The 72,089-nt window shown below is 35.1% G+C and overlaps 1 protein-coding gene across 1 annotated transcript; it reads right to left on the bottom strand.

The window, feature by feature from the left end:
• Nucleotides 1–22,480: 22,480 nt before the first annotated feature.
• Nucleotides 22,481–58,281, bottom strand: LOC114757504 (uncharacterized mitochondrial protein AtMg00810-like). The gene is made up of 3 exons (XM_028946578.1): nt 57,890–58,281; nt 57,512–57,784; nt 22,481–22,571 (listed from the first exon to the last, which is right to left on the bottom strand). Exons 1-3 carry the CDS (start codon nt 58,279–58,281, stop codon nt 22,481–22,483), a joined length of 756 nt encoding a protein of 251 aa, XP_028802411.1.
• Between the last annotated feature and the right edge of the window lie 13,808 nt (nt 58,282–72,089).

The raw sequence follows: 72,089 nt of genomic DNA, 5'->3' as shown, positions 1-72,089 counted from the left end.
TGTAAGAATGGCTGAACACCCAAGAGGGGGCGAATTGGGTGTTAATTAAAATGAAAAACCTTTTTGCAATGTAATGAAATTCATAAGAAATTCTGAGCATAAAAACAATGAATTGACATAAGCATAATCACAGTAGTAAAATGGTTTAGCTGGAAATATAAAGAAGTAAGGGAAGAGAAGATGCAAACTGTGATTTATCCTGGTTCGGTCCTCACCGACCTATGTCCAGTCCCCAAGCTCCCCCTGAGATTTTCAATCCACTATCTTCCTTAAGTTTAACACAGGTGCTTGAGAACCACTACAATCACAAGTTTGATCCGGGTACTTGTGTCGCCACTTACAATCCTTAGACTAACCAGTCTATTCAAGAACAACCTATCACTGATGTAAATACTCCCCCTTACACACCATAAGGATACAATCTGATAACGATAAAGAAGATTGAATATTTCTTCTCTCAAAGAAGTGATAGATGAATCTTAAGCACGTTTGGGAAACTTTTCTCTCTATCTTACGAATACATAAGTTTTAGTCTATGAAGTACAGAGACAGGGAGTTTTCTCTCAGAGCTCTAGATGAGAATATATTGATTTGATGTTGTAAGCTCAGACTCTTCTTCTTTTTATTTTTGTGTTTTGAATGCTCTTCTATTTATAGATGATATTGGGTACTTGACCGTTGATCATTTTCTTCCTGTTTGGCTTGAAGAATATGACCGTTGAAACTAGTCGTTAGAAGCTTCTGACAAAAGTTGATTCTTCACATCATAAATTCATTGTGGCTCTTTACCTGAAATAATCTTTCTCAAATCAAGTGATAAGTATCTGATAATCTTAGAAACAATAAGTTGGAAAACATGGAATCAATCATCAGATATTCAGATATTCAAAAAGTAACATGAACTTACTTAATCGATGCTTTGATCGATAATCCTTTGATCGATGATATTATCGATTAATTATATGAAGAAAAGATATAGCAGATATATGCAATTATCAATTAGATTATGGATCATATGATGATCGAACAAATTATTGATAAATGATGAAACATGAATGCAGTGAACTCCAAATGAAATATGTAAGGTTAATCCCCTTCAAGTTACATTTGCTTTTGTGTCTTTTCAATAGAGAGTTATGTGCTAAAGGAAGGCTGAGAAAAGCTTGAAGATGAAAAGAAAATAGCTTTTAAAGATCATCATGAAAAGCTGCTGTGAAAATAAACTGGTGCAATGATCAAATAGATAATTGAAAAACGTTTGATCAATCATATTATCTGAAACATCCTACCTTTAACCCCTCAGAGTACGCATTTGTAAGCGTTATGGTTCAAGCAGATCAAAGTACAAGCCCGTGGATTAAAATTTTCAACATAATTACTCCAGTTACTTTTCACTGTTTAAACTCCAGATTTCAGATCCAACTTTGAAAATTCATAACTAATTCTACAAAAATCAGAACAGAGCGATTCCAATTTTCACTTAAAGCTCTTTCAGTCTTCTACAAGGGAAAAATAACTTTCATGGCTCAAACCTTGCCAATTAGTACAGTTTATTCGTTAAATATTACTGTTCAAGTGGTCGAAACAGTACTTTTCAGAAATCCTGTCTTGACTTTGAACAGCCATATCTCTTAGCATACACATCCATTTTTCGTGATTTACCACTTATTTTAAAGCTTAGGATGTGTCCTGTATAGACACTAAATTTCATGGCTAAATTCATTCATTTGGTCTTCCTCATCATTGGCACCAATTCGTGACTCATTTAGGGACATTCTATCCCTTCAACTTAATTCAATCTTTATAAACAATGTAATTCTCCACCTCTTGTCATGCTATAAATCCACATAATATCTCCATACATAACCTTATAACATTTTACATATCATGGCATTTAATATCATCATTCCACATACATGGCATATCAAACATAAATTGATAAACTATGTTACATAACTTAACATGTTATAAGACCATAACATATTGTTGACTTCTTCCATCAATCCTGCATTCCTCATCCTTGACTTTTCCTCCATGCCCTTTATACCTATTAGGGGTTGTTAAGGGAGGGTGAGATTCGAGAGAATCTCAGTAGCAAACACTACCCATAAGCATGCAAGACATAATGCAAATGCACGACATGTTATCATAACATCATCATAGGAATGCCATGGAAAGTAAGCTAAAGCATTTCATGCTTTCATAACATATTGCCAAGGCAAAACATAACATAGACTTGCAAACATAACTTTGCAACATTTTATCATAGCTTAGTTACATCATGGCAACACAATCACATCATGCAAGCATACATATCAAGCACACAGTATAGGTAAGTTCACTACCTTGTAACATAGCTTCCCTCTTGCTTTCCGTTTGCTTCCCCTAACCTTCCAAGTGTTTGAGCCTTCGGTTGACATAAACAAGACATCCCCTTGGATGTTCCAAGGTCCTAAACACATCAACACATTACACAAAACATCAATTAGGACCAAGTTATCAACCTATTCTACACTTGGCTCTTACTTGATCACACTTTGTTTCTAACTTTTGAGATTTATTTCCAATCATTCTAAAATTAATTCCGCATGCTATTCCCACATAAATTTGCATGTAGAATCCATTTCCAAGTTCAAAACAATCAAAATCCAACTCCTTCCCCCTTGTTCTGGTTTGGCCGAAACATAGGTGCCTTAGGTCCAAAATTTCCATTTTCAATTCTAATGCTTCCAAACATGTTTTTTACATATATCCCTACACAAAATCATCATTTAAACTCATTGGAAGCATCAAAATCATCAAATTCCAGACCCAAGATAAAGAACCAGCCATGGCAGAATCATACACAAATAAAAGGGGAAGTTGTATTTCTTGAAGAATCAATATCAAACCAATTGATTCTTGTTGTTTCCAAGCCTTTAAACAAGTTTCTAATATCAATATCATCTTCTCCTTACTTAGTCAATTTCGTGCAGCACCTCCCCATAGGGTTTAACCATCCAAAAATCCAATCAAACCAACACCTAAGCTCAAAAATACCAAGGGAAGTAGAAACTAGATCAAAATCCATGAACATACCTTGATTTGAAGCTTGGATGACCATGAAATCACTTGAATTTTATCTTCTTCTCCTCCTCCATGTGCTGTTCGGTCTCTCCCCTTGGCTCTCCATTTGGCCGAAAATATCAAGTTTGTGGGGGAAGGGATATATATAGGGAGTTAGGAGAAATCTTAGCCATTGATTTTGAAATTGCGTGGCTTAATCTTGGCCATTGATTTTCAAATCAATCTTAGCCCTTGATCTTGTCTTCCTTAGCAAGAATTGTGACACTTGTCTAGGATTGTGTCATGCTTGGTCATCTTGCTTATGTCATCAAGGTTAACTTAACCCAAAGTTAATTAATTTAACCATGGTTAACTTTCTCAATCCAAATATGCCCTTCATCTTTTTGCATAATTCCACACATATCCTCATGCCCCTATGGCAATATGATAGGGAGGGAAATCATACAAAATTCGTGCATAAATTCATCCAAAAATATTCCTCCACCTATCTTACCGGTTTACATCATAATAGGTACTTTCTCGGGTCCTGACTTACCCGATACCTCTGGGACATGGTTTAGCACATTTTTCATCTTCAAAATACATTCCCATACTCTTCTAATAACATTCATAGGGGAATCATACTTCTTTCTCATTTCCCCAAAATATTAATAATTAATATTCAATTGGAGTCGATTTTGCCGAATTCTTTCCTATTAGCTCGTAACTCTGTTGATCTGTCTTTGGGTTTCATTCTTTCCCTTTCATCACAGGGTATTCCTCTAATTTTTCTCGGGTCCAAAGTCAAACCATAGACAGGAAATTTGACTTTCCCCGGATAGGCTATAAATAGACTTTAAATTCAATTAAAGCTAACCTTGTTAGTTTCTGGGGCTGGAATTAATTTTACAATCTGTGTAAATTCCTCAACTACTGTTCCCCACTTTTTCCTGATTATTTGAGGCCGTCTCGTACCTTAAATAATTCAATTTGAGTTACTATCTCAAATTGCTCAAAAACCTGAAATGACTTTAGGGCATTTCCGTCATTTCTAGCCTTATATTGCCTCTGGGATCCTATTCCCATTTTTTTGGAATTTTTCTGAAACATTTGGGCCATTTTTGATAACTTTGAACATTGATTGACCAGAATTTTTATTATTCACAATTAGGTCCCTACTTGGCCTAGGAATCTTTTCTTTGCAATTTAGTCCCTCCTTAGGCCTAACCTTCAGAACCATCTCTTACAAGTTTCTGGCATAACCTTTGGCCTTTAGTTGTTTCCAGTTCGTCATTCTTTAATCCTCGAACACTATTGTTTTACACATTTGCCCTTAGAAAATCTCTTTTTTCTTCTGAGGGATCTTCGGGACTTTCGTTGCATTGGACTTAGTAATCATCCTTTTCTTGTGTTATTACTTGTATCTGTGAGCCAAAATTTGGGATGTTACATTATCGATAAAGATAAGTATAAGAAATATATTTTCAAAGTGTGTTGATCGAACACTTATTGATAAATGGTTGATCGGAAAATTGATCGATAAAAAGGTTTAACAAAGATTTTCACAGAGTAGTCACAGAATATATGATGATTGAGTAAGTGATCAATAAAATACCGTTGAAAACTTATTTCAGAAATACTAGGAAAAACCTTGATCGATCATGTTATGTGAAAAAAGAAGTTTCAGAAGATTGGATGATCGATCATTTTATCGATAAACGAATGATCAATTAGGTGATCCGAAAATGGCTTTAAACAAGTAAGTGCAGTGAGAGTGTTGATCGATCATTTGATCGATAAGCGATTGATCAATCAATTGATCGATTACTAACCCTGAATAAATATATTGACATAATACATTATCAATTAACCAGAAGTGAATTGACATACAATATTGGAATAGGTTATCGATTAAGTGATGGATAATGCAAAAACTATTTAACACCGTACCTGAGTCAAGGAAGCTTACCAATTTATCTGAGTCATTATTGATTACCTCCTGATTGATCAGGTGATCGATAAACCTTTTGTTATGAGACAGAGGAAGTTAAACCTTTTTCTGACAGCTTATCGATCAACCAATTATCAATTAAATGATTGATAATTTCCCTTTTCTTTATTGCTCGATCATCGACTCGAATCATCAGTTTACTCGGTAACTGGCTCAAGTAATATCTGATAATGGCTTTTCATTTCCATATTTCTTCTAGTGCTTTTACTCAATAACATGTTTGAGTAGCATGTTGCTTGAGAGCTTAATCGATCAGTGTAGAACTTCCGGTCTTTGCCTCAATAAATTCGAATTTTGATTCAAGCAAAATGAAGGTCAACTTTGAGTGATCATAAATCTTCCAATTCAACTCCAAATGTTGCAAATGACCTACCCCCAGAAAGGTCTTTGAGTCTAATTTCCAATACAACAAGAATCGACCCATAATTCATTGTAGTTGCATGGTTATCTTCATCATAGTGACTGAAGGTTGAAATAAAGGTGTTAATCCTTACTGTAATGTTTCGAACAACATATCTCTCTCATATGAAACTCTTTGGAGGTGATCTTAGTGTCCATGAACTGAGTTATGAGTCTAGTTTCATATGAATCAAGTTTTACCTCAAACAGATTTGTGGTTTAAGTGATATTAGAGAAATACCAAACCTATGTCAGAGCTAAATGAAGAACAGAGCATAACAGAGTACGTGTTTTATTGATAAATTGATCGATCAGTGGATGATCAATCAATTGATCGATAAATGCCCATGAAAATCACCTCTGAAGCTTATTTTCAATGTTTATATGAAGGGTGACTCAATATATGATTATATAACTTCCGGTTTGTGCATTTTAGCTTCCGATTGAGCCATTCAAGTTTCTGATTGAGCATAGCAACGTTTAACATCAAATCTATGAACTTGAATCTTGATATTTCCATTTGATCTTGCAAGTTCTTCTTTTCTCAATCTCTCTTCTTCTTCTTCCTCTTGATCATTCTCTATAACTCAAAGTTCAACATAATAACTCCTTTCTTTTCTTGAGGAAACTACACGAGATATTAAGTATGATAGTTAGTCAAAATATGAGGTAAATAATTTATGCAAACTTTTTGTTCTATTATTTGACATCATCAAAACTAATCATATTTAACAAATTATAGAAAAAAAATTAAACCTAGAGTCAAAGTGCACCGATAAAGCAAGATTAGAGTCTTGCAATTCAAATGGCTCACATTTGGCCATGTGTCAATCCCCTAATGGAGAGGATTTTGACTTTTGGTAATTAATTTCATTTGGATTTAGTTAATTATGAAAGAGAAAGCAAGAGTAAAGGGGGGGTTGACACATGTATCTTCATTTATGATGGTGGTTGGGATATTTTTGGTTCGTTAAAGGAACACTCCTCCCCCTAATTTCATATCATTAATTCAGCCAAGGAAGAGACAAGAGGGAAAGGAGAGTGTTTCAAGTGGAATAAAGGAGAAAGCCATCATCTTTGATCATCCAAACAAGGTTTAAGGTTAGTTTTTGGTTCTAAGTTGTGCCTTGCTTTGTTTACTTGAGTTGTATGGTTAGAAATTTATGGTTCTCCCTCCTTCTTGTGCTGGACAAAATGTATATATGGCAAGGGAAGAAGTTTTGTTGGTCCAACTTGCTAGAACACTTCAAAGCATGATAGATCCTAGTGGTTACAAGTGGTTATAGGTTGTTTTTGAAGTGTTTTCTTTGTTGTGTTGCATAAAGACCATTTTGGCCAAGGCAAGAACTGGACCCTAGGGTGTGTTTTTCTCTGTTTTTATGCTTCCATTGTGTTCAAAATGGAAAATGGTGTAAGATAAACCTAAAGAACAAAGGTTGGACGCATTAAAGCCAAAGTTGTAATTTTTAGAAAATGAACCCTATGGTTCGGCCAAGCTGAAACAGGAAGAGGGAGTTTTATTTTCTTAAATCCAAGCACATATTTAGAGTCTACATGAAAAATCATGTAGGAATAAGTCAAGAAAGAATTTGTAGGGTTTAAGAGACAAAACTCTAAAAATTCAAGAACAAAGATGGAAGCTTTAAAAAGGGTTTAAGAGTTCTTGAGTTGTATTGTTGATTTTTATGTCGATTGGTTGATGATTCTTGCTGACCTTTTTGAGGAAAAGAAGAGAAACAAAGAAGGCTCAAGTCTTTGGAGCAAGGTAGCAAGTTGAACCTAACTACTAACATTAACTTTGCATTATTGATTATGGCATGATTAATTGCTATTATGTGGATGGACTTTGTATTTATGATGTGACGGCTCTTTGCACTTTCTTGCTCTAGCCTTTGGATGATTGAGATTGCCAAATTATATGAATGCTAGTTCACCAATGGTAGCTAATGTGGTTATGCATAATAATGATGCTTGTTGATGATATAGTTGGTTAATTTACTATTGGGATTTCATTGAAATCTCATCCCCTAAATGCAATCTAACATTTTAGGGCCTAAAAATTCCAAGGGCAAGCTATAGATTAAAGGTTAAATTATGGAGTCAAACCATAAAAATTCATGGACTTTTGGTTATGTAAATATTCAGCTTGGATAGTGTTGTAAACCTATTGACACTGCCAACTTTAAGCGACGTTTCGATTAAGTTCCTGGAAGCTTTTAATCATAAAATTTGGCATGATTGTAGATCACATTAATTTTGATAGCTAACACATTAAAAATGGCCAACTACATGACTTTTAGTGATTTTTCCAAGTTAAAGCCCATAATCTAGAAAAAGGATTTTTACCAAATGGAGAGAGGTGATTTTCACAAAAACCTGACACTTTTTCAAATGGAGTTGGTTCACAAGATTATTTTTCCTTGAAAGAAGATTCCAAGAGCTTTTTAAAGAATTTTAAACCACTCCATTTCAATTTTTCCAGCTTAAGTTATGATTTTTTGAAATTGAGCCTGAAAAATTAGATTTTTACCTAGTGAACAGTGAAAATCTAAGAATTAGTTTTTTATGAAAAGTTGAGCCCAAGACCATCTAATGTGGTCCAAAATAGTTTTGATTAAACCCTAAGTAGATCCGATAGTAAGGTGTAACATTTCTGGTATCAGAACGGAGGTTCTGGCATAGAATAGAATGCTCTGCTTAAGTTTATTTGTTAAATAACAAGGTTGGTTGAGGAGGAACTGACAAGTTTTTACAAGAATCAAGATGGAAACCAAAATGGACTGGAACACTAGATCTGAGCCGTCGGTCAATAGTTGGGATCTTAACGTAATTGATCTCACCAAAGAGGAGGATCCAGTGGAATGGACTATGGGAGATGCTAGCCTAGGCCATTTGTCAGTGAACTCTGATGACTACACCGAGCATTATGCTGAGTTGTTAGGGATCACTGAAGAACAGTTACTGTACCTTCCTGGACCCGGTGGCCTAATAGATCTTATAACTAGCTTGTACCAAGAACCATTAGACCTTGGCCTTTACATTCAGTCCATTAGACAGCCTGTTACCCTAGAGGTGCATCCAAGCAACATTTCCAGACCCAGTATCAGACCAGTTATACCCCTAGCTCCTGTAACACCCGTAGTACCTGCAATACTAGTCATACCTACCCCAGCTCCACCTAGTCATGAGATCCACAGTGTGGGTCAGCTGAGTGATAGACTGAGGTTTCTAGGGTGTCACATTATGAGGAATGTGGACACTGACCTAAGAGTACACCTAGACTACCTCCAGGGCGTGAGAAAGCTGTACCAAGCCCACAAACCAGGCAACCCTTACCTGGAACCTTTTGATTGGCTAATTGAGATGGTAGAGGTCCTATCTAACACCCCTTTTTGGACCCATGAGATTGCCTAAACTATATACTTGGAGATGATGTGGAGGATTGGATCCGAAGTCTTGAAGGCTTTGTTATTGTTTATTTTCTTTAGATGACTAGGACCCTCCTATCACTAATGTAGACATATTTTGGTATAGCTAACCATAGTAGGTTAGGCTGACGATGCTTAGTTGCTATGATTGTTTGCATCAATATATATGTTCTGAACTTGCTGTGTTGGTTTATGCATAAGTATTGTACGATGAATATTTTGTTAAATGAAATCCAAGCATGATGTTTACTCCTTGTTACTTTGCTATGCTATCTGTTTAGTCAAACATGATGGTTAGAACTCGACAAAACCCTTCGCCAGAGAGATCCCAGTTCAGGATGTAAGGGTCCCTCTTAACCCATTGCAATTAATTCTGGATTGTCTTGAGTGACAGCAAAAGACCATCAAAGAGATAAGGTTGGCATAGGCTTACCAGGAATAAGAGAGGGACGCCATGATAGCTGCAGTGACAGTAGCAGCAATGGCTAACCTTTACAGGAGGCAACCAGAGGAAGAAACCTCAGCAGCACAAGCAACAAAACAATTGCCTAGACCGGTAATGCCAGCAGTAGACCCCAACAGTATCCAGCAATAGATGGCACATTTTTGTAAACACAACTCGCTGCCATTCGATGGAGTGTTTAACGTCCAAGTGGTAGAAGACTAGATTAACTGCTTGGAGAAGATCTTTAAAGTATTAAACTACCTGACGGAGTGAAAGGTCCAGATAGCAATTTACAAGCTAGAGAAGGAGGCCAACTGTTAGTGGAAGAATACTGAACTTATTCTGGATGCTCAGAACATGAGGGTGACATGGGAAGTATTCCTGGAACAATTCCATGAAAAATATTTTCCGGGTCAATTAGGGATGAAAGGAAAGTCAGACTTCCTGATCCTGAAACAGAAGGATAATGAGCCATTTAACGAGTATTTAGCTAAGTTTATCTATCTCTAACACTACTTCAGTTACTTGCATTATCGAGATGATGAGAGGTGGATGATCGAGAAAATGGTCAGAGGACTCAAACAGTCCTTAAGGGAGATGATTGCTCCCAGGCAGTTCCAGTTCGAGCACTTCAATAAGGCAGTTGAGGGCTGCCTAATTACAAAGAACAGCCTCAATCATTATCTAATGGTTAAGTCTAGTCCTAAGTCAGAGAAAGGAGATCAGGGTGGCACCTCTTCAAATGCCAACAGGAAGAGAAAGAGGCTATGGGACAACCAAAAGAGTAAGAAGGGAAGCAAGCCCTTAAATGGCGAGGAATACCCAACTTGCGGCAAAAGTCATGGTAACAGACCGTGTATGGCCAGGCAGAATGTTGGCAAACTCAGACACTTCTCAAAAGAATGCATGCAGAATACATAGAAGGTAAGGCCACGCACCTAAGGATGAGTATTTGCCCTCATAGAGGATGAAGCCCGGAAGTCTCCAGAAATGATCTAAGGTACGATCATGATTAACAACTCCCCATTAATTGTAATGTTTGATTTAGGTGCTAGTCATTCTTTTATCTTGTATGCCTATGTTAAAAGACTTGGCTTAATTATGAATATGTTGCCATATGACATACATGTGTTCACACCAACACATAATAGGGTAATTAAATCTGATGTATGCTTAAACTGTATAGTTTATTATGAGCATTGTTGTACTGCCTTAGACTTGATATGTATGCCTTCCATAAAATTGATGTGGTGATTGGATTGAATTGGTTGTCGTCCCATAATGGCAAGGACGAAACCTTGATCCTACCCCTAAGAAAAATGGAGTTAAATCTGAAAGTTAAGTTAAACTTCCTAATGGAAGCCCAGACAGGTAATGGTATGATGAATGAAGCTATATAAGATTAGTAGAGGTTAAGAGAAAAGTGTGTTTTATCATGATGAACCAAGGGAATTAGTGGCGATGAACGAACATAGAGTGATTACCAAAGGAGGTGATAACTTCCATCACTACAACCAAGGATTCTGGTCATGACGAACAAACACAATAACTCTCAGATGTTGAGGTGATATCTCAATAAGACAACAACTTTTAGAGGTCACAAAGAATAAGATAAGTAAAAGTCAGAAAGAGAGAGGTAGCCACTAATTATAGTTATCAGATTCCCCCTCAAAAGAAAAAGAAATGATAAAAAGTTAAACAAGATAGTTAGGGGTTGAGTCTATATACCACTAAGAAGGTATAAGTGGCCACCTAAGCTGGACAAACTCTTACAGCCTCTTTAATGTCACACCTTACTATTATATTGACTTAGGTTCCTTTCAAAATCATTTTAGACCACATTAGATGGTCTTGGGCTCACTTTTTACCATAAAAACGCTAAATTTCGGGTTTTTACTGTTCATCAGGTAAAAATCCAGTTTTTCTGGCCCAACTTCAAAAATTCATAACTTATTCTACAAAAATCCAATTGGGGTGGTTCAAAATTCTAATTAAATCTATTTAAGTCCTATTTCAAGGAAAAATAATCTCATTATCCAATTCCTTATGAGAAAGCATCAGGTTTTTGAGAAATGTAACACTGTCCATTTGCCAAAAACCCTGATTCCTAGATTCCGACCATTAAATTTGAAAAATCATTATAAATCATATACTAGGCCATTTTTAATGTATTAGCTATCAAATTGAAGCTCAGGACGTTATATTTCACCATACCAAATTTCATGATTAAAAGCATTCGGGAGAATAATCAAAAAGTCACGTGAACCAGTCAGGGTCAGTGTGCTTACAGCACTGTTAGTTTAATATGTACATAACCAAAATGAGTTCACGAATTTTTGTGGCTAAACCCCACAAATTAACCTTCAATCTGCAGCTTTCCTTGGAGGATTCAGGCCCTAAAATGTTAGATTGCATTTATGGAATGAGATTTCATTGAAATCCCAATAGCAAATTAACCAACTATATCACCAAGCAAGCATCATTATTATGCATGATCACATTAGTTACTATTGATGAACTAACATGCTTATCATTTGACAAACTCAATCATGAAAAGGCCAAAGCAAGATACTATAAAGAGTAGCCACATAACAATCAAGAGAGCTCAACCACAATAATAGCAATTAACCATACAATAATCAACAATGCTAGTTAGTGGTAGTAGCTAGGTTTAACTTGCTACCTTGCTCCAAAAGCTTTAGCTTTCTTTCCTTCTCCTCTTTTCCTTCACAAATATCAAACCCTAACAATACAATCCATCAAAAAGGGCAGCAAGAATCATTAACCAAACAAGAGAAAGCAAGAACATAAATCAAAATGATTCTTGAACCATAAAGCTTCCTCCTTTGTTCACTATTTTTGAACTTGGTTCTCTTTAACCCTAAAAATCACTTCTTGACTTGTTACTACATGGATTTTCATGTAGATTCCAAAAATGGGCTTAGATTTATGAAAATAAAATTACTTCTTCCAGCCACAACCTGACCGAACCATAAGGAATCATGAACCAAAAATCACAATTTTGCTTTTAAGCTTCCAACACTTGTTCCTTTTAGTTTACCCTACACCATTCCTCATTTTAAGCATCATGGAAGTCTTAAAACATAGAAAAACTCATCCTAGGTTCATTTCTTCACTTGGCCAAAAAGATCATTCAAGAAAACAACCATAAAAAATGCTTTAAAACAACCTATAGTCACTAGTAAACATTAGGATCTAGCTTGTGTTGTTGTATTTTAACAAGTATGATGAACCAAACTCCTTTCCCCTTTTAATAATCAGTTCGGCCAGCCACTAAAAGAGGGAGAAGACAAGTTTTTCAACCATTAGAAAAGGGAAGAAAAGAAAGCAAGGCACATCTAGAATCATGAACTCACCTTGGATCCTTGCTTGTATGACCAAAGGTGCTTGCTTTTTCTTGTTTTTCTCTCAAGCTTTCTCTTTTCCTCTTATTTTCTCCCTTGGTCAAAACTTACATATGAAAATAGGGGAGAGAAGAGCTTGATTAATGGTTCAAAATATCCCAACCACCTTCTTTAATGATAGTCCAAGTGTCATTACCCTACTAAATCTTGATTCCTCTTTCATAATTAACAAAATTCCAAATGAAATTAATTACTAAAGTCAAGATCCTCTCCATTTGAGGAATGACACTTGACAAATTCAAATCTTCTCCTTCAAGAGCCTGACACATGGCTCAATATGATCCCTTGGATTTGCAAGACACCAATCTTGCTTTACCGGTATACTTTAGGCTCTGAGTTTAACTTCTTTTCTATAATTACAGTAACCTAGCCTCTGTAATTATTTTCTATCAAATCCTTAATTTAATCTCCTCATTTTTATCTTCCCTAATTGCCCTCTTTGTCTCAAAATTAATTTCCTAATAATTAAATAAAAAGGAAAATTAATTTCCTTCTCTTTAGGGATTTTTCCACTTTTCATCATTATTTGAAAAAATCTTGGATACTTGAGGGTCTTCATTTAATTCCTTAATTCCTTATAATTTCTTGGGATCTCATAGGAATTTTCTTGGAATTTTATTTCCCTTAAAAATATTTATTTGGAATTTTCCAAATAAAATCCCTTAATTAGCCTAAATCACCCTTAAATTTTCTTATAATTTCTCTAAGGGTAATTTGGTCACAAAACCAACTTTATAATTTCATATAACTCTCAAAGGATATCATCCTCATTTTTCCTTAATTTTCCAAAGCCTGGAAATATTTTTTCCTTATTTAAATTTTGACCAATTTTCCTTAATTAGTCAAATTCCTATTTTTGGTTTGGAAAACTACTGTAATTATTTTTAATCCTCAATAATTTGAGAACATTTCTTGTTTCTAATTATCATAATACTGGATGTGACATTTAGGGTTAGGACACCATGATAGAGCAGCTATCTCAAGTCTTGGAATAGATAAATAGGAACTTAGAGATAGTGAAGTCAAGATTGAGAGCCTTAATAAAATGTTTTAAGGATCAAGAAGAAGAGGATGAGACAAATAGCTATGCAGGGAACTAACTTAGAGGTTGGCATGTTCCCCTTAATGTTAAGAGATACTCAGTCACTTTGCGTTTAGATTGAGAGGCACCCTTTTTAGGAGATAAGGTCTCAGCCAGGAGTTTTCCTAGAGAGGGTGGGAACTGGTCCTCCAAATTAGAATTTACGTTGCTCAAAATAGAGCAAGATACCCTATTAAGCAGGAAAGGGAAGCAGCCGAGGCAAGGCAAGCAGAGTGAATTCACCTAATGGGAGTATGCCTAGCCAAGAACAAAGCTAAGTTTGGTTGTACTTGAGCTTAGCAAAGTACTAGAGCAAGCAGAAAGAAGAAGAACCTCAAAAGTCCTCTCCCTGTGACTTCCAAAAGCAGCTGTGAACAGAAAGAGAAGCTCCATTTTATAGGGATAAGATGTTTGGATGGCACGCTACAGACATAGCAACCAGTAAGAGCTTACACTCCTTGTATTGAAAGGCCAGGCACTATGTATGTTAGAGTATGCTCGTACTGAAAAGTAAAATAGAGGAAAGAGAAGTTACATAAGTCCTCTCTCTGTACCATTCTAAAATAGTAAGGGATGGTAAGAGCAGCTGGAGGAATAAGAGAACTCCCAAGACAGATTTGTTTAGGCCTTGGAGAATTGACACAAGGCTTAACAGAATGGTATTGGTTTTTGGAATAGTTTTGGGGAATTATCAGTTAGGTGACCAACTGAGTAGAGGTGACTTTACTTAGTCATATAGTCTAAATCTCCTAGAGATCGGTACCTCTTTGGGAAGATGAAGACCAAGGATGAGTTAGAGATATAGAAACCTCCCTCAGTTGTAAACCAATACCGAGAGAGTACCCACGACTTCCTCCTAGATAACCTTATCATTGGTTAGGCTGGGCTCAATTTCCTTCCAATTAATAAAGGAAAGCCAAAGTTAGAGAAGTTAGAGCCATAAAACCTGAAAAGGAGACATTCAGGCCAACTCTAGATATAAGAAGAACCCTATGTGATACAGAGACAGACTGAGTATTGATGGGTAGATCCTTAAGATGAGGCAAGAAACAAGATTGTAAGCCGAAAAAACTGACTAAAGATAGATAAAAAAAATAGTCTAAGATAGCAAAGTACCAGGGTTGAGCTTGTATTTGTAACATCCCAAATTTTGGCTCAGAGATACAAGTAATAGCACAAGGAAAGGATGATTACTAAGTCCAATGCAATGAAAGTCTCGGAGATCCCTGGGAAGGAAAAAGAGATTTTTCAAGGGCAAATGTGTAAAACAATAGTGTTCGAGGACTAAAGAATGAGGAACTGGAAACAACTAAGGGCCAGAGGTTATGCCAGAAACTTGCAAGAGATGGTTCCGAAGGTTAGGCCTAAGGAGGAACTAAATTGCAAAGAAAAGATTCCTAAGCCAAGTAGGGACGTAATTGTAAATAATAAAAGTTTTGGTCGACCAATGTTCAGAGTTATCAAAAATGGCCCAAATGTTTCAGAAAAGTTCCAGAAAAATGAGAATAGAATCTCGGAGTCGATATAAGGCTAGAAATGATGAAAATGCCCTAAAGTCATTCCAGGGTTTCGAGCAATTTGAGATATTAACTTAAATTGAATTATTTAAGGTATGAGACGACCTCAAATAATTAGGAAAATCTAAGAAAAAGTAGCTGAGGAATTATCACAAATTTTAAAATTAATTCTGTTCCCAGAAAGTAATGAGGTTAGCTTTAATTAGATTTGAAGCTTATTTATACCCTATACAAGGAAAGTCAAAACAGTCGTCTAAGGTTTGACTTTTGACTTAAGAAAAATTAGAGGAATTCTCTGTGATGAAAGGGAAAGAATGAAACCCAAAGACAGATCGACGGAGTTATGAGCCAGTAGCAAAGAATTCGACAAAATTGACTCCGATTAAATATTATTTAATTATTTACGTCGCTGGGGAGATAGGGATGGGGTATTTCTTTCTATATAAGTATACTATGAGAAAATTAAGTTAAGAATCATTGGAAGGTACATTGGCAATGCTTAGAAACCCAGAAGAGAGCCGAACTGACAATGTCGGGTCCCTTAAGGGTAAAAATGGGAAATTTATGAAAAATTCTTAAAAATTTCCTAAAAATGTAAAAAGGGTAAATTAGCGGTTTTTGAGTCATATATGATGTTTTGGGAGTGAAAATAGCCCAAAATAAATTATTGTGAAATTTTCCAAAAATAGTTATTTTTTAGGAAAATAGTGAAAATTGAGGAAATATAATTATTTTAATTATATAAGGGCCTCAATAATTCAAGAAAAAATATGGGTAAGTTCCTTGGGAATATATGTGAATTTATAAAATTATTCCCAAGTACTGGAAGTGAAGGGAATAATTTATGGGGAACTGGAAATGAAGGGAATAATTTATGGGGAATTTACTTCTGAAATTCTATCAGTAAAAGCCCGATTTCAGAGAAAATATGAAATAAATAGTTAGAGGTTATGAAAAATTCTCAAACTTTCCAGATCATACTTTTATATTAAATTTGGATTTTTTATGGAAAGAAATAAATTTTTGGAGGCCCCGAGCTATTTTCCCTAATAAAGGCCTAAAAGGAGAAAATCGAGTAAAGGATTGTGGTTGGGATTGAGCTAGATTAATCCCATTGCTTCCTAACCAGATTTGGGGCACTTAGTTAGCCCAAATAATCAAAGAATTTTATGCTTCCTAAGCCCATGCACATGGTCAAGTTGGTTGGATAAGGTTTAATCATGACTTTGCAAAATATCTCAAGTAAGCTTGTGAAATAAGCTTACATACGTGGCTGGTTGTTTCCCTTCCACTTGGTCTAAAATTTTGAAGATATTTTGGGCAGAAAAATGCTGACTAAGAGGAGAGAGGAAGGGCAGCACATGTGGGAAATTTCTTGGCAAGAAAGAAAAGAAATCAAGGGCCAAGACTAAGCCACCCAAAATTGAAATCAATGGGCAAGATTCATTCAAGTTTTTAATGAATATCTCTTCTCCTCACACTTGCAACATTTTCGAGCAAGGGAGAGAAAGGGGAGAGGACACCGAACAGCAATGAGGAAGAAGAAGAAGATGAAGAACAAGAGGTCCTAAGCAAATCCAAGCACTAATTCAAGGTATGTTTATGGATTTGAATGTAGTTTTCATCCCCCTTGCCATTTGTGAGCTTGGTAAGTGATTTGGTTAGATTTTCATGTAATCTAACATTGTAGGGACTGAAACTTCCAAGGGTAACCTGCAGATTAAAGTTAAATTATGGTTTCAAATCATAAAAATTCATGGACTTTTAGTTATGTAAATATTCAGCTTGGGCAGTGCTATAAACCTATTAACACCGCCAACTTTAAGCAACATTTCAATTAAGTTCCTGAATGCTTTTAATCATGAAATTTGGCATGATTGTAGATCACGTTCTGAGCTTCACTTTGATAGCTAACTCATTAAAAATAGCAAACTACAAGATTTTTAGTGATTTTTTAAAGTTAAAGCCCAGAACCTGGAAAAAGGGTTTTTCCCAAATAGCCAAAGGTGATTTTCACAAAATTCTGACACTTTTTGAAATGGATTTGGTTCACAAGATTATTTTTTCTTCAAAGATCATTCCAAGATATTTTTATAGAATTTTGAACCACTCCATTTTGATTTTTCTAGATTAAGTTATGATTTTTTTATGTTGGGCCAGAAAAATTGGATTTTTACCTGATGAATAGTAAAAATCGGAGAATTAGCGTTTTTCGTGAAAAGTTGAGCCCAAGACCATCCAATGTGGTCCAAAATGGTTTTGATTAAACCCTAAGTGGATCCAATAGCAAGGTATAACACAAAACAGCACCCATAGCACATGGCCAGTGATTTTGTTTATATCTAACCTTCCTCCATGGCTATACATGAAACGCAAGTATTCGATGATGTCTATGATAATCTCTAGGCCAAAGCAACTAGGAAGTGATATGGACATATATCTAGCTCCATTAGTTGAAGACTTGAATGTATTGTGGGAGAATAGAGTTGATGTATATGATGCATACAAGGAAGAAACATTTAAGTTGAGAGCTTTGTTGTTTGGCACAATTCATGACTTCCCGGCGTATGGTAATCTCTCAGAGTATAGCATTAAAGGGTAACTTGGTTGTCCCATTTGTGAAGAGAGCACAAATTCCATAAGGTTGAAGCATAGAATGAAAAATTCATATATGGGATATTATAGATGGTTACATTATGAGCATCCTTACCAATGATTTAAAAAATATTTCAATAGGGATTCAGGAGATGGTTGCATGGTTTTGTTGAATGTTGGGTTGAATTGGTATGAGGTTTCAAAATTATAAGGGGACTGCTGGCAAAGCAAAACCCGTATTAAAAAAAAAGTTTCCACAATACTTGACAATTTTGAGAACCATCAAGTATTATTCTTTATACTTGACGGTTTCTAGTTAAAACCGTCAATTACTTTTCTTCAATAATTGACAGTTTTAATGGTAATCGTCAAGTATTTTGGGCAATAGTTAATGGTTTTTCTATTGTTCTTCAATAATTGATGGTTTTAATGGTAACCGTCAAGTATTTTGGGCAATAGTTAACGGTTGCTCATAAAAACCGTCAATTGTTCAAGTAATACTTGATGATTCTTCATGTAAAATTGTCAAATATTATTATAATATTTGACGGTCAGTAACTGTCAAATATCTATTGTTCAAATATATAATGCCAGTATACTTGATGGTTTTTAACTGTCAAATATGACTCAAAATAACTATCAAGTATTTGTCATTCTGTAGTAGTGTAATTTCTAATTTTTCTAGAATTTATGCCTAAATTTAGATGGACATAACTTTTTGTACAAAATCTAATTTTGATAAATTACCACTTGTTTTAAAGATAAAAATATGATCTACAAATCTACCAAGTTTCATACCAAAACTCAATCATTTAACTAAAATCATGTTGGCATGAAATTGAGGTATTATTAGGGTTATTTTATCCTATTTTCATGCTTTTCCTTGATTTTTCTTTTCCTTTAACATTATGTAATAATTCCATTCACATACCATATGTTCAAGCATCACATTTCTAGTCTATTATAGCCACCAAAGTCAGCATTGCAAATATCCAAACTTCAAACATAATTATTACAAATTTACATAACAAAGTTCACATAAATACATAAACATTATGAGCATCGATAACTTCATCCCAACATAATCTCCTTGCACTTCTTCTTAGGAGTTCCAACTCCTAGATATTTAATTAATTAAAAATGGAAAGAGAGATTATAAAGAAATCCCAGTAGCAAGAACTACAATAATCATGCTAAACATGCGATGCAAGAATGCCATACCTCACTAACTAAACATCATGAATATTTTCATGCTCATATGCCGTGGAAAGTGTCACATCCCAAAAATTTTCACCTAGCTATAAAGGATTAAAAAAATTAGGATGAGGGTCAATTGAGGAACTAGATTAGAAGATGAAACAAATTTTGATATGAAACCCCGAAAAGGTCTGGACTGACATTTTGATAATCATCAGTCTAAGAAGGGTAAAACGGAAAAATTTGAGAAAAATTTAAGAAAATCCCTAACAAATGGGAAAAGTGTAGAGTAGAGGTTGTGGAAAGTCAATTGGGGCCTGAAAGGTGGAAATTCATTGAAAATGAATTATTACGGAATTTCCAGTAAAAAGAGGTTTTTCGGGAAATTATTAGAAAATTGAAGGAAAATAATTATTTTAATTAGTTAGAAACCTTAATAAATTTGGGAGATTTATGAAAAATTCATCTAAATATTTATTTGAATTTATCAAATCAGTTTTAGGCCTTGAAAACTCAAGAATTAATTTTAGGGAATTTATTTTCCCTTAGATTTACCGATAAAGGCCTAATCGGAGAAAATTCAAAATTAATACCTAGAGGTGGCAAAAAAATTCTAAAAAATTTTAGATCATACTCCTATATTAAAAGGTGAATTATTATGGAGATAAATGAATTTTTAGAGGCCTGGAAAAATTATGGAATATTACTAGTGAATAGTAACTGATAAAGTTTCTAATTCGTTTGAGATAGTGACTTGGTTTGTAGGCTAGTTTTTTGGGCCAGTCCAAACCATTTGTGGGGCCCACAATGGACCTAAGAAGGGCCTAAATTCATGCACTTTCCAAATTCCATCATTTTTATTAAATAAAAAGTGAAAATCAAGAGAAAATGGTTGGAAAAATCTAGTGCAAGGCCCTATGTTCAAATATGATCAATTTCCACACTTGATGGCTGCCACATAACCCCATTGAGCTATCCCAATCCAGCCAAATCAGGAGGGAGGAGGAGCAGCTCATTTTCTCTATAAATACCCCTTGAAAATACAAAGACAATGTTAGAAAATTAGGAAAAATAAGGGGAGACTCTATCACTGTTCATCCAGCCATATTTTTTGAACAATTTAAGGTGTTTTAGGCAAGGAATCATCCAACTTACTTCAAGAAAACACTAAGGTATGCCTAAGCATCAATATCGCTAAGTTTTACATTGATTGGATTAAGATTTTGGCTTGGAAAAATGCTGAAAAAATGCTAAAAATTCTACCAAAATTTCGGTTGGATGTGTGATGCTTAGGAAAGGATAGAAACCTTAATAATCAAGTGGAATAAGCAAGATTAAGTGATGTATGGATTGATTTTTGGATGAAATCAAGGTTAGTGTTCAAAGGAAATTTTTTTAGCCAGCACTATTCATGCAGGAGTTGATTGTTTTTCATTGAGTTGATGATTCTAATGGCTTTAGAACATGTTTTTGTGTAGGGATATGTTATTGGAAAGTGTTTAAAATCATTGGAATCAAAAATAGAATTTTTAGAAAATAAATACCCCCTATTCGGCTAAGAGGAATTCATGGGGAAGGAGTGTGATTTTTAAAAATCTAATTGCATCATTAGATTCCTCATGGAAAATTGTGTAGGGTTGAGTCGTGAGATGATTAATTCTAAAGAAGGAATCAACTTGTTAAAAATCAAAGAAAAAAGGGGGAAATTGTTAGGTTAATGTTAAATTGTTGGAATTAAGTTGTTTAGTGATTAATGTAGCCTATGTTTATACTTGGTTTAATAGGCATTGAGAGGAGGAATTAAGGAGAAGCATTGGAGGAATTAATTAGACAAACTTTACAAAGGTAGCTTTGAATTATAATTTGATTGTTTTTCTTGCTTGTTTGTTGTTACTTGGGTTGGAGGAACCATGTGGTGACCTTGATTGTTGATTGATATTGGTTATGCTTTGGTCAAATGCTTTGTGGTATGTCAATGTGGCGATATTCCTCTCCTTGCATGATATTTGGTATGAATTCCTATGAGTTGGGAATGGTGTGGATTGTATGACATGTCACAATTAAACTTGTATTGATTTATATGATAATTATAATTCATATGCTACTGAGATTTTTTTGAAATCTCATTCCTCCTATGTTATTTTATACACTAATTAGGAAGTGGACCAAGTATGGAGCAAGGAAAGGAGATAATCTTGGGATAAAGGAGCATTATAGAATAGATGCTATTATGTTATGTTGTGAAATTTAATAGTGAACTTTATGTTGAGATTCTAATAGATTATGTATGATTATGTGATGCAAATTATGTTTGTGTGACATGCTCTCATGCTCAAATTATGAATGGTGTAATGTCAAAAGAGTATAGGAAAAAGAAAAATAAGAAATAAATTAAAGAAAGTGGTATTAGGGGATAAAATCTCCCTAAATAGTGCCAAACTTGTGGCACATAAAATAATGAGCAATGGTTCGAATTTGGACATGAAATTTTATAGGCAAATAGATCTCATTTTTAGCTTAAAAAAATGGTAATTTATTAAATTTGGAGTTGTGTGCTAAGAGTTATTCCCTTCCAAAGTTGAGCAAAAATACTAAAAATTTAAAAATTTACCAAATGAACAGTACCCTTTGACGAATTTCCTGTAATTATTCTGGATGGAATTGGACCTAATGATTATTTTTCCTCCATAAAACTCTTAGCAAGCTTCGAAACATGTTATAATGGTTTACTTATGAATTAGAACCACTTTGTCTTGATTTTTCTAGATTTACTTATGAATTTTCAAAGTTGGCCTTTTTTTAGATGAACAGTGTACGGACATGATGAACATTAAAATCCTGAATTTTAAAATTTTTCATCCAGAAATGCTGCGAAACATGTTATAATGGTTCCAATTGATGTATAATGGTATATAAACATAGGTGTGACACTTTTTGGTATCAGAGCAAAGGTTCTAACTTTGTTTTTGTGCATTATATTAACTGTTACGTGTTGTACATAATGATTGATTATTGTGATTAATGTATGGTAGTTGCACTGTTCTGATTGTCATTGTTGATCATGAAGTGTGATTATTGATTGATTACTTTTCATTGGATTATATCTAGGTGGAATGGTATGTTATAGATTGAGTTGAGTATAGAATAATCTATGGCCTGCTGTAGTGATGATTCCAGGAAAACAGTAAACCAGAGGATGCTGGGGAAGCCATACCCAGATTGGTACTATCCACATGTTCCTGACCCTGATGGCCTGACTCCACCACCCGGATATTACTAGCCTCTTTGGGAGATAAAGAATATAATTTTGGAAGAGAACTCTAATGACCTGATCAAGTTAGAGAAAGGGGATGCCCAGAGCACCACAAGACCTCAGCCACATCCTAACGAGGTGGGTCCCAGTACCATCAGGGCAGTACCTATCCAAACTGTGAAGCCAGAATAGATCAAGACTAAGGATCTACCAATCAAGAAGAAACCCTTACTGACAAAGAAAGAGTTTAGAGACTATGATAGCATCCTAAGGGAGCTACGAGAGCTGGGAAGGTGTATAGACCGGACCCAGAATCAGTATGGTATTACCTATTTGGATTTTCTCCTTTATGTGAGGTTATTGTACAATGAAGTAATTGAGGAGAATCCAAATACTAATAATACTCTTTGGAGCCGAGCATTGAATGATTTTCTCAATCACTCCCCCTTACTACCCGTAATGTTACAATCCCTCTCAAGAGTCCATACTCTTGAGTTACTCTTAGAAAGTGAGTAAAGTAGATGTATCAAACTCTCTCACATAGTAAATGAGTAATAAACACTAAAGCTCGGTGAAAACAGAGTATTGAATGCAACAGTAAATATTTCGACAGAAGGTAGCTCACTTATTTGATACTTCATTTAATGCCCTTTGTGCCTTTTATAGTTGGAGAGATTTGATTAATCGTTAGACTAAAGAGCTTCTAGCCATTATAAATTTGATTGCGTGTGTTTGGCAGTTGCAATGGTAGTTTGCTATTAATGTTTCTGACACGGTAGGTTGAAGGCTACTAAATAATTGTTGAGCTTCGTAATTTGTAACAACCTCAGAAACAAATAAGTCTTCTTTCAGAAGGAAATTTGTAAAGCTAACTAAACAAATAATGATTATTTGATATTTATATAACATTAGAAGTATAAAGAATCAATCATCAGATACTTTAAATATAACCTGTACATTCTTGATCAAAGTCTTGATCAATGAACAGTTGATCAATTAAGTTATCGATTAAACAGAGAGAAACAGCTTGAAATAGTCATGTATATTTATCGATTAAATTATGGATCAACAGATGATCGAACATCTGATCGATAACTGGTGAGATATGACTACAATGATCTATGAAAAGGATTTTGCAAGAAGAAAGTTTTAAGATCATATATGCCTCTGAATCCTTTCAAAGAGAATTATGTGTAAAATGAAGGCTGAAAAAAGCTTAAAGATAAAAATATGAGAGATTTTGAAATCATTAGGAAAAGCTTGTTGTGAAATGAACTTGTACAATGATCAAATAAGTGATCGAAAATTGCTTGATCGATCATGTTGTCGATAAAGCTAAGTATGAGCATAATAGTTTTTCAAAGACCATTGATCAAATACTTTATCGATAAATGAATGATAGGAAAACTGATCGATAAAAGGTCAAGAAAAGTTTTTCACATCAAAATCACAGAGTGTATAATGTTCAAGTAGTTGATCGATTAAAGATTGATCGATCAAGTGATCGATAAAATAGCATTTGAAAAACTTAGTTCAAAAGGCCAGGAAAGAGTTTGATTGATCAAAATAGAAGTTTCAAAAGATTGGATGATCGATTATTTCATCGATAAATCAATGATCGATCAGGTGATCCAAAAGAGACTTAATACAGTTTGGTGTAGTGAGATAGTGATGATCGATCAGTTGATCGATAAAGCATTGATCAATCAAGTGATCGATTAAAGAACCCAACAACACACTTGGACATAATATCAATAATCCATTAAGTTATAATGTAGTGGTAGAGTAGGTTATCAATAGATCTCTAATTGATAATGTGATCGATAAATAGTGAATAGGACAGAATACAACGTGAGTAGGAAAATTTACCATTTATCTGTCTTCTCATCGATAACTCATTTATCAATCAAATGATTGATAAATGCTTATTAGAATTGTGTCCTTTTATTTGTCAGTCGTTCAATCATTACATTATTGATCACTTGATCAATAATTATCTGCATACTTGTATATTAAACTGTGTTAACCTTGATCGATAAATTGATTGATCAACATATAAAAACTTATTTATCTAACAAGTTATCGATAAACGTTACTGCTAAGTTACTTTTATACTGAGATACTTTATTTGTTAGGTAATCGATTAACCTTTGATCGATCAACTTCCTAAGCCAGAAATTACTTAATTTGTTATCATCAAAACCTTAAATCTAACAATAATGAATAGTGAAGGCTAAGTGAAAATAGGTAGAATGGAAAGAAGAAAAAGAAAAAGATGAGTACCATATACCTCAATTGTTCTCTTTATGCAATCGGTATCTATCTTTCTAGAGATGGTTTTAAAATTCTAATGTAGCAAATTTCTGTTTGCTATTTATTTCTATTTCATTTCATTTTTTCACATCTATTTTCCTTTTTTTTTCCTTCTTTTTTCCAATCATTTTTTCTTTCTTTGTTTTTTTCAGAAAAATACTCAAGCAATCACCATTTTTTTCAATAAAGATATGATACTTATAGCATTTTCTATAAATATACATGTACTCAAAGGATGATCCAAAGCGGCTAGCAATAGTTAAGTGTTTCTGCTTGTGTATGGGTAAAAAAAGGTTTAGAAATGAATGCTTCCATCATATTCACAAAATAAATAGTTTATCAAGTCTTAATTAAGGATTAAAACAACTTCTAAAGAGATATAAAATTAAGCAGACACTCACAAGTGAAATAATTTAGGCCCAAATATCCTTCCAACATGGTTATCATCTCAAGTGGTCATCCTCAAAGTTCAAAAGCACATAGCACTACATTTAAGGCATAAAATCACTTCCTTCTAGTTGAAAACATTGAAGAGGGAATTAACCAAAACCAACTATCATTTAAAAACATGGATGATTTTCCAAAATCACAAGTAGGACTTTGAATTTTCAAATTTTCAAAGCAAGGTAGAGTGAAAAATCCAAGTTGAGAAGAGTTGTTGATGTGAGAGCGCTAAAATCATAACAATGAAATTGCAAAGCAAAAACGAAAAAGGAAAAAGAAAAGGCAACAAGAAATTTTGTTCATTTTTTTTTAATTTTTAAAGAAAAAATGGATTTTGACTTTGTCGCGGTAAAGATGGATCCTTATAGTGGTGAAAGGTTCCTAAGAGAAAAAATAATTAAATGCTGAAGGGCTTCACCACAATGAAATCATGAAGTGGCTGCTGTGAAGCAAGGTAGAGACGTATAAAAAATGAAAATATACAGTGCAATTTCAAACCTTACACATCACACATCAAAACCAAAGATCAAGAGGTTCAAGCATACCAAAATTTATCTTGTCCTAATGCACTTAATAAGCAAAAAGTGATGCAAAAGATGGATTTTGTTGAAATCAAACACAAAAATCCCTTCCCCACATTTAAACAAAACATTGATGCAAAAGATAGATTTAGTTGAAACCAAACACAAAAATCCCTCCCCCACACTTAAACAAAACATTTTCTGCAATATTGTAATAGCAGAACATAGACTAATCACTGGCAGTATCATCGGTCTCTATGATATAGTGTTCCTTCAGACGCTTTATTTCCCGGAAGACTTAAAGAAGTTATTGGTAGATGTCTTCGGATAGCCCATCAATCTCATCAGCGAGCATGTCTAGCATGACAGGTTCTTGGGCTTCTTGGCCCTCCAATCCTAGTGCATTCATTGCTTGGACTATACCAACATCAACTCCTGGTAGTGGGGGTGTGCTGGTTTAAGAAATGGTTGTTTAAGGTGGTCATATTTGAAGAGCGTGGCCAATTCAAAATAGTTGTCATCGTCAAACTTAGACACATTGGCTTTACAGAAGAAATTAGTGATAAGGTGGGGAAATATGAGGTTGTTGATGAGTTTAGGTATGTGGATGGCATCTTGGATTGTCGAGTAGATTAGATTAGCTGTATCTACTGGTTGCCCAGTCATGAAGAGGTAGATAAGGAGGGTGAAGATGCTATTGCCTAGAGAATGCTACTCAATGAACCCACTCAGTTGGGACTCCTCTAATTATTAGACAAAAGGGACGCTTGGAGTTTTGGGAAAGGGACGCTTCTTGAGGAGGGCCTGATGGTCTACTTGGCCATAAATTTGCTTAAAGGTGACCTCCTTCTCAAATTCACTGGAGGGCTGAGGATTCTTAGTACGGGGCATTATTTTTGGAGGAAAAAAAAACAACAACAACACATATAAGACTGAACACAAGCAAGACAGAACTGACACTACCCATTGAAAACCAAAGACCCACAATCTTAAAGGGAACAAAAGTGGCTAAACAATGATTCAAAGATTTTCAATTGAAAAGAGAGTTCACAGTTTGAAAGACAAACACCAAAATAGCACAATGCACAATAAATCATTAATTAGCCTAATGGTTACATAACCATTACAAACAAAAAAGGACTACTGATTGAATCCAATTATTCTATGTTATTTCATATCATTTTGAGGGTTTTTATCATAGATTTTGGCTCCTTTTATTGATAATTGTGCTTAATTTAGATTTAGAGTCCTTACTCTGTGTTAGTGTCTTTTTTAGGGTAAAATTGTCATAATTAGTTATTAATTGTATTCAATTGATTTCTAGGACAATTGATGCTTCAAATTATTGCTTTTCATTGTAGGACACTTGAAAGTTAGAGCCAAGATTGAAGACCAAACCATTACACAACGTGAGAGTTTCCAAGAAAATGCTGTGCTGTAGCAAAAAGTCTGAAAATGTGCATCAGTGGCTATTCTGGAATAGTTCACCGGGGTAAACTTTTTGGTTCGCAGGGGCAAACTCTCAAAATCTCACTAGAATACCTCTCTGGAATAGTTTGCCACAGCGAATCTCTTCGTATCAGGAACGTTAGATTCAGATCCAGAACGCAAATATAGACCCTCTACTCATATGATCCGACCCAGATTGACCCCTTAAGCCCTTAGAAACCTTATTTTCGACCTAACACTCCATTCTATCATCTCAAACACCTCTATTCTCTCATCTTCTTGCCTCTCCACCTCCATCTTCTTCCCCATCCATTTCCTTCATCTTTCCTTCACTCCATCTCATTTCCTTCCACTCCGAGCTGCCATGGCCGATGGATTCACTTCAGTTGGAGCTTTTCTTGAAGCTATGGAGGGCTAGGGTTTATCAACTCTTGATAAATAGTAAAATGGTGGAGTAGCATGAGTTTCCAAGCTTCAAAGCGGAGTTTCATTTTCAATCTTTAGTTTCTACCTATGTATTTATGATTTCCTAGGTCTAGGATTTGTAAATTCTTAGTGAGACACTTTGGTTGATTCTGTAATCATTGGTTAATGATTTACATTTGTAGTTTGGATTGGTTGATGTTAAATTTTGTGCTTAAATATATGTGGTCACATATATGCTTCTTTGTAACTCTCATGATTCTCTCCTATCTTGCATGGTCATGTTTTGATACTGAGTTGATTGTGGGTTACATTGAGCCAATTGCATGATCATTCTCAAATTACACATTAAGGAAGCTTAACAATATTTTCATTAATGAATTTCATTGATTTAAACATTGGACTCAATGAGTTATTGAGGTTGTTATTAAGAAAACCTAATGGATTTGTGAAACTCCCAATATCTTAAGTGAACTATTATTACTATCAAAACCATTTTCAAGAGATTTCCTATCATTCATTTCCATTTCATCATTATTATCTTAAAACACCAAAAATATAGTATCTTAGGTTTGTTTTCATTGCATTTAGTTTAGGCACCATTCATTTAAATCTTAAAAACCCAAAACCCCATTTCATTGCATTGCATGGCATTTAGTCTAGCTTAGGTAATTAATAAAGGCTCCCAAAAGTGAAACGACTTGAGTTTGCACTATACTACATAGCTTGGATTTATTTTTGATTGAGAACCCCAAGGCGAATGACAAAAGGCTCTCGTCAACTACTCTAAACAAAATTAATCTAAGAACCAGACTTAGAACTATCCTACCCTAACCAACAGTATCAAAAACAAAGTAAATGACAGAAATAATGCAAAAGAAAAGAAAGATACTAATCTCAACAGAAAGAGAAAGATCACTGTGCAGGTGGGAATAACATGTGGTCAACAGTGGAAAGGAAACTAGTGAACGAAAAGGAGACTGAAGGTAAAGGGATGGAGGTGATGAGAGGAAAGCAGGGGGTCACTGTGGTGGCTTGAAGATGAAGAAGTAGAAGAAGTAGACGCTGACAAAAAGAGTGAGCCATGACAGAGGAGAATTGACAATGAAATGGGAGGATAGAAGGGTTAACATGGGTTTGAAGGTGAAAAGACAAAAATGAGTTATTAGAATAGGAATGGGTGATGAAAAAATGGGGGCAAAATAGTAAAATGACAAGAAAATAAGGGTAAAAAGGGGTAAGAAATGCGCAAGATCCTACTTTATCACGGTGACATTGAACCCACACTATGGTGAAGCATGCCCGAGAGGAATAGACTAGAGAACAAAAGACTTTACCATAGTGAACAGAAGCTCTAGCCACGGAGAAGTAATCTCGAGAGGAAATCTTCTAAGTCTTAGGGATATAGCCACAGTGAAATTATGTTAACATCACAGTAACATCGTCCCAAGAGTAACCCTTTTGAAAATCGGGGAACGTCACCATGGCAAACCAAAAGGTGCGTCATGGCAAAGGTATCTTGAGACTCAAAACAAAATAGGACAAAAACTTAAAACAAGAAGAAAAGCAAAGACACCACACAAAAACAAAAGACGAGTTAGATACTTAAGCAACCTTAAAATGCAAAAAAGGAAAAACTAGAAGGCAAGCATTAAGTGCAATAATTGTAAGGGATGCATTTAAACTACTACAAAAATTAAAGAAAGCTGCTAAACTACTAGAGAGGCCCCTCCTCTACACTTGCAGCAAAAAGTCACATGCAAAAATCATATCACTAGTAGTTAAACATGTAAAAAAGTGTGAAGGGAATGACAACTTGGCTTAAGGTGGCTTATGATCTTCATAATAGAGCTTAATAGGTGGCCATTCACTTTAAATTTTTTCCAGTGGCTTCCTCTAGTAGCTTTACCACACCAAAGTCATAAACCTTTGTAACAAGGTATAGATAGTCCCAGGTTGTCTTAAGCCTCCTGGGTTTGAATTTAAACCTCACCTGGAATAATAGGACCTTGTCTTCCATGTTGAAGTGCTTCTAGAGATTGTTCTTATCATGGATGGTCTTAGTCCATTAGTTTGTATGTTTATGAGTTTCGGTAGGACTCCAGACGCATTTTTCTTAAGCTCTTGTAACCGTAAAAGGCACTCCAAGCCAGCTTTTTTCTATGTCCATATTGTAGGTCTTCATTACCCAATAAGTTAAGTGACTGGAAGATGGCATGCCTTGCCATAAATAACCAGTAAGGGATATACCAATAGGGGTTTTCAAGGCAGTCTGGTAGGCCCACAGTACATCATCCAATCAGAGACACCAATCCTTGCAATTTGGCTTCACTATCTTCTCTAGGATTTATTTGATTTAATGGTTAGATACTTCTACCTAACCATTTGTTTAAGGGTGATATGGGGTGTCCTGTGGGTCACACCATATTTAGCAAACAAGTTAGAAATAACCTTGTTACAGAAATAGGTGCCCATATTGCTTACTATTGCACTGGTACTCCAAATCGACTAAAGATGTTAGACTTTAGGAACTTAGAGACTATAAGTACATCATCCTTTCTGGTAAGGATTGCTTCAACCTATCTGGATAAGTAGTCTACGGCTAGGAGGATATAGCTATAACCTTGGGATAAGAAAATGGCCCTATGAAATCTATTCCCCACATACCAAAAACCTTATAGAAAACATAGGATGTTGAGGCATCTCATGTCTCTTACTCACCCCCCGAATATTTGGCATTTATCACATGCCTTACAATAATCATATGAATCTTTAAAAGGGAGGGTTAAAAGAAACCGGCATCTGAGACCTTCCTAGAGGTTTTTTTAGTACCAAAATAACCACCACTCCATATCACAACAAGTAGAGAGTATGGATCGAGCTCCTCCTCATGTATGTATCTTCTAATTACTTGATCAGAGCACATCTTCCATGGATAAGGGTTATCCTAAATGTAATTATGTGTGTTACTTTTCATTTGTGTACCTGGAACTAAGACAAATAGGGAGGAATCAACCTAAGAGAGAGATAGTTAGCTAGGTCCATACCATGGTTTATGCTTCTTAATCACACATAAAGAAGCATCAAGGAAAGAATCACAAATAGCATCAGAACTAATACTCCCCTTACTTCTGTAGGCAACCTACTCAGATGATTAGCATTGGGTTGATATTTCCAGCTCTGTCCTGTACCTCCCAGTTAAATCTCATAGCAGTAACATCCATCTAAGCAACCAGGCTTTAACTGTGGCTTTTGGAAACAAGTATTTCATAGCAACATGATCTGTAAACATAACTACCTTAGAATTGATGAGATATTGTCTAAATTTTCAAGTGCATTAATGGTAGCAAACAATACCTTTTCAATGGTAGTATAGTTCACTTGTGCTGAATCTAAAGTTTTAGAAGCATAGGCTATGACCCTTAAAAGCTTGCCATTCCTTTGTCCTAGCATAGCTCCCACAGAAAATTGGAATCATCACATGAAAGCTCAAAAGGGAGGCCCTAATTAGAGGAAGTGAGGATAGGTGAAAAAACCAACCTTCCTTTGGTTCATCAAAAGCTCTTTCGCAATTATCATCAACACAAATTCATATCTTTTTGTAAAAGTTTAGGAGGGTAAGAACTTTGCTAAAATTATTTAAATTATCGCAGAAACCAACAAGGCCTAAAAGGACTTAGATCTTTCAGCTAGTGGGGTAAGGGTGATGAAGAAGTGACCTCCACTTTCACTTTATCCACCTATATTCCAGCATTTAAAATCAAATAACCAAGCACAATTCCTAGTTACTATGACATGGCTTTTTTATAGTTCAAATCACCCCTTTTTAACACATCCAATAAGGTTTTACAAACTATACAAGCAATCAGTGAAAGAATTCCTATAGACAATAAAACCATCCTAAAAACTTTCATACACAGCTTAAGAGTTAGAAAAATTGAGACCCATACTCGCTGGAATGCTCCAGGAGCATTACACAAACCAAAAGGCATTCTCCTATAAGCATAAGTGCCAAAGGACAAGCAAAGGTGGTCTTATCTTAATCCTCTAGTGCTTTGGGGATTTGAAAGTATCCTAAGTAGCTATCAAGAAACAATAGTGGCTCTTACATGCTAGATGCTCTTCATTTGGTCAATAATGGTAAGGGGAAATGGTCTCTACGGTAGCCATTGGTTCCCTATCTCAATTCAAACTCTCCAAGAGTTTTATTACTCTAGGGGGTTTTCATGTGCATATAGTTATACCACTCTTCTTTAGACTACAATTGGAGACCCTAAAAGGAATTGAGAGACCTAAAACCAAGAGTACAAAGCTCTTTATCAGGGTCAAAGCATTTTTTTGTTTTAAGGGTGAAAAGAGCTGTTATAAATTTCAACGATTAGGGATAAGATTGAATACTAGGAATTACTAATAACCCGACTCTAAGAAAAGTTTAAGAACATTGAATACTGGAATATTAACAATTATATGGGTCCAGGAAGTTATTGGGGATTTGATCGGGCAGAAAAAGATACGTAGGGTACCTACGAAGGGCAGATTGAGAAAGCATCTCTAGAGGCTAGCGGGGATTATAAGGAGAAGAATTAGGAGTACTCAGAATCAAAGATGGGATAAATTATCCTTGCACTCAATAACTTCGTGACTTCCTTCTTTACTACTTTAAGGATGAGAGGGTTTAACCTCTTTGGGGTTGTCTAATGGATTTTGACTCTTCATTCAAGAAGATCCTATATGTAAACAACAAGACAAGAAAGGATGTGTCACATCTTGAATTTTGGGCCTAGAAGTACTAGAATTAGCCTGAAATGGACAGGCTACTAGACCCTTTTTGACAAAGGTCCTAGGGATTCCTTAGAAGGACAGAGAGATTCCCAAGGACTACTAATCGCAAAGGGAAAGTTCTTTAGGACTGAGAGAAAGAGGAAGTTAGAGACTTGAATGAAGTCTCGAGGCCTAGGAATGAGAAGTAGAAAGTAGAAATAAATATAGGTCAAAGGTTACGTTGGAGGCCCCCAATGAGGTGAATTTCAGGTTAAGCCAAACTAAGGGCAAAATATAATTTTGTAAAGTTTCAAGCTAGTATAAAAATGAAAATTATGCCAGAAAATTCTAGAAATTCTGAAACATGGGAAAAATGCAAATTAGAGGTTTTGAAAACTCAATTGAGGCCCGAGAGGTAGAATTATTATGAAAAAAATTATTATAGATTAGTTATGATTTTTCAAAGTTGGGCAAAAAATTTGGAATTTAACAAGTGAATATTGATCCGAGAACTAATTATAAATTTTCAATCTACGGGCTTAGTTCATAAATCACTTGAACCTGAATGCTTTCAAACGCATGCTTTGAGGGGTCAAAGGAAGGATGTTTCATTTTAGTATCAAAGCTAGGTTCTGGCAATTGTTTTAAACAGAACAGAGGTTCTGGTAAAAGTTCTGACAAAGGTATAAACGGAGCATTGGTTTAAGCAAAGCCCAATATCAGTAAAATCCCTATCAAGAAAAGTGATGGGTTACTAGGATTGGTCCAATTAAGGTTATAAGATTGAGGTGATTCTCCAAGGGAAATGGACATAGAGGAGAAGTAAGGAATGACAGAAAGTAACCTAAAAAATAGGTAGTCACTGTTAAGAGACTCCCCCTCAGAAAGGGAATGGTTGAGCTAAGAGAGAGCTTGACTGGGGTATGAGTTAAGGTCTAAAGACTCCCCCAGAGAGTAATGGCTAAGAGTACAATAAGCCAGTCAGGGGTATGAATCAGTGCCCAGTAGGAAAGCCAAGTGGCGACCTAAACCTTAAGTAATCGATATGACGTTGATAGAGGGAATGTAGTAGGACAAGATGCTTGAGTTTGTTCAAATCCCTGAATAGAGGCAAAAATCCCCAAGGGATAGTAGACCAAGAGGGATAGAGATTAGATAATATTGAATGAAGAATCAATGATGAGTTAGGTGCCTAGCCTAGACACAACACATCAAGGTGATTAAATATTCATTGTGTGATGTGATTAGTGTATAATGATCATAATTGACCATAGGAATGATTGGTCAGAAGGTAAAGAAGGTTAGAAAGAGTAGAGTCAGGCAAGATCCTCTTGAGGATAGAGTGGAATGAGACTAGATGAGAATGTAATAGTTGCTAGTTGTACTGTGAATTGATATATTTCGAGAGATAAGTAAGTTACTGATGATGCCTAGAGTCTGATGATGCTTAGACATACGATGACGTTGGGACTAGCAAGTATTCATTTATGTCCTTAGGCATCAATAAGAAGTGTGACCATAACACTTAGGCCAGTAAGGAATTTAAAAGGTGAGATTCCTACAGACGGATGCTACTACCATAGTGATCAAATGAGTAAGGTCGAGAGGCTCCCCTAATAGGGATTTGACATGCAAGAATGTGCCGGGATAGAGATTAGGTAACCAGTAGGTCTTGGCCACAGAATATCTCTCAAATGGGAGGTGGTTCTCTGACGCAGAGTTGATGCCACTCTACTGAGATCGAGCTATTCTCTAAATGGAAGGAAAGGAAATGGTTATTATGGGTTGACAACATTATGAAGGTAACAACGCGTCCTCCTGAAGTGGTAGAGTGGACACAGTACCTGTAAAAGTGTTATGTCCTCTATTAAGGCAGAAAAAAGGGTGAGTTGATGTGCTTTGGTGTGAGCAACACGTAACAACAGCTGAGGAAAGGCTCTCGGAGTTAATCTTACCCAATGAGAGTGAAGTTGGCCAAGAGTAATAAAAGGATAGAATACTTGAGAAGATGATAGAGATGATTTTATAAGACCTCTCCTTGTAGGATGAGAAAGAAATCGTAAGATATGGCAGACTAGTATGGATATGATAACAAGCCTAAAAGCCCATGGATATGAACCAATGGCCTAGAAGAATTAAAGGGGCACAATGAAAGGGAAATGGCCTGAGGTAGCTAAAGTTAAGAGAAAAAGAAAGGCAGGAAGATGAATGATTCCAAAGTTGATAGAAAGGATTGAGTAAGGCTTAAGAAGGCAATACTAGCATTTGTGATCAGTCTTGGGAATAATCAATCAAGTTACCAGCTGAGGGTAGGTAACTTATTCTTTAACTCGGTCTACTAGTCTAAAGGATCCAAAGAACGGAACATGGCTCGATATAATACGAAAGAATCTACAATCATGGTAGATCCTGAAGAGGCTTACAGGAGAGCGTTGTAGCTCTTAAGGTCACAGTAGACCAAGCCTAAAGGAAGGTTATTAAGCCATAAGGGTAGTATCTCTTTGGAGCGTGAGAATGAGACGACTAGGGATGAGTCTAAGATAAGGAAACCTCCTCAGGTTGTTGCTTAATGCAGAGAGAGTACCCTTGACTTTACACAGACACTATTATGTTGAATAGGCCGAGTTCAATTCTGTTCTAGTCAACAAAAGAAAGTAAGAAAAGTAAGAATTAAGAGAACTACAGGCTATAAGTCCTGAAGGTTACGCATTAAGGCAAGTGATATGTGAAATGAAAATGTGAAAGAAAGAAGATAGGTCCTTAAGATAAAGATATGAAAGGCAGAGTATGCCAAAAAGACCTGATAAAGGCAGTATTAAAGGAACATGAATGCCATGGTATAATACAATACCATGAAGATGGGTACACTATCATGACATTATTATGAAAGAATAGGCCTAGAGTATAGGAAGAATGCGAGCAGTGATGACAAAATACGTCAAAGCAAAGGCTATGCTCATATAAATGACAGACAAGTAAGAAAGAGAAAGCTATTTAAGTATGAATTGTAGGACTAAAACCTAGCAATGAGGTATAATGGAAAGCTGAAGAGGCTAAAGTTGAGTATAAGTAGGGATATTCTCCTTAGCTAACCTCTCATTAAAGGTAATAATAGTGGTTTGACTCGAAAATTTCAAGGACGAATTTCTTTTGAGAGGGGAAGAATTGGCACATCCTAAATTTTAGACCTAGAAGTACTAGAATTAGCATGAAATGGACAAGTTACTAGACTCTTTTTGACAAAGGTCCTATAGAGATTCCCTAGAAGGACAGAGAGATTCCCAAAGACTAAATTGCAAGGGAAAAATTTTCTAGGACTGAGAAAAGAGGACGTTAGAGACTTGGATAAAGTCTCGAGGCCCAGGAATAAGAAATAGAAATAAATATAGGCCAAAGGTTATGTTGGAGGCCATAATGAGGTGGATTTTAGGTTAAGCCAAACCAAGGACAAAATTGTAATTTTGTAAACTTTCAAGCTAGTAAGGGTAAAAGTCGAAATTATGCTCTAAAATTCTAGAAATTCTTGAAAAGTGGGAAAAATACAAATTAGAGGTTTTAGAAAACTCGGTTGAGGCACAAGAGGTGGAATTATTTTGAAAATAATTATTATATAATTTTTATGATTTTTCAAAGTTAGACCAAAAATCTAAATTTAACTAGTAAATGGTAACCCTAGAACCAATTCCAAATTTTCAATCTACGAGCTTGGTTCGTGAATCACTTGAACTGTAATGCTTTTAAATGGATACTCTGAAGGGTTAAAGGAAGGATATTTCAGGATGAGTTAACAAGGACCCTTTGAGCTATGGTATTAAACAACGAGACAAGAGATTTTGAGATCTCAACTGAGGGAATATTCAAGTATAGAGGAAGAACTTATGTCCCTCTAGTAAATAGTCTCAAAAACCAAATTCTGAATGAGACACATAAGAGTAAGTACACGATTCATTCAGGAATGACCAAGATGTACTAAGACCTTAAGCAAATATTTTGGTGGCCCGGTATGAAACAAAATGTCACATGATATGTGGCAAGATGCCTTACGTGCCAAAAACTGAAGATAAAGCCCCAGAAACTGTCAAGTTTTATACAACCCACCTAGATCTCCCAAAATGGAAATAGGATAGCATTTTTATGGATTTCATTATAGGTCGTATGTCACACCTTACTTATATAATACCTTAGCATTCATTTAGAACCATTCCAGACCACTTTGGATGGTCTTAAGCTTAAAAATTTCAATTTGGACGTTAATTTTCGAAAAATTACTGTTCACTGTCCAGTTTTCATATTACAGGTCCAACTTTGAAAAATCATAACTAATTCTAGACAAATCATAGGGAGGTGTTCCAAAATTCTACAGAAAGCTCTTTCAATGCTCTTTAAGGGAAAAAAAATTCAACTGAACTCATCCTCACTAAAAACGTACAGTTTATTGGATTAAAATTACTATTCATTTGGTAAAATCTGGACTTTCCAGATTCTGCGCCTTAACTTCAAAAATTCATATCTCGTTGTATACACATCCAAATGATGTGATTTACCACTCATTTTAAAGCTTGGGATATGCATTATAAGTGTACCAAGTTCCGTAGCTTAACTCATTCATATGATAGGTCGAACTGAAGCTTGAAATTAACTGCTTCAGGACCTACGTTTTATCCCTTAATATCTCTTTACTTTAATTCTTTTATTTCTTTGGCATACCTAACATGGGCTTACTTTTTCCCATTCATGCTCATATACTTTCATTCATGCCATAAACATCCTAAGCACATACATTGAATTGATGGCATTCATAACATGACTTACAACATAGGAGAATTATACATTGAATAATAATATCAATCATTAGCATTAATAATTCTCCACTTCTTCTCCTTGCTTCTCATGCCCTTAGTGCCCATCATTGATTTGACCTAAATGGTTGGTTAGGGAGGGGGTGAGATTTGGGGGAATCTCAGTAGCAAACATTACCACATACATGCACAAGATGGATGCTAGTGTATGGTATGTAGTTTTTCATAAACTTAAGTTAACTAGTGACATGCCATCATGCTTTATGCCTGGTATAAAATGCATGGCCATGGGAACATATTAAAAACAACATTTCCAGCAACAATCATCATGTCACAACATCATTCAAACAACAAATACAAACCAACACATAAGCATACCATGTCAAGCACATAAAGGGTAAGTTCACTACCTTGCACCTCAAGCTTTCCTCTTACTTTTCCTTTGACTCCCTTGACTTTCCAACCATGTGGGCATTCGGTCAACATCACTAAACATCCTCTTGGATGTTCCAAAGGTCCTAAACATAACCATAATGATGACACAATCCATTAGGACCATTAGATTACATAAAGTTCAAGACTAGCATTCTTGAACCTCAACCCCTTTCTCTTAGTCTTAGGGTTTTCTTTCTAACTTTTCTAATATAAATCTTATCATTTTACATCCTTATGATCTATTTCCTATCAATTAGGACCACTTTAGATGGCTTTAGATTCAAGAATATCAAATCAAGAAATTTTGGTTCGCGGGTACTGTTCATGCAGAATCTCCAGAATTTTTGCTCAACTTTGAAAATTCATAATTAAATCTATAAAAATCGAAATTGAGTGATTCCAAGTCTCACTGAAATATTATTAAGTTAAATTTAAAGGAAAAATAGTTTTAGGAACCAATTCTATGCTGAACAGTACCAGAATTGTACGGAACTTGACACCCTTCCAAAAGCTTAACACTGTTTCCAGATTTCAAACCCTAACTTTGAAAAATCACCATAAATCGTACACATATCCAAATGAAGTTTTTTACCCATGAATTTAAAGCTCACAGAGTGTACTTTAAGCATACCAAATTTCAGAACCAGATATGAACAGTAACTAATTCGAAAAAGCCATCAAATCAGCACATAATTCTTCCAATTTTCACATAGATCCACTTGGATCTACCATACTTTGAGGTGTTCTAGCAAGATCTAACAACCAAACTCCCTTCCCCACTCATCAACCATTTTGACCAGCTATCAAAGGGGAGAGAAGACAGATTTTTCAACTTTAAAAGAGAAGGAAAACAAGACAAGAACACATCTAGAACCAAGATCTCACCTTGAATCCTTGATTGATGACCAAAGTTGATAGCTTTTCCTTGGTTCTCCTTCAAAACCCTCTCTTTTCCCTCTTCCTCTCACTTGGACGAAATTCCATCAGCAATTAGGGGGAGAAGAAGCTCATTAATGTGTACAAAATATCCCACCAACCATCATTAATGTTATGCCAAGTGTCATTAGCCTACTTAATCTTAATCCTCTCTCTTAATTAACTTAAATCATAATGTAATTAAATTCCAAAGTCAAGATCCTCTCCATTAGTAGCTTGACACTTGGAAATCTTTAATTACCATCCATTAAAGGCTTGACAAGTGGCGACTTATGGCCCAAGTAAAGTGCAAGACTCTGATTAATACTTTATCAGTGCACTTTTACTCCGGGTTTAACTTCTTTTCTATAATTACAGTGCTCTGGCCTCTGTAATTATTTTCTGTCAGATCCATAAATTCTCTTTAATTCTAGAGAGTATCTATGAATTTTCTTAGCCCATAACACTTCCTTTAAGCCTTGCATAAAATTCATTTACTAAAATACCCTTTTATCGGCAAAACCGGCTCTTTAATTTCTTAAAGCCACTCTACTGGCCTTTTGGTTACGGGACTAATTTTATAAATTAGTACAACCTTTCAACCATTTAATCTCATTTTTGTATACATTTTTGAGGTCTCTTGCTATTTCAAATAATTACCTCAAACGGTATACTTTTTACTAGTCACAACCTCATAAATTCCATTTAAGCTGCCTCAGGGGTATTTTCATCTTTTCTCTTCATAGAAGAGTCTTAGAATATTATTTCCCATTTTCTAGGATTTTTCTTAGAATTTTCTGTACCCTCTTCCATTTTTACCCCTGTTGGTCATAACTTTCGGAATTTACAATTTAGTCCCTGCTTGGACTTAACTTCATTAATCCTCTCTTTGAGGTTTCTAACTTAATCTTTGGCCTGTGTTTAGTCTCTTTTCTCTCTCTCTGGGCCTTTGAGACTTTACTGGAGCCTCTAACTTTATTACACTTTGCAGTTTAGTCTCTGAAACTACTTTGACTTCCTTTTTCATCTTTGGGACTTCTGCTAGAAAAGGGTCTGATAGCCTATCTAATTCTGGCTATTACTGGTACTTCTAGGCCCAAAACTTTGGATGTTACATCGTACGTCCTTAGGTTACGACGTGATATGAGTTATAGTTAATCGATTGACAAAGTTGGCCTATTTCCTAGCAATTAAAGTTAATTATTTGCCAAAGAAGTTAGCGAGGTTATACATTAAGGAGATTGTTAGACTTCACGGGGTACCAGAGAACATTGTGTCAGACAAATACCCAAGGATTATATCTAGATTTTGGAAGAAGATGCAAGAAGCCATGGTGTCACAACCTGAATTTTGGGCCTAGAAGTACCAAAATTAGCCTAAAATGAGTAGGCTACCAGATTCCCTGGAAGGACAGTAGGATTCCTAGGGACTAAATTGCAAAGGGAAAGTTTCCTGGAATTGAGAAAAGAGAAAGTTTGAGACTCAGAAGAAGTCTCGGGACCAGGAATGAGAAATAGAGATAAATCTAGGCCAAAGGTTATGTTGGAGGCTTTAATGAGGTGAATTTTGAGGTTAAGCCAAACTAGAGGCAAAATCATAATTTTGTAAAGTTTTGGGCTAGTAAGGACAAAAATGGAAATTATGCCAAAAATCCCAGAAAAATCCTAGAAAATGGGAAATGGGAGGTTAAGGCCTGAACACTTCAAAAAAATCCTAGAAAAATAGGAATAAGGTTCAGAGGCCTGTATGAGGTAAAAAGTGACGAAAATGCCCTTGGAAGGAATTTGTGAAATTCCCAAGGTTTTGACTGATTTTGAATATTATTGAAAATGAATTATTTAAAGTATAGGGAGGCCTCAGATAATTGAATGGAAATGGGGAAAGATACTTGAGGAATTATCACAGTTTTTAAAAATAATTCCCTCCCCAGAAAGCGAAGAGGTTAGCTTTAATGAAATTTAAAGCCTATTTACATACTATCCAAGAAAAGTCAAAGTCAAATGTCTAGAGGTTGACTTTTGACTTAAGAAAAATTAGAGGAATTTCCTGTGATGAATAAAGAGTATTGGTACCTGGAGATAGATTATCAGAGTCATAGACCGGTAAAAAGAATTCAGTCAAGTTCACTCCGAAATAAATATGATTAATTATTTTAATTATTTTATTGGAAGAACAAGGGAAGAGCATCACTCCCTCTTTGGGCATGTTATATAATGTTATGTGGATTTATTTGAGGTGAGAAAATAGTAACATAACATGTCCCAGTGGTCTCAAAAAAGTTAGGACTCAAAAAAGTACCCTATACGGTGCAGAATGGCAAGATGGGTGGAGGAATACCTAAGGGTTGTATTTTACACGAATTTTATATTAATCTCCTCCCTATTTTAATGCCAAAATGATGAAGGCATATGGAGGAGACAAGTGTACGGTTAGATGGGGAAAAGATGGATGACACGTGTACGGTTGGATGCAAGACACATGTATGGCCGGATGCAAGACATGTGTACGGTTAGATTGGGGACATGTGAATTGATGATATAAACATGATGTCATCTTGATGAGGTAAGCATGATGTCATAGGACACTTGTCACCATAAGATTAAAAGAGAAAATGGACGGTCCAGATCAAGCCACACATTTTTAAAATCAATAGCCTAGATTCAACCTTGTTTTCTATAAATACCCCCTCCCCTCCCTCATTTTCATCCAACCTCATAGAAACCTTGGGGAAGCTCTGACAGAATGATTTTTAGAGAGAGAAAGAAAGGTCAAGTGGTCATATGCAAGATCAAGCTCCAAAACAAGGTATGTTTATGGTTTTTGATGTAGTTTTCGCTACCTTTGTTGTTATTGAGCTTGGTTATAGATTTTAATGATTTTTGGGAGCTTGAAACTCTAGGGGGACATGCTACATGAAATTCTTAAGAATAGGGGAAGATGAAATTGATGTTAGAATAATGTTTAAAGGCTCCAAAGGAACAAGAATCAAGTGATTTTATGTTGAAATTGATTGAATTTCATGACTATGTAACTTGAGTTATATTTCGATCAAGGCTAGTTCATGGTAAAGGAGTTTGATTTTGATTATGTTGAGCTTGAAAATAGATTCTACATGCAAAATTGTGTGAGAATAGCATATGGAATTAATTTTAGAAAGGTTGGAAATTAAGCTCAAAAGTTGGAAGCTAATATAGCTTAAAGAAAACAAAGTATTGATGTTGTTGATTACCATGGCTCTAATGAATGAATGGAAATAATATGTTAGTGCATTTAGGGCTATGAGACATCAAGGAAAAGGAATGGCAGAGGTTGAAGAAGTAACCTTAATGGTTGGAAGCAAAAGGGAGCAAGTTGAAGAGCAAGAGAAAACTTATGATACAAGGTAGTGAACTTACCTTTCTTTTGTATTTGATGTGTATGCGTGTATATGCTATTAAGGTTATGATGTGACTAATCTATGCTTCTAAATTATGATTGCCATATTTATATTAAGCATTCCTTAGCATTATGTTATGTGAATATGAATGAACTGGCTTAATTTCCATGGCATTTCACCATGCATAAATGATAGTTATGTGCACAAAAGCATATCACACACTTGCATCCATCTTGCATGCGTAAATGGTAATGTTTGCTACTAAGATTCTCCTGAATCTCACCCTCCCTTAACCACCCATAATAGGTGATATGATCAAGTGAAGGATACATAAAGTGGAAGCAAGGAAAGAAGAAAAGATTTGGGGAAATTTGTTGTATTATGTTGTACACTTTGTGTCACACCTTACTTATATAGTACCTTAGCATTCATTTAGAACCATTCCAGACCATGTTGGATGGTCTTACACTTAAAAATTTCAATTTGGACGTTAATTTTTGGAAATTTAATGTTCACTGTCCAGTTTTCAGATTACAGGTCCAACTTTGAAAAATCATAACTAATTCTAGACAAATCGTATGGAGGTGTTCCAAAATTCTACAGAAAGCTCTTTCAATCCTCTTTAAGGGAAAAATATTCAACTGAACTAACCCTCACTGAAAACGTACAGTTTATTGGATTAAGATTACTATTCGTTTGGTAAAATCTGGACTTTCCAGATTCTCCACCTTAACTTTGAAAATTCATATCTCTTTGTATACACATCCAAATGAGGTGATTCACCACTCATTTTAAAACTTGGGATATGCACTATAAATATACCAAATTTTGTAGCTTAAATCATTCATATGGTAGGTCAAACTGAAGCTTGAAACTAACTGCTCCATGACCTACGTTTTATCCCTTAACATCTCTTTACTTTAATTCTTTTTATTTCTTTGGCATACCTAACATGGGCTTACTTTTTCCCATTCATGCTCATATATTCCTATACATGCCATAAGCTTTATAATTAAATACATCGCATTCATAACATAATTATAACATAGGAGAATTATACATTGAATATTAGTATCAATCTTTAGCATCAATAATTCTCCACTTCTTCTCCTTGCTTCTCATGCCATTAGTGGCCATCATTGATTCACCTAAATAGTTGGTTACGAAGGGGTGAGATTTGGGGGAATCTCAGTAGCAAACATTACCACACACATGCACAAGATGGATGCTAGTGTATGGTATGTAGTTTTTCATAAACTTAAGTTAACTAGTGACATGCCATCATGCTTTATGCCTGGTATAAAAATGCATGGCCATGGGAACATATTAAAAACAGCATTTCCAGCAACAATCATCATGTCACAACATCATTCAAACAACAAATACAAACCAACACATGAGTATACCATGTTAAGCACGTAAAGGGTAAGTTCACTACCTTGCACCTCAAACTTTCCTCTTACTTTTCCTTTGACTCCCTTGACTTTCCAACCATGTGGGCATTCGGTCAACATCACCAAACATCCTCTTGGATGTTCCAAAAGTTCTAAACATAACCATAATGATCACACAATCCATTAGGACCTTTAGATTACATAAAGTTCAAGACTAGCTTTCTTGAACCTCAACCCTTTCTTTTAGTCTTAGGGTTTTCTTTCTAACTTTTCTAATATAAATCTTATCATTTCCCATCCTTAAGATCCATTTATTGTCAATTAGGACCACTTTAGATGGCCTTTGATTCAAGAATACCAAATCAGGAAATTTTGGTTTGCGGGTACTGTTCATGCAGAAACTCCAGAATTTTTGCTCAACTTTGAAAATTCATAATTAAATCTAGAAAAATCCAAATGGAGTGCTTCCAAGTCTCACTGAAAGCTCCTTAAATTAAATTTAAAGGAAAAATAGTTTCAGGAACCAATTCTGTGCAGAACAGTACTGAATTGTACGGAAATCAAAACTCTTCCAAAAGTTCAACACTGTTTCCAGATTTCAAACCCTAACTTTGAAAAATCACCATAAATCGTACACATATCCAAATGAAGTGTTCTACTGATGGATTTAAAGCTTACAGAGTGTACTTTAAGCATAAAAAATTTTAGAATCAGATACACACAGTAACTAATTCAAAATAGGTATCGAATCAGATGCTACAACCACCACATACCTTGATCTTGAAGCTTGAACTTAGGTGGACTTTCTCTCACCAGAAATAGCTCTTTCTCTCTCTAGATGCAAGGGCAGCAGAGTTTCCCCTAGTGTTCATCAGCTTGGCCGAATTGGGGGGGGAGAAGAGTGCCTATTTATAGCCAAAAAAATTGTCTTGAATGGACCAAAATGCCCTTGGTAGCTAGAAGAAGGAGTAAGGGCAATTTTGGAAGTTCAAGTGGACTTTTGCATCATCATTGCATCACCTTATTACATCATCCTTGCATCATGCTTCTAGAAGAGGCCACGTGTCACAAAAATGGTGGAGGAGAAGGAAGATTAGATCATAACCGTCGGATCTAAACTTAGCCCTTAAGTTTCCTCCTATTTTACTTAGCCCACATTTCTTCGACTTTCTTTATGGCCTTCCAGGGTTCAGAAAATTCTTCTGTCTACTCCATAAATTCCCTTTCATTCTAGAGAGTATCTATGAATTTTCTCAAGCCATAACACTTCTTCTAAGCCTTCTATAAAAATCATTACTAAAATACCCTTTTATCGGTATAATCTGCTCTTTAACTTATTAAAGCCATTCCACTGGTGAAAGAGAGCCTTTCTTGTCGTTCGCCTTGGGGTTCTCAATCAAAAATAAATCCAAGCTATGCAGTATAGTGCAAACTCAGGTCGTTTCACTTTTGGTAGCCTTTATTAATTACCTAAGCTAGACTAAATGCCATGCAATGCAATGAAATGGGGTTTTGGGTTTTTAAGATTTAAATGAATTGATCCAAAACTGAATGCAATGAAAACAAACCTAAGATACTATATTTTTGGTGTTTTAAGATAATAATGATGTAATGGAAATGATTGATAGGAAATCTCTTGAAAATGGTTTTGATGGCAATCATAGTTCACTTAAATATTGGGAGTTTCACAAATCCATTAGGTTTTCTTAATAAGAACCTCATTAACTCAATGAGTCCAAAGCTTACATTAATGAACTCATTAATGTAAACTTTGTTTAGCTTCCCTAATATGTAAATTGGAATGATCATGCAAATGGCTTAATGAAACACACAATCAACTCAATACCCAAACACAACTAGGCAAGATAAGAGAGAATCATGAGAGAGACATTAAGCATACATGCAACTACATATATTTAAGCTCAAAGTTCAACATCAATCAATCCAATATACAAAAGATAATTAATAACCACTAATTACAGAATTAATCAAAGTATCTAACTAAGAGTTTACAATTCCTAGACCTAGAAAATCATAAATGCCTAGCTAAAAACTGAAGATTAAAACTAAAACTCCCCTTTGAAGCTTAGGAACTCATGCTACTCCACCATCTTCAAGAGTTGATAAACCCTAGCCCTCCATAGCTTCAAGAAAAGCTCCAACTGAAGTGAATCCGTCGGCCATGGTAGCTGGGAGTGGAAGGAAATGAGATGGAGTGAATGAAAGATGAAGGAAATGGATGGGGAAGAAGATGGAGGTGGAGAGGCAAGAGGATGGGAGAATAGAGGTGTTGTAGGAGATGGAATGGAGTGTATGGTCGAAAATAGGGTTTCTAAGGGTTTTAGGGGTCTATCTGGGTCGGATCATATGATTAGAAGCTCCATTTTCGCGTTCTGACCCAGATCTGGCGTTGCTGATACGAAGAGTTCGTCGCGGCGAAGCATGCTCGAGAGGAGCTCCGCCTAATCTTGTGATTTCGCCGCGGCGAAGCTGTAAGTTGGCCGCGGCGAACTCTGCCCGAGAGATTACTGGTGAGATTTCAATTTGGCGCTTCTCTTCGCCGCGGCGAGCTCTATTAGTGCTGATACTCTGATCTTGTGTTGTGTCATCCTTTGGTCTTTGATCTTGGCTCCAATTCTCAATTGTCCTACAATAAAAAGCAACAATTTGAAGCATCAGTTGTCCTAGAAATCAACTGAATACAATTAATAACCAATTATGACAATCTTAACCTCAAAAAGACACTAACTCAAAGCAATGACTCTTAATCTAAATTAAGCACAATTATCATCAAAAGGAGCCAAAATCTATGATAAATACCCTTAAAATGATATGAAATAACATAGAATAATTGGGCTAAATCAACTGGCCTTTTGGTTGCAGAACTAATTTTATAAATTAGTATAACCTTTCAACCAATTAATCCTCATTTTTATGTACATTTTTGAGGTCTCTTGCTATTTTAAATAATTACCTCAAACAGTGTACTTTTTACTGGCCATAACCTCATAAATTCCATTTAAGCTATCTCAGGGGTATTTTCATCTTTTCTCTTCATAGAAAAGTCTTAGAATATTATTTCCCATTTTCTTGGAATTTTCTGTACACTCTTCCATTTTTGCCCTTGCTGATCATAACTTTTTGAATTTACGGTTTAATCCCTGCTTGGACTTAACTTCATATAATCTTCTCTTTGAGGCTTCTAACTTAACCTTTGGCCTATATCTAGTCTCTTTTCTCTCTCTAGGCTTTCGAGACTTTACTGGAGTCTCTGACCTTGATTATACTGAAGCCCCTAAAAAACTTTTACTTTTCAGTTTAATCCCTGAAACTGCTTTAACTTCCTTTCTCATCTTTAGGACTTCTGCTCAAAAAGGGTCTGGTAGCCTATCCAATTCAGGCTACTTTTGATGCTTCTAGGCCCAAAAGTCTGGATGTTACACTTTGTATATACCAATATATGTTGTAAATGTGCCATTGATGGTATGTGATGATAAATGATGATATTGGCTTGTGTAATTAACTATGATAATGTATGGGAATGGTTAGTGTATGAATGGAATGGTATTATGTATGGAAAGTCTTAATCATGAGCTGTTAGTGCAAGTTAGGGGATAAGCTATCCCTAATTAAGCAATAAAATAGTGATAGAGTAGAAGTATGGCAAATGACTTTTAAGGGCTGGAATAGTGGAAAGAAATATGAAAATTTTGAAAAAATATGTTAGAAATTCTTTAAATTTAGCAAATAATTATAGAAGGCAAAGAAAAGGTGTAAAACCTCCTTTATTATCCCATTATATATCAATTGGAACCATTATAACACATTTCCAAATGTTTCTGGGTGAAAAATTTCAGTTTCAAAATTTCACATTTAATTCTGTCCATACACTGTTCACATGAATTTGGGCCAACTTTGAAAATTCATAACTAATTCTAAAAATATCAAAATGAGGTGGTTCTAATTTTTACGTGAAGCTTGCTAAGATTTCTATAGAGGAAAACTATTCATTAGACTCAATTCTATCCAGAATAGCACCAGAAAATTTGACAATGTACATTGTTCATATGGTAAAATTTCAAATTTCTAGTATTTTAGCCCAATTTTAGAGGGCATAACTCTTAGCACAAAACTCTAAATTTGATGCTTTACCACTTGATTTAAAGCTTAAAATGATATCTATTTTCTTGCAAAATCTTATGTCCAAATTCCATCATTTTCTTATTATTTTATGTGTCACAATTTTACCCGTAACTTAGGCAATTTTATCCCCTAATCACTTCTTTCTTGAATTTTATATTCCCTTTTCCTTTTGCATACCCTTTAGGCATTCTACCCCTCAATGTTTCAACATTAGGATATGTCATAAGGATATAATTTACATCATATTACCATCCAAAATTCATTATAACTTAATATAAAGTTCATTAAAGCATTACATAAATTTTCAGAATATCATGAATTCCATAATGCTCCTTCATCCCAAAACCATTTCCTCGCCCTTGCCATCGAATGAACCATCACCTATTTGGTGTATAAAACATAGGAGGAGTGAGATTTTAAAGAAATCTTAGTAGCATTTGAATTACAATTATCATGCAAATCAAGCAAGTTACAATGTGACATGTTATAGAACTTCGAGACATCCTCAAACCACATAAAATCATATCCAACAATATGCTAAGAGAGGAACATTAACACTTCCATAATAACACAATTCAATGCATTTGGCCAAAGCATAAACCAAGGGCATCCAACCAACCAGAGTCACAATACAAGTTTCTTAATCCAAGCAAACAACAAATCACATTAAACAAGCAAGATATACAATCAAATTATAATTCAAAGCTACCTTTTATCACTTGATTAATTTGGTCTCCTTAAGGAACAGTGATAGTCCTTAACTCCTCCTTACAAAGCCTATTAAATCAAGCATAAACATAGGCCACATTAATAGCCAAACCACTTACACATAACACTTTATCTTTAACTTAACAATTTCCCCCTTTTTCTTTGATTTTTAGCAAAATAATTCCTCCTTTAGAATCAATAACCTCATAACTTATTCCTACATAATTTTTCATGAGAAATTCAAATATTGAATCAGATTTTAGAAAATCAAACTTCTTCCCCAAGAATTCATCTTGGCCGAATAGGGGGTATAATCTTCCAAAAATTTTATTTTTGATTCCAATGATTTTAAACACTTCCCAATAGTATATCCCTACAAAAAAACATGTTTTAAATCCATTAGAATCATCAAATCAAGCTAAAAGAAATAGCTGTCCCATGTATTTTTGCTGGCTGAATTGAACCCCTAGAACCTTAAGTGGATTTTCTTCCAAAAACCAATCTATACACTACTTAATCTTGCTTATTCCACTTGGTATTTAAAGTTTATACCCTTTACTAAACATGAAATGGTCCAGCAAAATTTTGGCAGCATTTCCCTTAATTTTTCAAGCCAAAAACCCTTACTAACCAAGCTTGAAACTTAGGAATAGGGATGCCTAAACATACCTTGATGTTTTCTTGATAAAAACTGAGTGATTCCTTGTCTAAATAGCTCAAGATTTTAAGTTGACTAGAGCTAGAACCAAAGTGATAGAACTTCCCCCCTTTTTTTTCTATTTTTCCAACATTTTTTGTATTTTAGGAAGGGTTATTTATAGACCAACCAAGCTGCCTTTCTCTCTGATTTTTGGACATCCAAAATGGCTGAAATAAGATGAGTTGGCAGCCATCAAATGCTCATAGCTTCAGATCGAACCATGTGGCCAAGCTCTAGATTATTCCAACATTTATCCCTTAATTTTGCATTTATTTTAATTAATTATGTGAAGTGGCCAGTAAGCAATGAAATTGGGCCTTTATTGGGTTCAATGTGTGCCCCACAAATGGTTTGTGCTAGTCCAAAAAGATGATGCACAACCTAAATCAGAATCCCAAACGAATTTGAAGCTTTATTAGCTACTATTCACTAGTAACATTCTATAATTTTTTCAGCCTTCTAAAAAATTATTTCTCTCCATGATAATTCACCTTTTAATATAAGAACATGATTTGAAAATTTTCAGAATTTTTGGCCGCCTCTAGGTGTTTATTTTGAATTTTCTCCGATTAGACCTTTATCAGCGTCACTGCGGGGAAATAAATTCCCTAAAATTAATTCTTGAGCTTTCAAGGCCTAAAACCAATTGCATAAATTCAAATAAATATTTATATGATTTATCCATATTTTTTTCAAATTTATTGAGGCCTCTAACTGATTAAAATAATTATTTTTCTCCTATTTTCTAATATTTTTCCGAAAAACCTTCGTTTATGGGAAATTCCGTAATAATTAATTTTTAGAATAATTTCACCTTTCAGGCCTCAATTGAGTTTGTAAAACCTTTACCTTACACTTTTCCTATTTTTTAGGAATTTTCTATAATTTTTCTCAATTTTTTTCCGTTTTACTCTTTTTAGACGAATAATTACGAAAATGTCAGCCCAGACCTTATCAAGGTTTCACCTCAAAAGTTGTTTCATCTCTGAGTCTAATTTCTATATTAACCCTCATCCCAACTTTTAATTCCCCATGTCGAAGTAAAATTTCATCAGGATGTGACAAAAGGTCCCTGGACAATATTTGAGGCTCAAAAGTTGAAATTATGATGGAAAGCAATAATTATTGAATTTTCAATAATTATTGAATATTGACTAATTAGAAAAAATTAGTCAAAATTAATTATAGAAAATAGTTTTGAGTCTTAGAAAATTAAGAAAAAATAAGGGTAAAGTGTCTTGAAAATTATAAGATATTGTACAAGTGGTTTTATTTCCAAAATGCCCTTGGTTAATTTTTAAGGGAATTTAATGTCCAATTATGCTAATTAGGATTTTATTTGGGAAAATTCTAAATAAATACTTATGAGGCTATATAAATCCTAAGAAAATTCATGGAACTTCTATAGGATTAATAAGTGGTTATGAAATGATCAAGAAGGTTTTAATGAGCCTAGAGATTCGAAAAGTAACTTTCGAGTAAGAAAACTAATATAGTAAAAAAATTAGTTTTCCTTTCTATTAATGATACAAATTCATTATGAGAGCAAATGAAGGCTTTTTAGGAAGGGAAAATGGATAAGAAGATATTAACGATCTGGCAAAAATTAATTAGGAAGCTCAAATCGCTGATATAGAAAAAGACGAAGCTATTTCAGTATAAAAAGAGTGCTGAAAAAGGTAAAAAGTACACACCTTTTTACTTGGCTCTCATTGTGCCACTTGTCAAGTTAAGGATGGAGACGATTTTGACTTTTGAAATCCATTTCATTTGGAATTAAATAAAAGAAAGAGAAAATGCAGGAAGAAAGCGTAGCTTGACACATCATCATTGTAATTCCGTTAAACTTAGATGGCAAATGATTAAAGCTTGGCATATAAGTATCCTTCAACCCCCTCACAATTTTGGCCAAAGCAAGAAAACTAGGGCAGATTTTGCGACTCTTGAGTTTAGAGAGAGAAAGAACTATATCTAGAGAGAGAAAGTCTACCTAAGATCAAGGAATCACTAAGGTAAGCTTCTAAGCTTTTTGTGATTAATTGTGGGCTGTTTTTATGTCAATTTATGTTGATTTGGATGGCCATTTTATAAGGGGAGATGCTGCCAAAATTTTAAAAAATATGAAAGGAATTGATCAGGGGTTTGAAACATAGATTAAACACTTAAAAAGGATAGGATTTGATTGGTTTTGATTAATTGAGTTTTCAAAAGAAAATCCAACCCTTATGTTGATGATTCAATTTGGCCAAAGAGAGAAAATGGGGTTAGAGTTATATTTGATTCAATTTGATGCTTTCAATATGTAAAAATGATGAAATGGTGTAGGGAAACACCAAGAAAGGAAGCTTGGAAGTATTAAAATTGAAAATAGAAATTTTATTTTCCAAAGACCCCTATTCGGCCAAAATGAGATCTTTAGGAAGGGATTGGATTTTCATAAATCCAAGTGGATATTTGAATTCTACATAAACAATTATATAGAAATAGCCCAAGAGATTTAAAGAATCAAAGTCGTAAGTAATAACCCAAAAATCAAAGAAAATGGGTTTAAGGGTTATTTGATTAATGTTTAGATGGAATAATAAGTAGCGATGTCCTATTGCATTATCAATAAGCCTAGCATCTAAAGGGAAGAAGATTTGCTCGAGAGAGGAAGAGCTTAAAGGAAAAGATAAAGCTTGAAAGAGGTAGCTAGCAATTACTATTCTAATGTTACTTTGTATTGTATTTATTGCTTTATGTAGGCTATGTTTCTATGCCATGATGTGGATGAGATGATGATGTTATGTGATGTATAAATCCATGCATGTAATGCCTTGGTTTATGCTATATTGAGTATTATGAATGAGAAGTATGTTATGTCCTTTCCATGGTATGTGCATTATGTCACATCTAGTAATATGACAATTAGAAATAAGGATATTCCTAAATATTTAAAGGCTAAAAAGGATAAGGAGGAATAGAATATTTATGGTGGAAAATAATTATTATAATTTTCCAAGTCGATTATGAAAAGTTTGACTAATTAAAGAAAATTGGTCAAGAATAATTATGAAAAAATACTTCCAAGTCTCAAACAATTAAGAAAAAAATGAGGACAATGTTCTTTGAAAATTATATGGGATTATAAAATTGGTTTTATGACCAAATTACTCTTAGAGAAATTACAAAGGAATTTAAGGGCGATTTAAGCTAGTTTGAGGCCTTTTATTTGGAAAATTCCAAATAAATACTTGGAAGGAGAATAAAATCCCAAGAAAATTCCTATGATACCCCAAGAAATTATAAGAGATTATGAAATTAAAAGAAGACCCTCAAGTATCCAAGATTTTTCCTAATTCCTCTGAAAAGCTGAAAAATCAATAAAGAGAAGGAAATTAGTTTTTCTTTTTTGTTAATTATTGGGAAATTAATTTTGAGACAGGGTGGGAAATTTGGGAAGATAAAAATAAGGAGAATAAATTATGGATTTGATAGAAAATAATTACAAAGGCCAGAGTACTGTAATTATAGAAAAGAAATAAAACTTGGAGTAAAAGTGCACCGATAAAGTGAAGACTAGAGTTTTGCATTTTACTTGGCCCACAAGTTGCCATTTGTCAAGCCTCTAATGGATGGTAATTAAAGCTTTCCAAGTGCCAAGCATTAAGTGGAGAGGATCTTGACTTTGGAATTTAATTACGTTATGATTTACTTAATTAAGAGAGAAGTTTCAAGACTAAGTAGGAAGGTGACACTTGGCTTTTCATTTATGATGATGGTTGGGATATTTTAGTGCATTAATTGAGCTCTTCCACCCCCTAAATAAGATGGAGTTTTGGCCAAGGAGAGATCAAGAGAGAAAAGAGTGAGCTTGAAGGGAAATCAAGAGAAAAGCAAGCAACTTTGGTCTTCCAACTAACATTCAAGCTTGATAAGTTGTTCTAAGATGATTCCTTGCTTGTTTATTTAAGTTGTATGGTTGGAAAATTTTGTGTATCCTCTTCTTAGTTGCTGGCCAAAATGATCTTCATGTAGGGGAGGATGTTTTGTTGTTGAAACTTGTTAAAACACTTCAAATCTTGGTTATTTCAAGTGGTTGTATGTTGTTTTTGAAGAGATTTCTTTATTATTTCTCAAGAGGTACTGTTCGACCAAGACAAGAGCTGGACCCTAGGATGTGTTTTTCAAAGTTTTGATGCTTCCATTGTGTTCAAAATGAAAAATGGTGTAGGATAAACCTAAAGAACAAAGGTTGGAAGCATTAAAGCTAAAGTTGTAATTTTTAGAAAATGAACCATAGTGGTTCGGCCAAGCCAAAACTGGAAGAGGGAGTTTTATTTGCTTAAATCTAAGTAGATATTTGGAATCTATATGAAAAATCATGTAGGAATGAGTCAAGAGGGAAATTTTAGGGTTTAGGGAAACCAAACTCTAAAAATTAAAGAACAAAGATGGAAGCGTTAAGAGACAAAGGTTGTCCTTGAGTTATGTTGTTGACTTTTATGTGGAATGGTTGATAATTCTTGCCACCCTTTTTATGGATTGCCATGTTAGGGTTTGGCATTTGTGGAAGCAAGAAAGAAGAACAAGAAAATCAAAGAGCATTGGATCAAGGTAGTAAGACTTAATTAACCTTAATGTTGAGTGTTGCATTAATTGCTATGCAATTTCATGTGCTATTATGTAGTTGAGCTAAATGATGATAATGATGATTGTGTAGCTATACTCCTTGCTTTATATGCCTTGGCTATTGCATGTTAGAGTGCTACATGTATGAGGTAAAGTAGTTCCCTATTAATAGCAAAAGGTTGGAATGCTTGTAATTGATGCATATTGATGTTTTGGTTGATTGATCTTGCTACTGGGATTTCATCAAAATCTCATCCCCCATATGTAACCTAATATTTTAGGGACTAAATCAAGGAGGCTGCAAATCCAAGGATAAATATGGTGATGAACCATGAGGAAACATTTATATTTGGTTATGTATAAGTATGTATGGTTGGTGCTGTAATCCTTAAGCAAGATGCCAAATTAGAGCCACGTTTTAGTAAGTTCCTGAATGAATTTATTTGGAAAATTTGGTATGCTTAAAGTTGATATCATGAGCTTCAAATCGATAGCAGCACAATTTTTAATGATTTTTCAGAGTTAAGGTTCATAATCTGGAAAGAGGGTTTTTGCCAAATGGACAGAGGTTGACTTCAACAAAAACATGACACTTTTGCAAATGGAATTGGTTCACAAGATTATTTTTTCTTCAAAGAGAATTCAAAGAGCTTTTTATAGAATTTTGAACCACTTCATTTTGATTTTTCTAAATTAAGTTATGAATTTTTTAAGTTGAGCCAGAAAACTGGATTTTTACCTGATGAACAGTAAAAATCCGAAAATCAGCATTTTTCATAGATTTTTGAGCCCAAAATCATCCAATGTGGTCTAAAATGGTTTTAATTAAACCTTAAGTGGATCCGATAGTAAGGTGTGACACATTAAGTGAAAGTATGCATTAGTAAGTTCATTTAGCATAAAATGCTTTGCTTGGTTAACACTGTGAATGTGGTGCTATGCTATTAAGATTTCCATGAATCTTACCCCCATGTTTAAGAAAAACTTAGGGCCTTCAACATCACAATGAAAGGGCAAGGAGGTGGTCAATATATGATGGAATTATAATTGCAATGGCAGTTTATGATCTCAAATCATTTCATGCATTTTGAGGAAGAATGTAATTAAATATTTTGTGATGATCTTAAATGACTACTTTATGCAATCATACATTCAAGTATGCTGTTAAAATCAACTATGTGAGTGTTTAATTAGCATGCCAAGTTAGAGAAATAATTATAGAAAGAATTGATAGTTTGGGACAAAAGTCAACCGTTTGAAAAGATGGTTTGACTGACGTGAATCTGAGCAATTGAGGGAGTTAATTTGTGAAACCTTCCAGATCAATAGATCATGTTTTTCCCTTTAAAGTGAATGGTAATATGCCTCAAATAGATAATTATAACACCTCCTTTAATACCTTATTACACATCAATTGGAACTATTATAACGTATTTCCCAATGTTTCTGAGTGAAAAATTTCAATTTCAAAATTTAGTATATAAGTATGTCCGTACACTGTTCATCCGAATTTTGGTTAACTTTGAAAATTCATAACTAATTCTAGAAAAATCAAAATGAGGTGGTTCTAATTTTTCTTTGAAGCTAGATTAATTTAGAGAAAAAATATTCATTGGACTTAATTCCATCCATAACAGCACCAGAAAATTCGACAAATTGCACTGTTCATATAGTTAGTTTTTGAATTTTTAGTATTTTAGCCCAACTTTGGAAGGACATAACTCTTAGCACACAACTCCAAATTTGATGGTTTATCACTTGATTTAGAGCTAAAAATGAGATCTAATTGCTTGAAAAATCTTAGCTCTAGATTCTATCATGTGCTTATTATTGTATGTGTCACAAGTTTGCCCCTGATTTAGGGATTTTTATCCCTTAATCTTTTTTTTATTGAAATTATTTCCCTTTTTCCTATTTCCTTATCCTTTTGACATTGCACCATTTAACATTACAGCATTAGAGCATGTCATAACAATATAATTTACATTATATCACCGTCCATATTTCATTACAACTTAACATAAAGTTTATTAAAACATTACACAACACAACACAGTGATATAGTTTCCATAATGTTCTTCTATTCCAATACCAATTCCTTGCCTTGATCCATGGAAGAGTCACTCCCTATTTGAGACATAATTTAACATAGGAGGAATGAGATTTTATAGAAATCACAGTAGCAATTGAACTATAATTGTCATGTAAATCAAGCAGGTTACAATGTGACATGTTATCACACCTCAAGGCATAATCAAATCACATAAAATCATAGTTAATACCATACTAGAAGAGGAACACCAACATTTCCAATATAATATGATTCAATGCATTTAGACAAAGCATAACCTAAAGCCATTCAATCAACCAAAATCACAACACAATTCCTCAATCCAGGCAAACAAACATAATCACATTAAACAAGCAAGATAAACAATCAAATTATAATTCAATGCTACCTTTAAGCACTTGATTAATTCAGTCTCCTCAAAGGGATTATGTTTCTCCTTGATTCCTCCTCACAACACCTATTGATGCAAGTATAAATATAAGCTATATTAATAACTAAATAACTTAAACACAATACTTTAATTTCAATTTAACAATTTTCCCCCTTTTGCTTTGATTTTTAACAATATTGTTCCTCCTTTAGAATCAATGATCTCTTAGCTTAATTCTACACAATTTTTTATGAGGAATTCAAATATCCAATCATTTTTTCAAAAATCAAACTCTCTCCCCATCAAATCATGTTGGCCGAATATGGGTATACAACTTTCAAAAATTCTCTTTTTGATTCCAATGATTTTAAACACTTCCCAATACTATATCCCTACACAAAAACACCTTTTAAACCCATTGGAATGATCAAATCCATGCAAAACAAACTGCTAGCCCATATACTATTATTAGCTGAATTGGACATAAGGGACCCTAAGTGGAATTTCTTTCAAAAACCACTCCATACATCACTTAAACAAGCTTATTCCACTTGGTATTTAAGGTCTCTATCCTTCCCTAAACATCACATGTTCAACTGAAAATTGGGTAGCAATTTCTCTTAATTTTTCAAACCAAAACCCTAACTAAACTAACTCAAAACTTAGGGATAAGGAGGCTTAAGCATTCTTTGATGTTTTCTTGATTTAAACTAAATGATTCCTTGCTCAAAACCTCCTAAAATTTGGTCTCCTTAGATCTGGACACAAAGTGGCAGCACCTCCCCCTTTTTTTTTTTTTTAATTTTCCAACATTTTTCTTGCATCTTTAGAGGGGGTATTTATAGAAAATCCAATATGCCCCTCCCCCTTCTTGTTGGCCAAAAATATGACACATGATAGGGCTTATGTTGCAGCCATCAATAGCAAAATGAACCAAATCACTCTAAGTGGCCAAACTCTAGATTTTTCCAAGCTTTATCCCTTAATTTTGCATTTTATTTAATTAAAAATAGTGTTGCCTAGAAGCTACATGAAATTGGGCTTGAGTTGGGCCTAATGTGGGTCCCACAAATGGTCTAAGCTGGCCCAAAAAGATAGCCCACAAACTAAATCAAAATCCCAAGCCATTCTGACACTTTATCAGTTACTATTCACTAGTAGCATTACATAATTTTTTTCAGACCTCCAAAAATTCATTTCTCTCTATTAAGGAGAAAATAATATGGAATATATTTCTTGTATATTCATGATCAGAAAGGGGGAATTTATACACAAGAGAGGAGCCTCGGTCATTAATGGCTCATTATTAGAGGATAATATCCTATCCTATCATATCTGATTTGATCCTATATTAATTACAATATATTTACATATCTTTACACTCTCCCTCAAGTTGGAGCATAGATGTCAATCATGCCCAACTTGTTACAAAGATAGTCAACCCAAACCCCATTCAAAGCTTTAATAAGGAGATCACCCAATTGATCATTGGACTTCACATGTCATGTTGAGATGAAGTTTTCCTTGATCTTATCTCGAACAAAGTAACAATCAATCTCAATGTATTTTGTGCGTTCATGAAACACTGAATTAGAAGCTATATGTAAGGTTGCTTTATTGTCGCACCACAGTTTTGCTGGTAATGAGGTTTTAAGACCAACCTCCTTCAATAATTGATATACCCAGATGATCTTGCACACAATTGTGCCATAGCTCTATATTCTGCATCTGCACTTGATTGTGACACCATGTTCTGCTTCTTGATCCTCCTGGACACCAAATTTCCTCCCACAAAGACACAATATTCTGTAGTAGATCTTCTTGTGGCCTTTGAACCACCATGATCAGCATCACAAAAGCACTCAATATCTGTATGACCATGATTTCTGTATAATATCCCACAACTTGGAGACCCCTTCAAGTAATGAAGCACATGCTTTAAAGCTTCCCACTGTCTGATAGTAGGCGAGACCATAAACTAGCTAAGTACACTGACTGGATAGGTGATATCAGGACAGGTCACAGTAAGATAATTCAATTTTCCAATCAATCTTTAATACCTCTCCGGGTTCTCAAATGGCTTGCTCTTAGCAGTATCAACGGGATTCTCAGATGGTATGCTTCCATCGGTATCAAGGAGTAGATTATAAATCATAGGAAAACTGTTTGGCGCAGCCCCTAACTTTCCAGTTTCCTTCAACAGATCAAGAACATACTTCCTTTGAGTCAATAAGATTCCTTTCTTACTTCTCAAGACCTCAATTCCGAGAAAGTACTTTAACGGGCCCAAATCTTTTGTTTGAAAATGAGAATTAAGAAAGGACTTAAGTGAAGAGATCCCCGACATATTGCTCCCTGTAATAACAATATCATCTACATACACAACCAATAGAATTATGCCAGTGCTTGTGCTCTGGTAGAACACAGAGTGATCATACTTACTTTGACACATGCCAAATTTCTGCACAACAGTACTGAATCTGTCAAACCATGCCCGAGGACTCTACTTCAGGCCTTATAAGGATCTCTTGAGGCGACATACTTTTCCATGCTCCCTGAAAATCGCCTTGACTTGTCTTACTTACACCTTGGGGCTACTTTCAAAATTAATCCAAGGATTGTACTATAGGCACAACCTTAGGTCGTTTCACTTGTGGAGCCGAAATTATGATCCTAGATTAACTAAATGCCATGGTAATGCAAATTGAGCAAGAAAAAGTTGGGGGTTTTCATTGAGACTTGTAATTAAGATAAAATGCAATAGAATGTAAATGTATTTTTGGATTTTTGGGAGATTAAGATGAAATGGATGGAAATCAAGTGCTAAATCAATTGGTAAAACCTCTTGAAAATGGATTCTTGGCAATCATAGTTCTCTTAAGATGTGGGAGTTTTATAAATTCATTAGGTTTTCTTGATAACAACCTCAATAACTCATTGAGTCCAATGCTTACATTAATGAACTCATTAATGAAAACATTGTTAAGCTTCCCTAATGTGTAATTAAGAATGATTAATGCAAATGGTTCAATGCAACAGAAAATCAACTCATCATCAAAACATGACCATGCAAGATGAAGAGAATCAAGAAAGGTACAAAGAACATATATGTAACTACATATATTGAAGCATGAAATCCAACATTAACCAATCCAACTACAAATGTGAATCATCAACTAATGATTACAGATCAATCAAAGTCTTTCACTAAGAATTTACAAATCCTAGACTTAGGAATTCATAAATACATAGCTAAAACAAAGATGAAACTGAAACTCCCCTTTTTAAGCTCTTAGAACTCATGCCAATCATCCATCTTCAAGAGCTGGAGGAAGCCTAGCCACTCATGGTGTGCAGAAATATCTCCATTGAAATTAACTCAGTGTTGCCCATGGATGAAAATGACAGTGGAAGGTGAGGGATTAGGGTTCTGGTAGGAGAGATGAGATAAGATGAAGAGAAAACATTGATCGTGGCTAGATGTCAGTGTGTGACCTCATTCATCCCTAAAATATGGTTTCTAACCCGAATATGATGTGTCTGGGTCGGTTTATGGAAGTAGGCAAGTCAAATTTTCCCGAAATGGTCGGGTCTGATTTTGCTGATACGAGGAGTTTGCCGTGGTGAAGGGTGGCAGAGGCTCCTCTTTTGCTCTATGTGCCTTGAGTCTTCAACCTTGGTTCTAATCTCAGGTGTTCTACATTGAAAAGCAACAATTTAAGGCATCAATTGTCCTAGAAATTAATTGAATAAAATTAATAACTAATTATGACGATTTTACCCTCAAAAAGACACTAACTCAATGCATGGACTCTTAATATAAAATAAGCTCAATTATAGCCAGAAGAGCCAGAAAATGCAACAAAACCATGGATGATGTAATCAAAAGATAAGAATAATTTGAGCTCAATCAAATTCCCCCACACTTAGACCTTTGTACTCTTGGACAAAGCTCAAAAATAATTCAAAGAGATACCAGCCCAAAGAGAAGCACTACCATGCTTAAAGATGAAAGCAGAAGATTAGTAAGAAATTCTCACAGGAGTTGACAACAGTAAAACAAGGATATGCTAAAAAAATGAGCACAATGGACAATTAACCCAAAAGATTGATCAAAAGAGATCTATCTCACGGATAAGTGTTTTGCTCTTAACTCACTTGTTTTGGGATTATTTCACTCTAAGTCTGCTCAATCCACTTTCTACCATAGGCTTGTAATAATTCTACCTCTCCACCACGGGAAGCAAACTTTGCAAATTAAGAGGACTTTTAGGGGTCAGAATTTGAATGAAGACCAAATGAAATGAATGGAATGAGAATGAAACCGGAAATGAGTACAAGCATACAAATTATTAAAACAAAATTGATCTAAACAAACATAAGGAGAGAAGCTACTTATTTTTATTTTTATAATTTTTTTTATATCACTATCTTTTCTTTTCTTTGCTTTTTTCTCTTTTTCTTTTTCTTTTCTTTCTCCCAAAAATCCTTCCAACAAAGCTAAAATCTCAATTAATCAATCTCAAAGGTTAAAAACCACATAGTCCTAATTTCAAAGCATATCATCATTTACTATCTGTCAAAAACATGAGAATAACTAGTCCAAGTTCAAACCTCATTTAAAAGCATAGAAAGTTTTCTAAAAGCACAAGTACAATTTGAACTTTCCATCAATTTCAAAAGGATGCAGGAGCAGAAAGAATCTAAGCTAAGAAAAATTTCTGAAGAGCAACTGAAATTGCAAAGCATTTATTATTCATTATTATTATTATATTTTTTTTATCTTAAAATTTTTTTTTGGGGTTCGTCGCGGCGAAAGCTCACAGAGAGCAAAACCTGGAGATAGGGCCCTGATAAACCTTGTCGCTAGGTAATCAAAGTTTTACTAGGGAAATGCAGCAAGTGAGGCACTACCTAGGTCATTCTTCTTAAGGAGCCTTAAGTTGTATTTCAATTCTTAACAATTCACTTTTAATTATCAAATTACCAAGATGAAAGCTTGAGTTTTAGAAAACAGAAATTGAAACAAGAAACAAATCTAATGAAAGGTAAAATGCAAAAGAAGATTCAGATAAGAGATAGTAGTTCCCCTAGCAATTTATCCAACCTTCCTTGTTCAATCTTATAATTTGGAGTCTCTTAATGTCAATTAAATGGATAGATTCAGCTACTGCTCAAATCTCTCTAATCACAGATCAAAAACAACTATCTTACTAGATTCATTGTCTTGCTCTGGTGAGAAGGAAAATCAATTGACAAGAACACTTGAGAAGTAAGTTGCAATTCTCTAAGGATGATCACAACTGTGACTCATCAATTTATTCAATCAAAATTCAGATTTACAGAACAACAATCCAAGTAAAAACGAATTAGATCTACAAATCAACAGAGAATCCTCTATTCAACTGAATCAAGGACACAACTCACATCTAAATGTTCAATCAGATCTAAATTCCAAGAAACATAAATCTAATCACTCAACCTTCATTCTAATAACAATTGTTCAACTGAAACAAATGAATCTTAGAATAGAAAGTGGAAAATAGATCTGAAACGACTCCCTGTTCAGCTCTATGAACTCAGGTCAGCTTCATTGCTAGGAAAACTTAGAAATTCAGCTACTCATACTCTGGATTAAGGTAGAAACAGCAAGAATTGATGAAAGATTCATGGTTGATCGGAGGAAATTGATGAATTTGGACAAAAATGGAAGAAGGAATTGAGAGAAGGCAGAGAGAACAAGAAAATCGCGTCTGGAGATGAATGAGGAACTGAAAATCTGGTCTCCGGTTGAAGCGCGCGACTCTGCATTTAAATCTGGAATTTTTCGTCATCCGCCGTGGTGCCTTCGTCCATCCGCCGCAGCGCCTAGCCTGTACGGTGCCTTTTTGATTAGTGATCTTGAGCTTCATGTAAATACCAATCCACCGTGGCGCCTTTGTCCATTTGTCGCGGCGCTTTTTACTGAGTCCCCTTGGAAATCCGCCATGGCACCTTCCCAAATCCGCCGTGGCGCCTCAGACAGAACTGAAACTCCCTGAAATTCACACCAAAGCAGGGATCAAAAGTACACACATAAAAAATCATATAAAAACATGTAAAAACACCTGCAAAACCTCACAATTCCTCTCACCAACTCTTATGCACAATGGAAGCTAATTATGCCTAAAGTATGCAAATATAGATGGCAAAAGCATGAGTTTAGGGCTAGAAATGTATGCAAATAATGAGACTTATCAACTCCCCCATACTTAGCTTTTGCACTCCTGGGCAAATCAGGTCTAAACATATTGTGAAAGAGAAGGATGAGAGAAAGGAATAAGCAAGCTCAAAAGTTCAGGTTACAACTGCAATCAACAATGATTCTTCAACCAACATCCATCCATGGAACATTCTAATGCAAAGAAATCAAGCAATGATATGTAATTTAATCTAAGTAAATAAGATATAGAAGACCACACAAGGGAATTAGTATACCACTCAACTCACAAGTGTTAAAGGTTCTTTCACCCAATTCACTTATTCAAATGCTCTACTATATGCTTGTAATAGCTCTACCTTTCCACCACTCAAATACATAAGTACTCAAGAATCAAGAGGACTTTTGTGGCTTGTAATGTAAAGGTGGGGAAGAATTGCACAAGAATGCATATGAGGATGGAGTTAATATGAATCAATGTGTAGAATTCAATAGCATTAGTAATGTTCAATTTAAGGTTTGATTTCTTGATCTTGAATTCCTAAGCTATAAAGGTGCTTCTATTCCCACTTTCTTTTCCTTTCTTGCTTTTTCATTTATTTTCAACTTTTCTATTCTCTTTCTCTCTTTTTTTTTTTTTACATTCGCATGTTTCTTCTTCTTTTTCTTTCTTTTTTTTTCTTTTCAGTTTTTTTTTTCAAAGCTCAAGTATGCATCTCCTCAAATCAATCCATCAATTGAATCCATCAAAATGCTAGTGAATTCTGAAAAGAATGAATGAAATGAAATATGCATCCTTGTAGAAAGAAGTTTTATAAATGAGAGTGAAATGAATGGAAAAATTCAGCTAAAAGGCTCAAAGGGTAACAAGGAATAAATCATGTAGGGTTTAGCCACTTGGTCTAAGTAGCTAATTTGAGTGAATGCCGCAATCATGTTCAAGAGTACTAATGTTGCATGTGGTCTTGATTAAGAACTAAGACAAGTTCTAGAAAGCATAAGAAATAAGTGAATGCACACACCAGAAATGAATATAAAGGCTCAAGAATCCTTCCAACTAGGCTTTGTCTTCCATATTCATTCACTTCAACTAAAGAACACATCATGCTTAATCTCTATGCATTAGAAAATTTCACTTCAAGATATTAATTTCCAAATCAAATCAGTCACAAATGTAACATTAGAATTCCTGAAGCAAGCTTAAACCTTCAAAAAGTTATTGAAAAACTAAGGTTTTACAAAAGACACAAAACACACAAAAACACAACATTCACTCCCCCACACTTGATCCTTGCATTGCCCTCAATGCACATTTGAACAAAAGATAGCAAAGAAAAATGGGCAAGGAAGGAATGGAAAGAAAGAACAAAATACTCAAAAACAAACTAAAAATAACCTACACTTGCTACTATTTATGTCCCCCCCACACTTGTTCAAAAATGGAGTTCAAGAATGAAAATAATCAAATAATCACAGACTAAGGTATGTAAGGAAGGGGACAACCTGAGATTATGGTGGGTCAAAATTTTCCTTATAGATTTTGAGCAAGTGACCATTGACCTTGAAAGTCTTGCCGCTCTTCTCATCTAGCAACTCTATCATGCCAAACTTGTGCACTTTAGTGACCAAGTACGGCCCTTCCCATCTAGTGTTCAACTTTCCAGGTTTAAATGTGAATCGTGTCTTGTACAGCAACACTTTATCTCCAACCTTGAAAGTCTTCCTTAGGATTTGCTTGTCATGAATCATTTTCATCTTCTCCTTGTAGAACCTGGAATTCTCATATGCTTCAAGTCTTAACTCTTCAAGTTCCTGCAATTGTAATAATCTTTCCATGCCAGTAGAATCAAAATCAAGGTTACATGCTTTTATAGCCCAAAGAGACTTATGTTCAATCTCAACCGATAGGTGACACATCTTACCATAAACCAATCTATAAGGAGACATGCCTATTGGGGTTTTAAATGCAGTTCTATATGCCCACAAAGCATTATCTAATCTGGCACTCCAATCCTTCCTAGATGGTTTAACTATTCATTCCAACACCTTCTTGATTTCTCTATTTGCATTTTCAGCCTACCCATTACTTTGGGGATGATAAGGTGTGGATGTCTTATGTGTCACACCATACTTAGTGAATAACCCTTGTAGTAATTTATTACAAAAATGAGTGCCATTATCACTAACTACTGCTCTAGGAATGCCAAATCTAGAAAAGATGTTATTTTTCAGAAATTTTGAAACAGTGGTAGCATCATTCTTTTTGGTTGCTATGGCCTCTACCCATCGTGAAAGGTAATCAACTGCAAGAAGGATGTATGTAAAACCCATAGAAGGAAGAAAGGGGCCTACAAAATCAATACCCCATACTTCAAATACCTCACAGAAAAGCATTGGGTGTTGGGGTAATTCATGTTTCTTAGTTAGGCTACCAAATCTTTGACAAATATCACAATTCTTGCAATACTCATAAGAGTCTTTAAAGAGTGATGGCCAATACAAACCAGCTTCCAATATTTTTCTTCAATCTTGTTAGCACTAAAATGACCTCCACAAGTTTGAGAGTGGCAAGCATGCAGGATTTCTTGAAATTCTTCATTTGGCACACATCTTCGAATGATTTGGTCGCTGCATACCTTCCTAAAGGATTGGAGGGTCCCAAATATAGTGTTTAGACTCACTCTTAATCTTCTGCATCTGAAAATGAGACAATGAAGAAGGAATTAGACCAGCAACTAAAAAGTTGACAATGTGACAATACCAAGGTTCCATGAGAGACAATGCAGAAACAGAACAATCCTTAAACTCGTCACAAATAAAATCTGAATCAACTACTCCCCTTGTAGTTTCTGGTAAGCAACTTAGATGGTCAGCCACCACATTTTCTGCTCCAGGTTTGTCTTTGATGTCAATATCAAACTCTTGGATCAACAACATCCACCTTAAGAGTCTCGATTTGGATTGTGGCTTGCTGAAAAGATACTTAACAGCAGAATGATCAGTGAAAACAGTAACCTTAGAGTTAATTAGGTAAGGTCTAAACTTGTCTAATGCAAAAACAATAGAAAAGAGCTCCTTTTCAGTAGTTGTGTAATTAGTTTGAGCCTTATCTAGTGTCTTTGAAGCATAAGCAATAACTTTGGAAACCTTACCATCCTTTTGTCCCAAAACTGCACCCACTGCATTGTTAGAGGCATCACAACACAATTCAAATGGTAAATTCCAATTAGGGCAAGTCAAAATAGGTGGAGAAGTCAATCTGGATTTAATCTCATCAAAAGACATTTTACACTCATCAGTGAAATCAAAGGAAGCATCTTTTTGCAGCAATTTGGACATTGGAAAAGTCACTTTACTAAAATCTTTTATGAACCTTCTATAAAATCCAGCATGGCCTAGGAAAGATCTAAGCTCCTTAAGATTTGTTGGATAGGATAGAGATGAAATGACTTCAACTTTTGCTTTGTCTACCTCTATTCCCTTTTCAGAAATTAGGTGACCTAGAACTATTCCTTGTTGGACCATAAAGTGACATTTTTCAAAATTCAGAATAAGGTCCTTTTCAACACATTTGGATAGACCTTTTTCCAAGTTCACTAAGCATTCATCAAAATTATTTCCATAGATGGTAAAGTCATCCATAAACACCTCAATCCCATTCTCTAGCAAATCACTAAAGATGGATAGCATACACCTTTGGAATGTGCCCGGTGCATTGCAAAGTCCAAATGGCATTCTTCTATATGCAAATGTGCCAAAGGGACAAGTGAATGTAGTCTTCTCTTGATCTTGAGGTGCAATGGGAACCTGAAAATAGCCACTGAAACCATCAAGGAAACAATAGTGAGATTTACAAGCTAATCTTTCAAGCATTTGATCTATAAAGGGTAAGGGAAAATGATCTTTTCTTGTAGAATCATTAAGCTTCCTATAATCAATGCAAACACGCCAAGAATTCTGGATTCTAGTGGGGATTAATTCATTTTTCTCATTCCTAACCATATTAATCCCACTTTTGTTAGGAACAACCTGGACTGGACTTACCCACTCACTGTCTGAAATAGGGTATATGATACCAGCACTAAGCAGCTTTGTTACTTCCTTTTTAACAACATCAAGTATGAGTGGGTTAAGTCTTCTTTGAGGTTGCCTTATGGGCTTTGCATTGTCATTTAACAATATTCTATGAGTGCAAATTGAAGCATTAATACCAGGAATATCTGCTAGAGACCACCCAATTGCACTTTTATACCTTCTCAAAATAGCAAGTAACTGAGACTCTTCAAGATCAGTCAAAGAGTTAGAAATTATCACCGGTAGTCTTTCATTTCAGCTAAAAATGCATATTTCAGTGTTGAAGGCAAGGGTTTAAGCTCCAATTCAGAGGTTGAACTACTGAGGGTATCAGTTTCTTGAGCTCTAAGGTAGTGCAATTATTTTCAGATTGCTTCAAAGCTTCAATACCAAAAATTGCAGTTGTACATTCATCCCCATATGAGTAACGCTCCTTGATTGGTCCCTGCAACAATGCATTTAAAACATTTGTAAATCCATGTGAAAACTCAAAGTTAGATGCAGAATAATCTTGAGGAATTCCAATTTCACAAGTAAAATTAGATTGCAAAAGTGCACTCCCTATGCTGCATATTTCGGCAAATTTGGTTGGTGTCATGCTTAATCTCCTAGGGTTGGGAGCAGCTACACTTCGCATGATTCCCAAGAAGTGTTCCAATTCTGCATAGTTAAAGAAATTAAGATCAAGTGACTTGTAAACAGGAGTGGAATACAAAATGTAATAAGAATTTAAAGACAAATCCTGTTGTTCAGAAGGTTTAGCTTCATGCTCCTTGAATGGGAATTCGGTCATGAGAGTTGGGCTAGTCTTGCAATCATGATTCTTGTGCCTTTCACCTTCCCCTTCTTGTATAGGAGTTGATTCACTCTCTTGTGCTGTTGAGAAATCTACAAGTAATCTTCTTGCAAGTTGTTCATCACTTGACAATGTGGAAGTAACATCAATGGAAGACTTAATGGATGAAACTGAAGACAACTCACTCCAAGTGGAAAGCCAGCCATAATTTTAGAATCAATGCTAGGCACATCATCAAGGTGTGAAGAAAAAGAAGATGAAGGAGAATATATGGAAGAGAAAGAAACGAAAGAATCTTCAGTATCATTATTGCTATCATGCTCAAAAATAGATTCACACTCATTTTCAAGTGACAAATCAATCATATTAAGCCCCAACAGAGAATAATCCTTATGTGGATGTTTCATCATCTCATACATATTAAATTGAATTTCTTGACCACAAAATTCCATTTTTATAATTCCATCTTTCATGCAAATCATGGTATTGGCAGTTCTTAGAAATGGTCTACCCAAAATTAATGTGCTTTCACTTATGGCCTCATTAGTCATATCTAGCACATAAAAATCAGCAGGAAATACAAGGTCTTTTACTTGAACCAAAATGTCTTCTAAGATTCCCTTGGGATTCCTAATAGACTTATCAGCTAGTTGCACTAAGACACTTATAGGTTTCATGATTTCAACTCCCAAAGCATAATAAACAGAACTTGGCATCACATTAATAGCAGCACCTAAATCTAGCAAAGCTTTAGAGATATGAAACTTACTAATTTGACAAGGAATGGAGAAAGCTCCTGGATCTTGGCATTTCACCGGTAATTGAGCTTTAAAAAGAGCTGAAACATTAGGGCCAACTTGCACCAATTCATTAGTTTTAAACTTTCTTTTGTTAGTGCAAATGTCTTTTAAGAATTTTGCATATTCAAGCACTTTCTTCAACAAATCCAGCAAAGGAATATTAATTTCTACTTTACTAAAGAAATCTAATACTTCTTTATTTTGTTTTTCTTTTGCAACCTTCTGTCCAAACATAAAAGCTCTAGGGAAGGGTAGATCTTTCAAGCTTACCTCCTTACCTTGACCTTTCGGTTTGTTGTTCATGTGAGAATTTTCAACTTTATCTTGCTCTATCTTTTCTTTGTCCTGGTTAGGCTCTGAAATTCTTGAAGAAGATTGCTCCAAGTCCTCTCCTAATGGTGCTTTATGGGCTCCTTCATTATCCTGAATTAAAGGACTTGCTTGAGTTGTGCAACCTTCAGTAGTTACACTTCTAATCCCAGCTTCTTTTCTTCCTTGCAGAAGTTGCTTCTCTCTTAAGCTCTCAGATTCCACCCTTGGTGATTTCTTTTTCTGGACAAGGTTCCCTTTAGTGTAATGATCCTCCTCCAAATCAGATTCTTCATCATTCTCATTGAATGTCACCTTTCTTCCACTTCTCAAATTTATGACATTCAATGACTTGGGATTAATCACAGTATTGGAAGGCAAAGCTCCACTTGTTTTTGCTTGAAAACTGCTGAGATTATCTGAAATTTGGGTAACAAAGTTAGCCAAATTTGCAGTCTTAGTCTCCCATTGTTCAACCCTATTCTCTATAGCAGCCATTCTTGCATCAGATGCAGTGGTATGCTTATCAATTCTATCCATTTGAGATGCCATAGCACTAAGATTAGCATTCATACTGTTCATGCTTTTCAACAAGAGGGACATGTCATCATTCCTTGAATTACCAACTTCTTGAGTAGTTTGGGAAGGAACCATATCTTGTTCTGAATGTTGACGTTGCTGGAACTTATTCTGCATGAACCTCTCCTTGTTGTTCTCTTCTCCTCCCTATCTAAAATTGGGATGATCCTTCCATCCTTCGTTATAAGTGTTGGAGAAAGGATTCTTTTGCTGATATTGACTGGATCTTTGTTGATACATGGCTGACACTTCTTCAAATTGAGAAGGGCAAGATTCAGTCCAATGCATCATGGAACCACAAGAGTCATAAGAGGGAGCTACCAAGGCTTGAGATGTTCCCATAGCACCACATTGTTTACTTGACAAGAGTTGCTCCATCCTAGTCATTCTCTTATCCATCTTCTTTGACAAGGCAGCAATTTGAGAGTCAAAGTTAGTAGGATTTGTTGGAAATTGTGCCCTAGGGGCCAATCATTATGTTTTGAACATTGTTAATTTATGAGTTTATTAATTACGTTATCATATTATTTGCATGTTTACTGTGATAACTATCCTTGGATAACTCATGGTTTATCCTAAATGTCCCTGGTCGGTCATCTATGTGGGAGCAAAGATGAAATAAGACCAGTATGACTTTAAAGATATATAGAGATATAAATTAAAGTCATAGGCACATGTAAGAGTACAAGGTGTTGGACCGACCCGCTATGAGAGAGCTGCATGGGTTAAGTCATAAGCTTCTCTCATATACAAACCATGTCACTGTGCCCTTTGACCTGAGATCATCATGGATTCATACATGAGAAACGCTTAGCTTTGACCTAGTCAAAAGTCACTTTTGACCAAGTGATCATAAAGACTATGTTCAGGCTTAGTGGTTTTTCATGCATAGGAATGTGAATGGTCAAGATGGAATTTGTCCCTCACATTCGTAGAGAGACATTACTGGGCCCCTCGATGAGTGAGTCTGAGAAATGTATGGCCATACTATAATGGAAAGGTAGTTCCATTTCTATACTCAGACTACTCAGGGATCGAGAAAGTAACGGTCATGGATAGGAGGATGACGTTCTCCATGCCTCATCCATGACCAAAATGTCGTGAGACAAAAGGGACGTGATATGGTTGTATGAAAGGTTGCATCGTTCAATGATCCTCATATGATTTGGGTAGTCGTGATGTCTTGCTAGAGACCGCTTACGACTTGTGGGTCATTATAGTTAATGGCCCACTGCCAACTTCATATGGGCCTACAGGGTCGCACACAAAATAGCCCGACACGAGTTATGATGTCCAGATTCATTGAATCTAAGATATGTCCAGATTCAATGAATAATATAGGGTGGACGTGTATATATATATATATATAAATTCGTATATATATATATAAATATAAAAGATATTAATTGTTAGATTTAATTTATAAGGATAAATTAAATATATACAAATTAATTCCGTCATCTCTTTATTAAATAAATAGGAGAATTAAATCTGTGAGACGGATTTAATTTAAACCATATTTATTTAATTGTTCTCTTATCTGATTAGGCAATATTTGATATTGTATTAATTTCGGAATTAATTTAGAGTTAATTTCGAAATTAAATATTATTAATTAAACCTATATAGCATCCTATATATTGGTATGAGGAGCTAGGGTTTAAGCAAGAGAGAACCAACAGATAAGAGACGGCCTAAGAGAGGAGAGAGGGCGGATTCCTAAAACCCTAGACGGACATAGGCGCTAGCACGCCGTTCGAGGTTGAGGGCTACTCGTGTGGATACCGGTAGAGGAAGCCGACCGGAGTTGTCGACTTGGAACGACAAAGGAGGCGAGTAGAAGCATCCTGAACGGCCGAATTATCGAGTCACCAGGGAATCGAACGCCTAAAGGTAATGCTTCTTACTACCTGACTTAAACGCGATCGGTAGATCCGGAAAGGGATTGAAAGTTTTAAAATTTCGAGTTGTTTTTCCGCTGCGCGTCGTCTTTCAATTCCCTTCAGGATTTGACCTCAAAATTTCATTAACGGATTGGTTATCCCTTGTACTGAATTATTGATTGTTGTTAGCCATCTTCTCCAGTAATTCCCAAGCATTGTGAGGAGTCAAATCAAACAGTGAACCATGGGCTGCAGCATCTATTGTGTTCTTGTGATGAGATAGCAAGCCCTCATAGAAATATTGGACTAGATTAGACTTGTTGATTTGATGATTTGGACATTTAGAAAGCATGGCTAGAAATCTTGTCCAATACTCATACAAGGTTTCTCTACTATCTTGTTGAACTCCATAGATAGCCTTCCTTAATTTAGAAGTCCTTGATGCAGGAAAGTACTTCTCTAAAAAGGCCTTCTTTACTTGTTCCCATATAAGTGTTGTGAAGTGCTGAGGTAGACTTTGTAACCATTCCTTAGCATTTCCGTCTAATGTGAAGTGGAAAGCTCTCCTTAGCACATCTTCCAATTGAGCACCATGGGGCTTCAGAGAAGAACAAACAGCATGCATGTTTTGAAGATGTCTATATGGATCATCACCTGCAAGACCAAGAAATCTTGGTAAGGTATTAATCAAGGTACCTTTAAGTTTAAAATCAGCTTCAAAGTTATAAAAACCACATGGATCATAGTTCACACTTGAGTTATTAATTTCTCTAATGCTCCTATTCTCCTCATCTTTATTCAATTGAAGATTAGCATTATGGAGAACATTTTCAGCTTGCCTTTCATTTTGAGGTCTATTTGTAGCATCACCTCTCTCAGTTTGAGCATTGTTATTATTTTGATCCATCACAAAATGATTGTCTATAAACCCTCCTAAAGTAGATTCAGATTCTAAGGAAGAACAAGTTTCAACTTGAGGAGAAGGTTCACTTACTATAGGTTGCTTACTAGAGTCAGCTATTTGTTTGGTTTTCTTGATTTGCCTAAGAGTTCTATTGATTTCCCAATCAAAAGGTATAAGAGCCTTATCCTGGGACATGCAACTAAAGAACAAGAGAATAGACTAATAAAATAAATGTGAAAAAGCAATTAGACAAAAGAAAGAAATCAGAGAAAAGACAAAAAGTTAAGAGGGGATCCTGTAAATCCGTCGCGGCACTTTCTCAGATCCGCTGTGGCCTCTATTATAGAGACGAGTGCCAAGCTGAAATTGGACAGGCGCTGCGGCCTTTGGTGAAATCCGCCGTGGCGCTTGTTGCAGAATTGATACTGTAAAAGGCGCTGCGGGGCCTGGTGATATCCGCCGCGGCGCCTGATACTGATAAACCAGATGGACGAATTCTGCAGCAGCTTCTGATACTGTTCACACCTTCACTCCTACAAATTGAACCCTTAATACAATGGTATTAATTTTTCAACAAGAAAAAGATCTCAAAAGCATAAAAACAATCAACCATCTTCAGAATTAGTGGAAGAACACTTAAAAGGAAAAAGGTTGCTACAGCAAGGATTCAAACAATTCACAGCTGACCAAATTGTGTTAACTCCTTGACAACCTAT

Source organism: Neltuma alba, unplaced genomic scaffold (genome assembly GCF_004799145.2).
Source record: "Neltuma alba isolate B1F8T4 unplaced genomic scaffold, ASM479914v2 tig00010603_pilon, whole genome shotgun sequence".
Taxonomy (NCBI): Eukaryota; Viridiplantae; Streptophyta; class Magnoliopsida; order Fabales; family Fabaceae; genus Neltuma; species Neltuma alba.
Note: the sequence above shows the minus strand (reverse complement) of the source record. Positions and strands in the feature narration are given on the sequence as shown.

Bases quoted from the DNA above. Each gene is read 5' to 3' on its own strand.
- LOC114757504 (XM_028946578.1), bottom strand. From the start codon at position 58,281: ATGTGTCAAAGTAAGTATGATCACTCTGTGTTCTACCAGAGCACAAGC. The intron at 57,785-57,889 runs GTATTAAAGATT...GCCTACTATCAG, and splicing joins CCATTTGAGAACCCGGAGAG to ACAGTGGGAAGCTTTAAAGC. The intron at 22,572-57,511 runs GTATATCAATTA...CTGGCTTCACAG, and splicing joins TTGTGTGCAAGATCATCTGG to TTTGGATAGGTACTGCCCTG.